The sequence below is a fragment of the Nicotiana tabacum genome, chromosome 22, assembly GCF_000715075.1.
Source record: "Nicotiana tabacum cultivar K326 chromosome 22, ASM71507v2, whole genome shotgun sequence".
Lineage (NCBI taxonomy): Eukaryota > Viridiplantae > Streptophyta > Magnoliopsida > Solanales > Solanaceae > Nicotiana > Nicotiana tabacum.
In genome coordinates this window covers 227,424,314-227,496,402 of record NC_134101.1, presented here as the reverse complement: position 1 = coordinate 227,496,402, position 72,089 = coordinate 227,424,314, and the positions used below count along the sequence as shown (strand labels likewise).

General features: G+C 33.3%; 5 protein-coding genes across 6 annotated transcripts in view; 1 reads left to right on the top strand and 4 right to left on the bottom strand.

Moving 5' to 3' along the window:
* The first annotated feature begins 8,144 nt into the window (after window positions 1-8,144).
* LOC107776927 (putative serine/threonine-protein kinase PBL2) lies at window positions 8,145-11,822 on the top strand. The gene is made up of 6 exons (XM_016596881.2): window positions 8,145-8,316; window positions 9,052-9,359; window positions 9,826-9,961; window positions 10,271-10,407; window positions 10,493-10,616; window positions 11,467-11,822. The coding sequence occupies exons 1-6, from the start codon at window positions 8,256-8,258 to the stop codon at window positions 11,820-11,822; spliced, it is 1,122 nt and encodes a 373-aa protein (XP_016452367.2). The 5' UTR covers window positions 8,145-8,255.
* A 1,088-nt stretch (window positions 11,823-12,910) lies between these two features.
* LOC107776926 (CBL-interacting serine/threonine-protein kinase 3) lies at window positions 12,911-20,771 on the bottom strand. Its single transcript, XM_016596880.2, has 15 exons — window positions 20,593-20,771; window positions 18,982-19,173; window positions 18,435-18,497; window positions 18,082-18,153; window positions 17,787-17,894; window positions 17,275-17,355; window positions 16,076-16,129; window positions 15,518-15,643; window positions 15,339-15,428; window positions 14,898-15,020; window positions 14,676-14,783; window positions 14,445-14,558; window positions 14,282-14,338; window positions 14,122-14,196; window positions 12,911-13,281 (listed from the first exon to the last, which is right to left on the bottom strand). The coding sequence occupies exons 2-15, from the start codon at window positions 19,150-19,152 to the stop codon at window positions 13,207-13,209; spliced, it is 1,317 nt and encodes a 438-aa protein (XP_016452366.1). The 5' UTR covers window positions 19,153-19,173; window positions 20,593-20,771; the 3' UTR covers window positions 12,911-13,206.
* Window positions 20,772-44,105: 23,334 nt separating this feature from the next.
* LOC107767670 (COP9 signalosome complex subunit 2) lies at window positions 44,106-53,874 on the bottom strand. The gene is made up of 12 exons (XM_016586748.2): window positions 53,689-53,874; window positions 53,495-53,587; window positions 52,599-52,677; window positions 51,403-51,643; window positions 51,222-51,296; window positions 51,007-51,141; window positions 46,607-46,794; window positions 45,679-45,747; window positions 45,473-45,563; window positions 45,240-45,374; window positions 44,671-44,783; window positions 44,106-44,576 (listed from the first exon to the last, which is right to left on the bottom strand). Exons 1-12 carry the CDS (start codon window positions 53,696-53,698, stop codon window positions 44,486-44,488), a joined length of 1,320 nt encoding a protein of 439 aa, XP_016442234.1. The 5' UTR covers window positions 53,699-53,874; the 3' UTR covers window positions 44,106-44,485.
* Window positions 53,875-56,690: 2,816 nt separating this feature from the next.
* LOC107767669 (L-ascorbate oxidase-like) lies at window positions 56,691-64,529 on the bottom strand. 2 transcript variants are annotated; one of them, XM_075244555.1, is made up of 7 exons: window positions 64,196-64,529; window positions 63,205-63,297; window positions 62,526-62,738; window positions 60,898-61,092; window positions 59,097-59,175; window positions 58,114-58,402; window positions 56,691-57,346 (listed from the first exon to the last, which is right to left on the bottom strand). In XM_075244555.1, exons 1-7 carry the CDS (start codon window positions 64,445-64,447, stop codon window positions 56,752-56,754), a joined length of 1,716 nt encoding a protein of 571 aa, XP_075100656.1. In that variant the 5' UTR covers window positions 64,448-64,529; the 3' UTR covers window positions 56,691-56,751. The 2 variants fall into 2 exon arrangements, with proteins under 2 accessions (XP_075100656.1, XP_075100657.1); XM_075244556.1 differs by lacking the exon at window positions 62,526-62,738 and having other exon boundaries at window positions 64,196-64,515.
* Window positions 64,530-71,706: 7,177 nt separating this feature from the next.
* LOC107767668 (signal peptide peptidase) overlaps window positions 71,707-72,089 on the bottom strand; it is a 6,986-nt gene continuing 6,603 nt past the window's right edge. Inside the window, exon 12 of the mRNA XM_016586746.2 lies at window positions 71,707-71,939. Within this exon, the coding sequence (XP_016442232.1) occupies window positions 71,865-71,939 (75 nt within the window). The 3' untranslated portion in view covers window positions 71,707-71,864. The remainder of the gene's footprint in view (window positions 71,940-72,089) is intronic.

The window sequence follows — 72,089 nt, the reverse complement described above, 5'->3', positions numbered from 1 at the left end:
TGTAATACGTCGTTTTCGGGCAATTGAGTGAGTACGGGTAGTTCAACTTGCTCGTTTTCACTGCACATTTCAACAAAAATATAAGCTACTAAATTAATAAATGCTTTATATATGGTTGTAGCTGTTCACTTACAAGTTGTAATGTGATGACATTCCATGATGGACGTTTTCAGTTAGGTGATGACTACCGGATGGGCCATTTGTAAAATTCATATCCGGCCGGTACCCCCTATTAAATAAATGAGCGTTAAAATTAATTCAATACGCAAAAATATACATAACTAACACAAATGAAAATTGAAGTTTACCACTCTTCTTGTGAATTATGGAAAGCATGGTATAAATTATTTTCTCGCTGCTCATTCGCCGACGGTGATAAATTTAAATCAAGAAAAATTCTTTCATCTGGAACATGTCCGACAAAAACTGATCCAGAATAACCACCCGATGACTGGGGGTTATCTCTACTACGCACAACCTCATTTTTTGGAACGTCTTCGACCTTCACGTACATCTCCAACATTGTGATTACAAGAAATTCCCGGCATTCGTCCGGAGTCCTCAAGAAATCACTCAAAGTGTCATCATCGTCGATGTTAAACTCTGAGTAAAAAGCAACCCCTTACGGCGTAACGGAATACAGATATCTTCCGGTTACTTTGAGTATCACTGAACATTTTCTCACACTCATTTTTTTGCATAACAACGATATCAATGTTTCGTACTCCATTGAAAGTGGCAATTTAACATTACACTTAGCAGGTAAACTGTAGCCCACAGAGTTATTCTCCATCACAACCTCACCCCCCAATATAATGATACTCTTATTCTACGTTCTTCAGACATAATGAAAACATGCTGGAGAATTTAACAACAATAGAAACCAACAAGAGCTAAAAAAAAATTTGAATGAAGTTGTGGCGATTCTACGATGTTTATATAGAAAATGGCTAGCCGGGTTTTTTTTTTTTTGTATATAGCGCCACAAAAAGTGGCTTTATACGCATTTAAATTATTGAACCCAGAAATTATTGGTGGGGTCAGGTAATAAGGCATATAGCGCCACTATTAATGGCGCTATGTAAGGTTTGTCAGTATAACGCCACTAATAGTGGCGCTATACAGTAACGGTACAGTTAACGTTACTGTATAGCGCCACTATTAGTGGCGTTATATATAGTTTGGTAACTTTTTTTTTACACTTATTTGAGTATTTTGAGTAAAAATAAACCACATTTTGGTTCCGCACTCGAGATGTAAGGTCCCACTTTTTTGTTTAAAAGTAGCTGAGACGAGGATGTTGAGGTGGATGTGTGGGCATACCCGATTGGATAAGATTAGGAATAAAGTTGTTTGCGAAAAGGTGGGAGTGGACCCTTTGGAGCATAAGATGCGGGAGGTGAGGTTGAGATGGTTCGAGCATGTTAAGAGGAGAAGTATAAAAGTCCCAGTTAGAAGGTGCGAGCAACATTGAGCAGCTGGAGTTGACTGAGGACATGGCTCTAGACAGGAGGGTGTGGAGGTCAAAGATTAAGGTAGAAGGTTCATAAGTGGTCGAGTGTTTTTCTTTGTCTTGCTTAGTTCGCTAGCATTAGTGTAAGTATGATATCTTTTATTCATAGATAGCTATTACTACCTAGAGTTTGACTGCATTCTTGGATTCGATCTTATTTCATCTTGTTGTTATTCCTACTTGTTGCAGTTACCTTTTCTTTTTCAGTCGTTCTCTAGCCGAGGGTCTATCGGAAACAGCCTCTCTGCCCTTCCAAGGGTAGGGGTAAGGTCGCATATATCTTACCCTCTTCAAACCCTACTCGTGGGAAACTAATGGGCTTATTGTTGTTGTTATTTTAATGAAGGCGCGATATAATGGAGTTTTTCATGAAATTCAACTAAAGCAATAAAAATTTCAACCATTTTCTAGGAAACATTTTCTGAATTATGAGCCCATTACTTAAATGGTTGCTCAACTATTCGAAATCACCTTGTAAAGTCATCTTTCAGAAAAGTTACTTAACTATGCCTATAACACTCGTTACGTCACTCAAATAGATTTCTCAAACATTTGATTGTCAAATACTTATTTTACCCTCAACTTGTATCTTCTTCTTCTTCTTCTTTTATAATATTATGATTTTTTTCTCTTACTAATCAACATTATGGACTTACCTATAGAACAAACAAATTTTATTTAAAAATAAAAATATATTTTCTAGCATATATAATGTGGGAATAATAATAATAATAATAATAATAATATAATTGAGCATAATTTTCAAGAATATATAATGTATATTATAAAAATATCTTTAAATAATTATTTTCTATAGTACATGCATGGAATATATATTTTAAAACTTTTATTTTTTTATTCTCAATTGTGTAAATAAAATTTTAAGATGTTTTTGTTAATATCAAAATTATTATTACGAATAAATTATTTTAATTAACTTTCTACTATGCTCAGTATTTTATTATTCCAGCATTGTATATACTTAAATATTTTTTTTATTTTTTTAATTTATAAATAATATATATTTATTCGAAAAAAGTCCATAATTTAAATTAAAAAGAGAAAAAAAATTATAATACTAAAAAGCTAGAAAATAAAAGAAGATAAAAATTGATAATTTAGAGGGTAAAATAGGTATTTGGCGATCAAAAATTTGAGAAATCTAGTTGAGTGACCTTCTGAGTACTATGGGCATAGTTAAGTAACTTTGTCATTACAAATGAAAGAAAGATGACTTTAATAGATAATTTCAAATAGTTAAATGATCGTCTGACTAATGAACTCTTACGAAAATTATTATAAACCGACTAACGTTATGTTGTGCATCAATAAAAGAAAGTAAATGGATATCAAATACTTGGATGTTGGATCCCTAATAATTTTCGTCAAACATAATAAAGACAACAACAAACGGGGCAAATAGAGTTGAATATTGAGCCTACTTAATTTGGAATTGAGCCGTAACAAGAGGATTTAAGTTTTGAGCAAAGATCATATTCAGCCACCTGGAAAAAGCGTAAAAATAGCACGGTATAACCAGTTTTCGAACTGATCATTCAAAAATAGCCAGCGTTTACTAAGTCAATGAAAAATAGCCATTATTTTGCTGCAACAAAGACCGGTCCAGCATAATATACTAAAGTTCGGTGCACCTGTGTATTAACTCCAGCATATTATGATGGACCGGTATACTTTACTGACTCCGGTATAATATACTGAAGACTGGAGTACCGGTGCTTCAAACTCCAGTATATTATGCTGGACCGGTATACTTGTTGGAACTCCAGTATATTATGTTGGAGTTCTAGTGTACTTATGCTGGAACTCCATCATATTATACTGGAGTTTCAGCATACTTATCCTGGAACTCCAGTATAATATGCTGGAGTTCAAGTATATTTATGCTCGAACTCCAGCATAATATACTAGCGTATTTTTCGGGTTTAGAATAGTATTTTCGCTCAGATTAATCTTTACATGAAAAGTAGCTAAATTTCGATTACTTAAACTGGGCTATTTTTGAACGACCAGTTGTAAATCTGGCTATTTTTGAATTTCTCCCGGTAAAAGCTAATAAAAATCGATAGCCACAAAATAAATAATACAATTAATAGCCCAAAATCAATTAGGGGGGATTTGCATGTATACTCGCTTTTTTGGTCACGTTTTAACTTATACCCGCTTTGCAAAAAAATCTGCAAGCATACTCTCTTTTCGCGTAAACTTCAGGCATACGGGCCTGAAGTAGCAAAGGCAATCATGCAAACTTCAGCATTCTAGTAGACGAGCCTGAAGTTGTTTGTAATTGTTGAACTTAAGCATTCTACTAGCTGAAGTTTTTTCTTCTCTATTTGCTGAACTTCAGCATGTTTTAGCTGAAGTTTTGTCCTGGATTCAATAGTTTTGTCATAAAACTTTTTCAAAAACTTCAGCAGAAGATGCTGAAGTTATTTAGTTCATTTGTAAAAATTTCAGCACTAAATAAGCTGAAATTTTGTCCTGGATTCATCAGTTTTGTCATAAAGCTTTTTCAAAAATTTCAGCAGAAGATGCTGAAGTTATTTAGTTCATTTATAAAAACTTCAGCACTAAATAAGCTGAAGTTTTTGTCCTACAGTCGTACTAGTTGAAGTTTACTAGCTGGAATTTTGTTCTCTATTTGCTGAACTTCAACATAATAGTTCAACTTTTAAAGCTTAGTATAAGAATTGCATCAATAAAGCTGCAATCAACTTGCTGTTTGATATTCCATTCCTAGATCAATCTGAATTCATTGCAAATATAATAATATAGAAAATGAATTATAAATAGATGAAGAAAAGTTCTAAAATGTTGTTTCAACAAAAATGGCAGTTAATATGAGCAAAGCAGCAGTAAAATATACTACAAATTACAAAAAAAATGAAGAGTAGAAAAAAAAGGAGGAAGAAAGGAGCGCACATGTAGCGGGAAGAAGGAGGCGTCTGAAGTTGTAAAAATTAAGGTATAGTTTAAATAATTTTAAAAATATCGGTATAAGTTAAATGGGGCGACCAAATAGGACACCCCGTGCAATTTTTACAATCAATTATAACGACCAACAATTCAAATAGGGCGCCCTATGCAATTTTTACAATCAATTCAGCAATTGAAACTGCAGGAGACTGCGACTTCTCAACGCAAACTATAACCGCCGCTAGCCCAACCTCTGACAAACGTCTAACCTTCTTTTTCATTTATAATTAGTAGTCAAAAAGTTTTAAACCCAGGGAAATTCCCAAAAATTCATCACCCAACTATTTTTTCCGCAACCACCTAAGCTTCTTCCTATTTCATTACAAATTACAATCCTCTTCTTATCTTTTATAAAGACTGAAATTTTCATTGATCTAACCTAAAAACAAGCATGATACTGCATAAGCAAAAATACTCATGATATAAGAAGAAGAAGGTGATGTATTATACATATTGTATACACATTATACACTAGTATAAAGTGTATATTCACTTTTTATATATTGTAGAACAATATATACACTTTTTATACATCGTAAAACAATATATACATTTTGGATACACAAACATGCTCGGGATACACTAATGATATATTAGAGATACATTGAAAAACGCATGATACATTTTTATATATACTTTTATACACTGTATAATATTGTACATATAATTATTATATATATAGTGTGTATATATATAACTTTTATACATTGTACATTAAAAACGGTGTATAAAGCTCAAGATCATCTTCCACTATAAAAGCAATCAACAAAATCAAGAATTTCACGCGTGATATTTAAGGTTAAAAATAACTTTATGGACAATAACGATTCAATAGGTGGACGGAAGGCATATCCAAATCGATTCTAATACGTTGAGAATGTTTTTGGTCCCTCTTTAAAAAATTAGAGAAATTTTTATAAAGCACTATCTTTTAGTAGTAATTAGCCATCTATAGATACCATTTGCTATATTACATATTATAGATACATTTTCTGTGATTATAAGATGTATTTGATGTATTTAAGCTATTGTATTCATGAATACAGTAACAAAAATAGGCGTGAATCAGGGAAATCCAGTCAATCAGCTGTTGTATTCGAGTGTATTCGACTGTATTCATGGAGTGAAACATGAGATTACAGCTGGACAGATTATTATTATTCGACTGTATTCACTGCGTGAAATAGAGGATTACACTATTTTTAAAACGAAAAGTGAATCAATTAACATAATAGACTCCTAATATAACTCAACAAACTCAATTATAACACATAAATTTTGTATTTTTAGTGGTTTAGGGCTAGGAGGTAACCAAAACTAAATATTTTGCTATAACCTTAAAAAGTATCTATAGAATGTAATTTTTTTAAATGGTATTTATTTAAAATAAATAAGGTGTTAACTTTTGCTATAGGAGGTAAAAATTCCAAAAAAATAATAGGCCAAATTACACTGTTAATTTAAAAATTAGTTCTTTATATTACGAGTGTATACAACTTAAAAATGTAATACACCAATTGACACTCCAACTTATACCAATTTACAAAGTAGACAATACATCAGAACAAGTAAATTCCTGACGGAAACAACAGGGATTGTGGTGGAGTGTTAAGTACTCCTTCATTCTTAACCAGAGGTTTTAGGTTCGAGTCTCTAGGTATTAAGTCGCATTTGTTTGGGAGCGCTTTACCTTCCAATGTGGGACTTCTCGGTGCGAATTTGAAATTAGTCGGGCCCCAATGGGATACCGAACACCGGATGAAAACCAAAAAAGTTAATTCCCGAAGGGATGCTGTGTAACACTAAACAAATCTCATATTTTCAAATCATGAAAGATATTTTGAAATATTATATTAATATTTTATAAAAAGACGAAATAAAAGCTTCTAGAGTAGTCTAAAATGGGAAGTAGATTGCACATGACTAATCTACCAGGAGGATGCCAATTTGTGGAGTCAAGTTGGCTCATAATTTTTTTTATGGGACAAATTACAAAATTCTCTTTTTTTTTTATATTTTGCAATCAAATAAGTCAAAAGATTTATATTTTCAATCAAAAATATATTATTTTGGCGCTTACCAAGAATAAGATGAGTTATTAATTATATCTGCTGTCTACTATTAAGGCAACTAGCAATGGCATTTCTTATTTTTATTAAGACTCTAATTTATTGTTTGTTTTTTCACTAATTTACTGTACAATAATTCTACTCTTAATTTGACTTGTTTAGTTTAATGAAATCTTGATACCCTATCACAAATAACGCACACAAAAGAAGACTTGAGAAAAATAGTAACATGATAGTGTTACAAATGCGACCTTATTAGATTTAGACTTTAACTCTAGAATACGACATATTCCAAGAAAAAGAAATGAAAAATACAAATGTATTCGATATAATGAAAGTCAATTTTCATAAAAGAATACGTGTTGACAAAATATTTTCATTCTTAATTTTTTTTATTTTGAGTATTAAAAAGTGATAATATTTTTAAATATTAATTAGTTGGAGCAATGAAATTAAAAGCTAAGATATATAGCAACAACAAACACAGTATAATCCAACAAGTGGTGTTTTAGGAAGGTAGTATATGTGCAGATCTTACCCCTACCTCGAAAAAGGTAGAGAGACTATTTCCAATAGACTCTTGGCTCAAGAAAAAAAACAGTAGCAACAGGCAGTAATGTCAACAAGATAGTAAGAAAATTGAAGCGAAAGAAACAATAGGTAGTAATAGAAAGCTAAACATAAGAAAGTACTAGACTAACATTAATACTAGTGGTATGGACAAGGAAAATACACGATTACCCACTAACTTTCTACCCTAATGCTCGACCTTCACACCCTCCTATCAAGGTTCATGTCCTTGGTAAGGTGAAGCAGCACCATGTCCTGCCTAATTAATCACCCCTCCCCAATACTTCTTTGGCCTACTTCTACCTCTCCTAAAACCCACCAAGGCCAACCTCCCACATCTCATTACTGGAGCATTAGTGTCTCTCCTCTTCACCTGCCCGAACCATCTAAGCCTCGCTACTCGTATCTTGTCTTCCACGGGAGTCATGCCCGCCTTATATCAAATATCTTCATTCCTAATCTTATTCTATTCTAATATGCCTTTACATTCATCTCAATATCTTCATTTCTGCCACCTTCATCTTCTTGACATGGTGCAGTGCATGGTGGCTTGCAATAGAGTTGTTGGTAGTGATTGATTACAGCGGCTTGTAGTACACGCAGTCCGTGGTGGAGGTGTAGTGGTCGGTGGATGTGCTGGTTGGTGATGCATTGCAATGGATGAGTTGACTTGCCTTCATTCTTAATCAAAAGTCTCGGATTTGACCTTTGAGAATGGAAAAATCTCTTGCATGGAACATTTATTTCTTTTATGAGGTTTACACACTGCGAATGTGGATTAGTCAGATCTGCGAATTCTGGATACGAAATGATTATACCAAAAAAATAAGGCCACCTTAAAATGTCTAGTCAACCTTAAAGATGTTCAAAGTCAACTTTAAATAATGTTTTGAACATCTCAACAATATTCTGGCCGCAGCTGACAATCAAAACTCTTTATGCCATAGCTATATATTTCACTACTAGGGGACTATCAACTCTATAAAGAAGAAAACTAATGATTTCGACCCTACTATTATTCCAAGTTTATACCTTTTTACTATAAATTTCTTGTTTTTTTCCACTTTTCCTAAATATAGGGATAAGTAAAAAGTGACTTCACTTTACTAATGGGGATTTTATTTTGTAAATCAGCAAAGCTTGCTCATGCTTCTTCAAGCCAGTTCTTTGGTAGAATCCACTATCTTTATCTCTGCTTTTTTTGAATAAAATTTAAAATAAAATAAAAAGTTGAACTGCATTGTAATTTCTTAAACACCCTTTTTTGTATATGTATTTAGAGATTCTTGAAATATAATTCTACCTTCTTCTCTATTTATTTATGAATTTTCAGGTTAACCGAAAAGTTCCGAAGTGTTGAAATAAATCTTCCTAAAACTGTTTGATCCGGCGAATAGAAACCTATGAGTCTTTTACTCTTGTCAATGATTTATATGCCACTAGAAAATGTATTATAGTGCGGGAGAAAGCATTTTTCTTTTATTATAGGGAGTTAGACAAGCTTAAATGGTGCGACATGGACAGTGAAGATTGATACAGCCAACCTCCATATGATTGTGTTGTAGCAAATAATAATAAACACAATCATGTATAAGGTTCATAATATGATTAAAGCATGTATGTTATTGTCATGGCTCATTTCTTCCTTCTGTTGAATGCAATATAGTTGTTCAATTCTAATGGGCAGCTTGGTGTACTAAGCTCCCACTATTGTGCGGTGTCCGGAGAAGGGCCAGACCATAAGGGTATATCGTACGGAGCCTTACCCTGCAATTCCACGGCTCGAACCCGTGACCTCCTGAACACATGGCAGCAACTTTACCAGTTACGCCGCCGGCTCTCCCTTATTCTATATGTCAAATTCTATTTCCAAGCTGATTACATCTTTGCAATTCTTATTTTCAGATCCTAAAACTGGCCCTGGCACTGAGAAAAAGGAACCTGTGCATTCTCATAAACAGTCATTCTATGACAGTTCTGGCAAAAGTGAGTCATGTGTTCACAGAAACCTCAAGTCCTTTACCTTCAATGACCTCAAGAATGCCACTAGGAACTTCCGAGCTGATAGTCTTCTTGGTGAGGGAGGTTTTGGATGCGTATTCAAAGGATGGATCGACGAAAATACTTTTGCTCCCTGCAAACCAGGAAATGGAATGATGGTAGCTGTCAAGAAACTTAAGCCTGAAAGCTTCCAAGGGCACAGAGAATGGCTTGTATGTTATCAAGAAACTACAGAATTATAACGGCTCAGATCCAACTGCTAAGGTATTGCCCGCTTTGACCCAAACTTTAGAGCCTCACAATTTTGTTCCCGTGAACCCGCCTTATATGGCCCCTAAAGTTTTCCTCCCATTTCGATCTGGGATTTGTCTAAGGCAAGCTTCACAAAAAACCTCCTTTCAAAATCAACCGCTAGCGGTCCGTGGACAGTTACACTCACCACTTAGGAACTCAGCGTCCTCTCTGAGGTTTGCCAAGATAAGGCGAGTTCAATTGTCCAGGGCTCCAGGCGCCTTATGCATTAAAGCTAAGTGAACAAAATTGAGAGGTCCCGAAGGTTTGGTCATAGTGGACAATACCTTGGCAGTTAGACCTGAGCCGTTACAAAAAAATTTCTATAAAAACTTTTGTATTGTCTATAGTGGTTTAACATTTTGTTTCCATATATCTTACCTGCAGGCAGAAGTTAACTACTTAGGACAGCTTCACCATGAAAATCTAGTGAGGTTAATTGGATATTGTTCAGAGTTTGATAATATGCTTCTTGTTTATGAGGTCATGACAAAAGGAAGTTTGGAAAATCATTTATTTAAAAGTGAGTCAATCTATTTACAGAATTGTTTCCAGAAAATATTTCTCCATATTTCCTATCATTTCACATGAACCATCATTTTTGCATGCTTAGTAATCGACAGAAGCAGAGGCGGATCTATGTGTTATAGTGAGGGGTCACCGGCCCCCATAAGTTTCGGCAGAAATCTTATATACGTATATATATATATATCTCGAAAATGGTTAATTTTAAGCACTTGACACCCTAAATACTAAAAGTCTTTAGGAGGCACTGGTTGAGCAGAATACTATGCCCCCTCTGGATCGTTGATCCTTCAATTGTTTTATGCAGAGGGAGTTCAGCTTATACCTTGGGCGACACGAATGTGTATCGCTGTAGACGTTGCGCGAGGCTTGTCCTTCTTACACGGCCTTGAAGCAAATGTTATTTACCGCGATCTCAAGGCTTCAAACATACTACTAGATTCAGTAAACTCTCCAAATCTGAAACAATGATTAGCAGTTTAGCACTAGAAAACTGTTTCTCCAAAACTTATGGATTGAACTTGTGCAGGATTTCAATGCCAAGTTATCAGATTTTGGATTGGCAAGAGATGGTCCTAGTGGAGACAGAACTCATGTCTCAACCAGGGTTATAGGCACTATGGGTTATGCTGCACCAGAATATGTTGCATCAGGTTTCTTTCAATAAGCTCAACTTATGCTTTCAAATTAAACTAGTCAAGTGTAATTCTCATCTCAATTCTTGTGATTCTTCGGGCAGCCCGGTGCACTAGGCTCCCCCTATGCGCATGCTCCGGGGAAGGGCCGGACCATCCTTATGAATTTCACATATATGCATCGACAATGTAAATTTTTTGTACTATCAGTGTAATTTAACCTGTTGTAGCAAGTTGTTTTTGTTAAGGTAACTACTCCCACTTATCATTGATTTATGTGTTGTAGTTATCTTTTAGGTGACCAGATAGTATAAAGCTTCTTTTATACTATCAGTGTATAGAAGTTAAACTCATCGTTTATTAGAGCAGGACCAAATATAATATCAGAAAAGGATTATAAGAAGAAGCTACAATAAGTCATTCCTCTTTGGCAAAATCCAGAGGCTCATTTATCACATAGTTTTGCATAACCAATTGCATTACTTGCCCTGCCTGTGTACTCAAGTGTCATAGCATGTATTCAAGTAGTTAAAGGGAGTAAAAATTTGAGGATCACAAAGCATAAGTAAATTTGCCAAAAGTTGAAAGATATGGTAGAAAGACAACTTTCTTTTCCCTTTTCTTGTTTGATATTGGATTCAAGTTATATGCACCGACTGTGTAAAGATATTTACATGATCAGTATAGATTTACATGTGATAGCAGGTTAGTTACCATCTTTCACAAGTAATATTACCATAGAAATGTACTAGTATTTACCATATAAGTGATCTAATCGTGTACATAATCGTCGGTGCAAAGAGCTTAAAGTATCTGATATTTTGCAGGCCTTTTCACTAATGTTTCCAACTCAACTTGTTCCAAACAGGTCACTTAACACCAAAGAATGATGTCTACAGTTTTGGGGTTGTTCTATTAGAGTTGCTCTCCGGGAAACGAGCAACGGGTGATGAAAATGCAGGAGGGGTTGATGAAACATTGGTGGAATGGGCAACACCATTCCTAAGTGATAGCAGAAGAGTGCTAAGAATCATGGACACAAGATTAGGAGGACAGTACTCTAAGAAAGGTGCCCAAACTGCTGCTGCCCTTGCCCTGAGGTGCCTCGACGTCGATCCGAAACTTAGGCCAACCATGAATGAAGTTCTAGCAACACTAGAGCTTGTGCAAGCACCAAAAGATGTTACTAATAAGAGTTCAGAACAGATTAGACAATGCAGATGAACCCAGTCACTTTGATCCAGATCATATATTTCCCTTAAGAAATTTATTGAATATGTAAAAATTATTAATTTAGAACCCAGTAACTTAAAGGGACTAGAACCTCGAACCCATAAGCTCTAAATCCTGGCTTCGCCTCTGCTAATAAGAGTTTACAACAGATTAGACAATGCAGATGACAAGATAAGTTCACCCTCAAAGTATTCTCATAGTTACCAATAGCAGTAGAAGTGTCCATCATGTGAATAGTCATTGACAGGGGTGCATGGATGACTAAAATGAAAAAAGGGATTTTTACACAGCATAGCCGCCCCACCCCCCAACATAATAATCGAAAAATACATATTTTTGTATATTAATGTATAATATACATTTCAGTGTATATTTGGTTGACAGCTGTAATTATTTTTGATCGACTAGTCAAATGTGTTAAAAGCCCAAGAAAATAAGCTTCAAAAGGGAGCCCCCCTCCCCCCAACCAACCAGAGACACATATTTTTGATTGGCAGAAAAGAAATGTTCACTGCCCAGAAAATAAAATCTGGGCATATACTATTGAATGGAAGTTACTTTCCAAATAGAAACCACAGAAAAGAAGAGTCTATTGAGAATAATATAAACCTGTGTGTTCAGAAAATCTTGAAATATAAAGGGGGGGGGGGGGCTAAATTGTTTTAGTTTCTCTTTAGAAACTAATCATCATGTCCACACAAAATATATATATATATATATATATATATTACCAAATAACTTTTTTTCTGATCTTTTTTATGTATTATAACAATCTTGCAAAAATGCAAGGTAAAACTATGTAGAATAGACCTATATTGCTTGGACTCTCCAAAAATATTGCGGTACGTATGTAGAATCCTTCAATAATGCACTTCTTTTCAAGGATCAGACACGCACCAGGCAGCATTTTTCAAAAGTCCAAGCAACATAGGAATAAACCTAATGTGATCTAACCCTTCCTCGGATTCCATGCATAATCAAGAGCTAAGTGCACCGAGCTGACTGGCACAGGGTTGGGACCAATATTTTCTAGGTAGAGGATTAATGAAATAAAGATTTTCTACAGAGAAACAAAAGTCTGAAGAATCCAATATACAGTATACAATTGCAATCACATTTGTCAAAAGTGACAGATTATACAAACTTCACCTTAATAGGAACAAACTCTGCTGTCTGTCTAACACCTACAACTAATGAAACAATTTGAGAAACCCTTCTACGGTAATTCTCTTATAAGAGAAAAAAGTCCCAGAAAAGATAGCCTCAAAAGAAAAAGAAAAACAAAGGAAAGGACAAACAATAGTAAAGAAAGAACAACAGTTCTTACAATTGGAAGCAATAGAGCTCTTTAAAAAAATGCAAAGTCTATTGCTCTTCACTTTTTCTTTTCCATGTTCTCTTCAGTTTTCCATACAACTTCATCTAAGGAGGTTGAAAGATTCTTGTAGAACTGCATAAAGAAAAGACCGACAAGAAATTGGTTGAGCAAAAGAAGAAATAAACCAATCTTATAACAGTAGCAATAGCAATGAACTGATCACTAGCGAAAAATGTTCAAGAAGACCGGAGGAGCATGCGAAGAAACTGATTAATAAACCAATCAAAACTACACCTTAATCTTAAATTTGTCGCTACACAAATACCCTGTATGAAGGGGAGCCTTGGAGCAGCGGTAAAAGTTGTCTCCATGTGACCTATAGGTTACTGGTTCGAGCCATGGAATCAGCCATTGATGCTTGCATCAGGATAGACTGCCTACATCGCACCCCCTCTAATCTTTAAACATGCATACAACTCTTAGGGATCGTCTGGTTTGAAGACAAGTCATGTTGGGATTAGTTAAACTGGACTAATTACGCTGGGATTAGTTATCATGGTATTATTTCTTATTGATCATTTGGTATGTTGTATTAATCCTGAAATTGTCAATTTTACTGCTTTCTCCTGGAATTATTATTCTCCCCTCTGGCAGGTATAAGTTATACCAGTACTATTTTTAATCTTGAGATAACTTATTCCCAAGAATAATAACTAAAAGAGGGATAAGGTAGTACTAAATTTTTATCCCATGATTATTTTTGCTAATCCATCATACCAAATGACCCCTTAGTCTTTTAATAGAATGTTCTTTTTACCAATTTAAACCTCAAGTTTGTGTTCCTCTTGGAACAATTAGTTTGCGATTATACGCGTCAAAACACCTACGAATACCTACTGATCGTCGGTACTGCTTCCTGAGTTCAGCATTGTCATTTTAATATTATTTTGGAAGTTTAGCCGAATATTGTACCTTGTGGAATTCCAAAGTGTCACCTTTTGCCTTGCGCACCTCAACCATATGAAGAGATGGAGCAACTTGAAATACCTAATTTGAAGATCAAACAGCGTTCAGAATAAAATAAGAAATATCCACCTTAAAAGAAGGTCAACTCGGATGCACATTTAAATACCTCAGTGGAAACATTAAGGTTCCCTTTTCTTCCGGCTTTCAGATTTTGGAGCCTCATCTGAAACATAAGAACGGTTTAATGCTTCATTTCCATTACAATAACTTTTAAACATATTAGAAGAATCTACATGCGAATTGAATGAATCACTGAATTTCATCACCACCTTGTAGTTCTTTTTGCTAACATCAAAGCCGAGAGGTTTAGCAGCTTCTTCGATCTTACTGATTATCTCGTTGGCCGGGCATTTAGATGTGAACCTCGTTTCTCGCTTGAATCCCTGAGAGCAACGGTATCAACGCATTTGTCAATATAGGAAGAATGGAACAGTACAAACATCATCGATGATGTTTCCTACAAAGTGGAAAAGTATTTAAAACAAAATAATGTTTGTGACCTGTTCGTCGAAGAGATTGCCAAGGTTAAGTCCTTGTGACATAGAAATCAACTCGAATGCATTCATGGAAGTTGGCTTCTCTTCTTTTTTCTCTGTTACATGATATTTCTGTTGTAACGCCAAGGAAGGAGTAACATGTGAGATAAATTTCATACTACAGCCACTTCTTTCCTCTAAATTCAACACAAAATTTATTGCATTCGATATGTTCGGTATGCTTACTTCAGAGTCTTTGAAAACAGCTTCAACATCATCCAGGTTTGCATCTTCTATCTCGTCAAAAACAGGTGGTCTATAATCTTTCTTAAACCACTCATCCTCCAAAATTTCAGGGGCGGTAATACGCTGCATAGAATATATATCTCATGAATAAGAGGAAAAAATGAGGGGGGGGGGGGATTACATTATTGGGAAGCCCTCCAAAACAATAGCCCGCAAGTGCATATGTTTTGTATATTAAGTATAAATATACATCTAATATACAGAACGTATATACACACACATAAATATACATATTATATAACTAATTAGTGTATATGCTTTGTATATTTTGGCTAGCGACTGTAATTAATTACAGTCGATGGGCCAAAAATGAAAAGAAATCCTAATGTAGTCACAAGCTATAAACCAAGAAGGTTCTGTTGAAATGTCCAGTATGTATACCGTCGTAGGATTTGGATCCAAGATGCGAGTAATTAACTTCATGGCAGCAAAAGAGATCCATGGTGGGCAAGTAAATTCAGCAGCAGATATCTGTGCATACCAAAATAGATATAGTGAAACTAGCCAAGAGATGAACAAAAAAGATTGAATGGTATGAAATGGTTAAGTAAAATACTCACTTTGTTATACAGGTTCATGAGATTGGAGTCATCAAAAGGCAAGTAACCTGCAAGCAGTACAAAGAGTATGACTCCGCACGACCAGAGGTCTGCCGTTGCTCCATCATATCCTCGGTCATTGAGTACCTAATAAAGGAGTCCGATTTTTCAGGCTAAGATTTAGTTGATGTTTTCTAAATCTTTCAACCTTACGTAAATTTTCGATGTGGTCGGTGATGTAGGAGGCCACCAAAAATGTGAAATCGCTTTTTGATATGTTGAACTTTCTTTTTCTTTTCCTTTTTTGGGCAAAGTAAAGGAAGTGAGGTAACTCATTCGAATCGAATAGCTAGAACTACTATAACTCCTATTTTAAACAAAGCCTTGTGCCTTGTTTTAAAGCATTAAAGAGAGAGATAGGACATTCTAAAGATAGTTGTTGAGAAAGCATCTGATTTCTAACTACGAGTCCATTTTCAAGCTAAATGAATGCTTTATCTTTTGCTAGTCTGTTACAGCAAAATCAAATAGGTATACATGAATACGAACAGAAAGTTATGCAAACCAGTTTTGTTATACCTCAGGAGCAACATAGTTGGGAGTACCACAGGTGGTATGTAGTAAGCCATCGTCCTGGAAATTACAACAAAAACTAAGAACAGTATCTGACTGAATATGAGTCTCGTGACTCTCGTCAAAATGTGGAGAAAGAAATTTATTCCATTTGAAAGCTAAAATGATCAGCAGACTTGACATAACGAGAGAAATTACTACAATCACTCATGACTTTTTTGTCACAATGTAAGAAATAAAAACAAAAAGAAGTCCATTAACAATGACATTGGAGGCAATTAAGACAAACAAGTAGTCAGCTGTCTATTATTGCTAACGCAACAGCTATTTATTCTTCCAATGAAATTCACCAAAAATGACCTAGAGAACTGTCTCGACAAGTTAGTGACATAGTGATTTCTTCTCTCAACTACAAACCAGATATCACCAAATTCATGGGCGTCGAAGTTGTAGACACAAGATAATTGAAAATTTTTGTTTATACTGGAACACAAACTGATACAGATGATTAATTGATGGTAATTGCGTTCTGAAGGATGACATTTAGAACGCCCTGCGCAACAGTTAGGTACTAGGCTGCAGATTTCATAAGTACTAACGTAGAATGAGCAACATGTTCCCAAAAGATAAGGATATGATTAGATGTACGTTACTTTTTTTTCCAGTATGTGAAGTTCTCTAACTTGTTCTTTTTGGTTGATATGAGGCTTGACAAGGCAACTTATTGTGGGGTGAGCTATGTTGCTTGGACTCTAAGAAAATATTGCCGGGTACGTGCCTGTTTCTCCAAAAGTAGTGTATTTTTGGAGGATCCGATATGGGTGCGGCAGCATTTTGGAGAGTCCACACAACATAGGGGGTGAGTGTCTGACCGAAAAAAACTTATCCGCACCCGGTGTTTACATCAAACCACATTAAGTTACTATGATTAAGTATATTAATTAACCATGGCTAGCGATAAAAGTGCCTATCAAGAACACATGTTTATTGGTTTACTATAAACAGCAGGTGTGGATAAGTTTGTTCCCGTCTGACACCATGATCAGCTTTAGGATCAATGGAGGATTGTAAGTATTTAGGTTAACGAAACAAGCTCAGTAAGGGCTGAAATAACAGTGTTTTCACTGCATTAAAAATTGATAACCACAAAGTAGAGCAGTTAAATACTTCATATCAAAAGTTGAAGAGTTATAGAAAATAGTTACCCTGACTTGCTGGGATAGAGCACTCAATCCAAAATCAGAAACCTTGAGATTACCAGAAGAATCCAACAGTAAATTCTCAGGCTGCATAGCAAAAAATTGAGTTTTAATTCCTGTGCAACTGACAGAGTAAAATTTCAGTTAAAGTGACCTATAACCGAAGCGGAGTCAGAATTTGAAGTTTATGTGTTCCGAACTTGTCACCGCCTATAGCTCGTTTTAGTTACTGGGTTCGCAGTTTAATATTTATACATATTTAGTGAATTTCCCCATACAAATACAGGGTCTAAGCAAAAAACTACTGGGTTTTTCCGAATCTGTATCTACTTCTCTAGCTCCGCCTCTGCAATAACTATCTATAATAACCTTAAATTAGAAAGATTATTTACACTATCAGTGTATATAAGTTAAATCCGCAAGAAAAGGTAGGACCGACGCAAGGGAAACAAAGACAGTAGCTCTGGAGCAAAAAGAGTAGAAAATAACTGAAGTGCTTTAACGGAAACAATACCGACCTTTAGATCTCTGTGATAGACTCCCCTACTATGGCAATAATCAACTGCATTGATAAGCTGCTGAAAATACTTCCTTGCCTCTTCTTCGCGCATCCGTCCATGATTTACCTTTTACATCAATAAATCAGGTGATAAACTTTAATGATCAATTGAAGTCAAAAGTAGCAAAAGACTTTAAGCACCAAAATAGGTTTTAATAGCTGCTCAAAAGCAGATAAAAACCAAATCTGGAATCAGCAAGAAAAAGATTGATACTTTTTTTTTGAGTGACATGAAAAGGAAGAATCGGCCTTACAATTTTGTCAAATAACTCTCCACCCGTAACAAACTCCAAAACGATGAATATCTTTGTCTTGCTTCCCATCACCTGCGAGCAAATGAAATAGGGAAGTTATGTGCACATCTTACATTTTGTGAAGTTATGTTTTTTTTCTTTCAAAGAGTGCTCGGGTCTAGATTACGGCGTTTGAGATAGAAAAAGAGACCAACTTGACACAAAGTATGCACAATCAAATGGCTTGGTTCTTAGTTCAGCAGGACCAGCGCGACAGATATACACGATTCAGATGTGTACATTGCCTTCATAAAGAAGTATAAACTAAGCATACTCACCCAAACAACACATGCGGACGTAGAGATAGGACTAACCTCGTATAACTGTACAACATGGGGATGTCTGATTAACTTCATTATAGCAATTTCCCGTTTTATCTGTCAAATTATACACAAGACGTTGACAATATCTTATCAGAAACTCACACAAGAAACAAAATAAACCATACTCCCTTTGCTCCAGTTTATGTGAACCTTTTCGCTTTTCGAGAGTCAGTTTGACTAATATTTGAAGCTAAATTGGATAAGATTAACTCAATATTAAGTTAAAAATTTATACGAATAGTACTATAAGTTGCAATTGTTCTCCTATCCATATGATGAAAAATGCATTTCAAAATGTTGGTCAATGTTTAAGTAGTTTGAATCTCGAAAATCGAAAAGGATCAGATAAACCGGAGGGGAGAGAGTACAAGAGTGGATGCACAACGGGTCAAAGACCATAAAACATAATGAATAGACATTATTCAAATAGATTTCTGCAATCCAAGTTAGATTGACTTGCATCGATCATAAACGAAAGACAACGGAAAAGACAGTAGTTCAAGAGTGCAAAATGAAAGGAGAACTTGAAAGAGTTTACCTGTTCAGCCATTTTGTGCTTAAGGACCTTATCTTTATCAAGAATCTTGATTGCCACATTTTCCCCCGTCTCTGAATTCCTTGCGAACTTGACTTTAGCGAACGTTCCCTCGCCAATTGTCCTTCCGACTTCATATTTACCAACTCTACGCTTGATTTTTGCCCGATTCATTATCAACACACCAACACGATTCTGTAGAAAGTAGAATGTTGCAGTTACAATTAACCCCTCACATTATTCATACACAACGCTAATAAAATGCTATTATATAAATAAGTTGTTGGGATCGAAATAACAAGGCGTCATGAGAAAGCTAACAAAGTAAACCTTGGCAACAAGCCGACAATAAATCAGACAACAAAGAGAAGTATGCTATTACATACACAAATGACTCTACAACTTACATTTCATTCAATTCATCTGCAGAGTTGTCACACAAACATACAGACAGAAATGAAGATCCTTCCAATATATATTTAGCTACTTCAACATAAAAAGTAGTCCCATTTTTGCAAGTTGAGGACTAATGTAATTTCTAAGAATTTTGGTCTCAAAATAATCCTTCCAAACACATAGAAAAGATCCTTTCAATATATCCAACTCCTTGTTGATTTACTTCCCTAAAATTTAAAAGGAGTAAGGATGATATTAAGATGACAACACCAGTTAACTAAACTAAGTCATATATAAAATACATTTCTTGGAAATTTTAAAAAAAACCAGTGAGACTGAATAAAATAACAAAGAATTATTGGGGCAATCAATGATCAAACAACATGTCTGTGTGTGTGTGTGTGTGAGAGAGAGAGAGAGAGATTGAGAGAGATCCAACCACCTTTAATTTTTTTTACTAAAAATCAGCAACAAATCATAGCATAATCCAGCTAGAACTGAAACTAACTTCACAACAGAATAACCTCAATTTCTTATAGAATCTTCATCCAAAAAGGAAAAAGTGAAAGAAGAAAAAAAAAAACACAGCTTTTCACTAAACAGTGATTAAACAAGCAAAATTCTTAACTTCAAGATTCAAGAACTGATTTCCACATATTCGGATGCATAAAGAAAAGAACTTTCTTAAGTCCCTTCAACAAGAGAAGATATAACAACAACAAATCCAGTGTAATACCAGGGGTCTGAGGAGGGTAGCGAGTACGCAGACCTTACCCTTACCGTGAACATAAAGAGGCTATTTCCAACAGACCCTCGTCAACAAGAGAAGACAATTCAAGAAAATAAAACTTCAAATTCAAGATCAATGAACAAAATCCAAGTTACCCAATTTCAGAATTTGCACTCAAAAGGAACACAAGATACACTAATAGCAAAACCCCACACACAAAAAAAAAAAAGGAACTGTTTCAGAAGTTGAGTACATGAAATGCAGATAAAGAAAAACTTTCTTGAAAACTTCAAAAAAGTAGAAAAAGGATCTCAAACTAACTTAACTGAAATTCTCTAATCACTGTTCCATAGAACACCCAAAAGGCTAAATTGCAAAATTTAGCAAATTCCCACATGGCTACTTCATTAATATGAACAACAAACACATTTTTTTTAATCAATCTAACAAAATTTTATAGGCAAAAGAGTAAGGGAAAAAGCATATACTTTGAGCTGAGCAGAGCAAATTTCACTGTGAAAAACAAGCAATCAAATCTTGAAAATTCAGATTTATGAAATGGTTTCTTCTCCCTCCACTAAATAAACCAAACTGTTTTCAAGAAACTTAAAAAGAGTAGCTTTTTGTATCACAACCACAAGTATAAAAATTTGCCTTTTATTAGCTTATTATCATTATTATATAGTAAACAAATTAATGCTTACGTTGTAGGGTTGTGCATACACGATAAGAAAAGACTCAATTATTATTTTACCAGATATAAATGTGTGGACACTCCATTAACATGATGTCATTACATTCCAATTCCATGTTTTCTCTTGTCTTTTTCAGGTAAGTAAATAAAGTGCTAAAATTAATTACTATTAGTATTATTGATATTTTAGTAAGTTTCTAAACTCAAATATTAGCAAAGGCACATAGTTAAAAAATAATAATAACAATCTTTTATATGCTATGTGAGTTTTTTTTGGTTTCTCAACAGATATCCAGTTTTCGTATTGGAGTCCGACTATATTTGGATTTGTATGACATAAGGGTAAAAATAATACGCGCTAACCAGTTTTCCTATTAGTAATTGAAAAATAGTCAGCCTTTCTCAAGTAATTGAAAAATAGCCACTATTTTGCTGTAATGCGGAAAGTTCTAGCATAATATACTAGAGATTGGTGCACATATGTATCAACTTCCAACATATTATGTTGGAACTCCAGTACACGAAAAGTTCCAGGATAATATACTAAAGATTGGAGCACCTGTGTATGAACTTCCAGCATACTATGCTGGAAATCCAACATAATATACTGGAGATTGGAGCACATGTGTATGAACTTGCAGCATATTATGCTGAAACTCTAGTACACGAAAAGTTTCAGCATAATATACTAGAGATTGGAGCACCTATGTATGAACTTCCAGCATACTATGCTGGAACTCCAACACGTGGAGATTGGACCACTTGTGTTTGAACTTCCAGCATATTATGTTGTAACTCTAGTATATTATGCTAGAACTTCAGTATATTAGGCTGGAACTTCAATATGTTATGTTGGAAGTTCACATTGAAAAAATTCGAACTCCAGTATATTATGCTGGAATATTTTCCGAATTTTGACAGTATTTTCGTTCTAATTTATCTTTACATGAAAAGTGGCTAAATTTCAATCACTTTGAAACTATGGCTATTTTTTAATTACCACTTGTAAATCTGGCTATTTTTCAATTTCACCCGGCATAAGGCCCATTTAAAGGAGAAGAGCTCCTAACAAGATTTTTTCCATACCCAGGGCTCGAATGTGAGACCTCTAGTCATGTACTACAAAAGTTTTTTTTAATTTCTCACCCGATATTTGATACCCGCTATATGAGTTGAAACAAAGATAAAACATAAAACATTAGTGAAATTTGTCGAAATTAATTTATTCGATAAACGAATAATGAAATAATTCAACTGCCAATTTGTTAAAGAATTTAAGTTACATACACGAATAATATAAATATGTTTTTACTATGAGGGAATTTTAACATGTAATAACAGTAACATATTTACTAGTTTACCAATAGAGTAATTGTTATTACAGAGATTTACATGTAAATATATTGTAAGTGATTTAATTGTATAAGGAAAGGTTGTTCTTTATCTATTTCAACAATTGTTTCTACGTATAAGATTTAAATTTGATGAGTTCAATTTTAATGTTCACATTATTTATAAATTTCATAATGTATCGTATTGTTTTGTATTGTACTTGTTTGTTGAATATAATGTTTGGATGGATTGTGTCGTCTTGTCGTCGTTTCATGTTATCATGCACCAGTAATATGATGAATAAGCTTGCAATATTATAAAGAAAAATTATGATACGGTATATAAAAAGGTAGGGTAAATGATAAAATAAAATTATTTAATAATAATAAAGGGTGAAATTGAGAGAAAAGGACAAGGTAACGACGCGACCACACCAAATCGGTCGTTACATAAAGTGACACATTTCATCACTACGTAATGACGGATTTAACAATACGATACAATAAAATTTAAGTAACAATCAAAATAAATATTGTATTTAAAATAACAATACGATACAATAGAATAGGTAACCATCCAAACAAGCTGTAAGGATAAATTATCTAAAATAAGTAAATAAATAAAATAGGAGAATCTAGTCCACGTGCTATTATTGGAGGGTGGGACCAAATGGTCTCGTGATGAAAGGAATTCGGCGGTGCATGCATGTGGTTTGTGTCATTTTGAGGATAATTTTGAACTTGACGCATTGATTTATTTTGTTTCTATCCTATGTTTTGTATTTTTTGTACAGATAAATTTCTTTATAACAGTCTCGTCTGATCCGAATATTTTTTAATATTATAATAAAGTGTTGTTATAGAGGATATATATTATAACATAACATAAAAGTTAATTCCGAAAAAACTTAATATTTATAGTGAAGTATTGTTATATCGAAATGTTATTATAGAGAAGTCTAACTAGAATTAGAAAATATACAGCATTCGTCAAAGTAATATACTATTAATTTCTGGGATGTAATTCTTATGCCACATAATGATTGTAGACCTCCGAGAAAAAGACGTGTATGAAACTAATTAGATTAATTTAGATTTATACATGTAAAAACGACCCATTCGATTTTTCTCTTCTTTCAATTTTACAGTTCGAATTAAAAATATCTTATTAAAGGCTAAAGAATCATATTCATGTCAACACAATTTTTAATGGCTCAAATAATTGATTTGTGATAAAACCACAACACATTTTTTAATAGGGAATCTTACAGAAATATATAAGTTTTAGTTTATCAACCCCTAACCACAAATTATAGACTTATTAAAACTAATCAAGCACATATAAAAATTGAAAACCTAAATAAATAAGATTTTTCTCTCCAAGAATCACGCGCAAAGATTTCTTGCCATATTTTAAAGCATAATTAGCAACATTAGATGCAAAACGGGAAGGAAATTACATGGATGAGGTAGCAAATAAGGTGATGAAATACAAAAAAATATATTTACAAGATTCAAATAACCTTTTTCAATGGGTATGGTTGAAATTCAATGAAAATTTATAGATGAGTCAATATGCAAAATTTGAGAAGATTGGAGGTGATTTAGGCTGATTTGGTATCAAAATTCATAGTTAAAATCGAGTTCAAATAATTCTTCTACGACACATGTATCAATCAGGTGATTTAGGCTGATTTGGTATCAAAATTCATAGTTAAAATCGAGTTCAAATAATTCTTCTACAACACATGTATCAATCAGGTGATTTAGGCTGATTTGGTATCAAAATTCATAGTTAAAATCGAGTTCAAATAATTCTTCTACGACACATGTATCAATCAGGTGATTTAGGCTGATTTGGTATCAAAATTCACACATAGATATACATGTGATACATATTTGATATAAATATGATACATATGTAATATACAAATGATTCACAGTGCATTACACGTCATTTTTTTCACGTGCATCTTTTACTTCTAATTTAATTCAAACCATCTCAAAACTCCATCAAATCATCCCAAAACTGAGATTTAAATTCCTTAAAATGTATTCAATTTATTCTAATAACACTCACTCAAAAAAAAATATTTGACCTTTTTTTGCTACAAATAATTAATTGGCTAATATTACTAGTATTCTAATATTAATAATATTTTATAAATTTATTAATTTTTATAATAAGCTATTTATAGATGGACATATCTGATAGTTTTCCTTTTTTTTTAATATACAAAAAAATCCAAAGTAATATGGTGTGACAGCAACTGCTCTTATCTTTCTTTGTCCTTATTATGTACGTACCGTGTTTCTGTACTTGCGGAAATTTCCTCACGTAAACCTATTTCGGATAGTATTTCATTTATTTAATAAAATCAATATATATTAGTACATTTTTAAAGAACTTTTAACACCTAATCATTGTCAACTAAATACATCTTCCCATTTAATTTATAATTTCTTAACTAACTAATTTAGTTCGGTAAAAATATCGAATATATCTTTTTCAGAAGCGGATTTAAAATTTGAAGTTTGATGGGTTCTACAACAATCACAATTAATATATACTCCCTCCGTTTTATATTAAATGAGGTATTTTCCTTTTTAGTCTGTTCCAAAATAAATGACACATTTCTAAATTTGGAAATAATTCAACTTTAAACTCTTTCATTTTACCCATTTACCCTTAATGAGAAGTTTTTATAGCCACAAAAATGTCATGGGCCCACAAACTTTTTACCCCTTAAACTTTTTAAACCACAATTTTCAAAAGTCTTCTTCTTTTTTCTTAAACTTCGTGCTGAGTCAAACTACCTCATTTAATATGAAATGGAGGGAGTAATAATTAGCGGATCGGTGGATTGGTTTAGAGCTAAATATTCTTTATAAAAGTAGTGAATTTTTTAATACAAATATAAAATCTAAATAAAAATTACTATGTCAGGCGTTGATTGATTGACAAAAAAAGCATTGTATGGAACGGAATCGAACCACAATCGTTTTCTTGAGCTGAATTAAACTTTCATTTAAGTTTTTTGTCAAATTATAAATGAATTTATTAACTTACTAAAAGGATAAATATGAAGTTCCAATCATGATCTTCATATCAAGAGAAAGAGCTGCCCAATATTTGAATCACAACATGCATGTCTATATAATCATGGTATAGACTATTTAATAGATTTATGACTTTTCTTCATTAGTATGATTGTGTTATATAAGGTTCATTACAAAGAGAAGTGCTTTCCAGTATGATTTTTTCATTCGCAAGGCTTAAACCTAAGATATTTGGTTAAGAGTAAAGAGATTTAACGATCCTTTTTTTTGGTAATTAAATTTTTTTTGTATTAATCACCGAGGATCAGACTTTACAATTCCATAGTCAAGCAAAACTAAGCTGACTATCTCAAAGCAATAAACAAAAATGCTAACCTAAGAACATAGAAACTAATCTACTCTTCTAGATAAAATTGTTGTATCTGATTCTTAGCTCGAGGCCCTACTGTAACATTACAAATGTAAGCTATTTCTATTGCTAATACATCAATGTTACGATATCTTTGCTCAAATGTACGTGTGTTCCTTTCAATCCATAGTGCATATGAGGTTTCAGCATAAACCATCCTGAAAATACTGGCTTTGTTTGACTTCCCTTTACCTTTCTTGATGATCCATTGGAGGTGTTGATCCCAGCTGGAAATGGTCATATGATCTTCTTGAATCCATCTCAGAATTTTCCTCCACAGTTCCGTTGCATATGAGCACTGCACAAACAGGTGTTCCCTTGTTTCAACTTGGCCTTGGCACGTAATACACTGATGGGTGACATTTAATCCCTAGTTAGCTAGTCTGTCTTTGGTAGGCAATCTTCCATGTAACAACAACCACATATTGAAAACTGTCTTTGGTCGAGCAGAGTTCTGAAACACTAGACATTTTCAGCTTATTTTTGGCAAGTCTCCCATTAACTGTAAGTATATTTGCCTGATGCTACTAGTATTATGATCATTGGAGTTCTGAGCTTGTAGCAAGATATTTCTTGAGCCAATTATTCTTCTTACCATCCAACTAGCCTGTTGTGGGACTGACATATGTTTCAAAGAGATTTAGAGATAGATCCAGAATATTAAGTTTACGTGTTTTTACTGCGATCGCAAGTTAATATACAATAAATAATTTCCGAGATCAATATTCTTATATATTCAATTAATTTTTTAATATTAGTACATGATCTAGGTAAAAATTATTGGGTTCATGTGAACTCGTAATTATTATATTAGATTCGCCCCTAAAAAGATCTTATCCATTCCACCGCAATCCTTAGCAATACTATTTTTAGATTATGACTGCTCTAAGGAGGTAATGAGAATTATGGAACTAACTACAAAGTGTTTTTGTGTTCCTTAATCTTACCTAAATTTCTTTTATTTATTAATTGAATTATCTGTTTTCATATGTACAACACTTAGTAATTAATTTTTAAATTTTAATGGACTCGTTATTAAGAGCTCTTAATTAATTATTAGTCTATAAATCACTTTTAATTAATAAATTCATGTTTAACCTTTTTATTTTTTCTAACAATTTTGTGTATAAATAAATTAATCACTACTGCACCGAAAATCAGAAAACTTTAGCTAAAAAAATGTTTGGGCTTTTCATAAATTTTGAAGATTATTGAAGTGAAGTTGGGAAAGAATGCACTCCATTTAATTTACATGGCTCTTTTTATTTAGGACGTCTTGATGAATGTTTGACACAATCTTATTCCTACGCAAATTTCAGAATTTTCAAGAATTTAAATTTATTAAACTATTTATGTTTTGACTTTTTGTGATATTTGCTCTGTTTTCAACCATTATTTTAATATTCCTTTCGATTATCACTAACATATTACTCATATAAGTTCAATTAACATCATGAATTATACTAACAAGGGTTGTGGTGGAGCGGTAAGTATTCATTCATCTTTAATCAGAGGTCTCGAGTTCGATCCCCTAGCTATGGAGTCGCTTTTGTTAGGGAGCGTTTTACCCTCAATGTGTTACTTCCTGGCGCGAATCCGGATTAGTCGGCCTCCAATATGGGTACTGAATACCAGGTGAGAAATCAAAAACAAACAAAAAAACATCATGAATTATATGCCCCGAATATTTTCTTCCATTTTCACTAACATATAAATTCAGTTAAATTATACATTATGTGCCCAGTCAAATACCGTTACGTAAAAGGAAATAGTAGTTAAACTTGTGGCTGTGGGTAGTACCAAAATTGTTTTTTTTTCCAAAACATGAAATGCATGCAGTCCATCGTTGTAAAGGAAGCTTCATTTTTATTGAACGTTCTTTTGTTTGATTGTTAGAAAAATAAGAAATTATGAATGAAAGCTTCAACTAAATATTATCGCATTTTTGGGCCGTATTAATTAATTTGCTCACTGCTTCACTTAAAATTAAAGGATAATAAATATGTGCAAGAGAAATATGAAAAGGAAACTTTGAACTTATGTTGTACGCCACAAAAATTATGGAATATACAATCTTATTAGTATCATTTTTCTTTATTGTTCGTTCACAAAAGAAGTAAGTAATTTATAGGATATGTTTGATATAAAGGAAAACACATTCCAAAAAATAAGTCATTTTCTGGCAATTAAATACTAAAAAATATTTTTCTTTAATAGAATAAAAAAGTGCCTTTCTTCACTTATGTTTCTCCTCCGATAAACAAGCTAAGTATTTTTCTCTTAAGAATTATAATCTTCCTAATAGATACTCCCCTCGGTTCACTTTATGTAATTTTTTTGATTTATTTTTGTGGTCCGTAATATTTTATTTTTTAAAATATCAAGAAGGTATTAAATTGATAAAAGTGTACATTAATTTTTTGCTGATAAAGAATTTATTGAGATGGTCCACGTGGTACCAAATTGCTGCCTTGTACGGAACAATAAAGACATTGTCCCATGGAAAGGAAAATTTTGGTACGGAAATACACTCTTAATATTTAGAGCCCGTTTGGACTTAAGAATTTTTAAAAGAAAATTAAAAATATTTTTATTTTTATTTTTAAATTAGTGTTTGACCATAAAATTTTTACTTTTCACTTGAAGGTGATTTTTGAAATTTTTCGAAAATTTAAAAAAACTCAACAAAGTTGTTTTCCAAATTTTCATTCAAATCACTTACAAAACTTTAAAACAGCCCAAAATTATATTCATGTCCAAACACAACTCTAATTTTCAAATATCATTTTTATTTGAAATTTTTTTTTACCTTTTTTTGAAATTTTATAATTCTTATGTCCAAATGCCCACTTAGTTATGTAAGAGAGTGATTTACACTTTCCACACTAAAAGGGTTAAAAGGTATTACATGTTACACTTCACACATAGTCGGGGAAAAATAAAGGGTGCATTTGAAAAAGTCATCCAACGCTGGGTAATTATGTATTATCTATTTAATTTTTTAATTAATAAATTTAATCATCCTTTTTCATATGTAAAACACTTGTAGCTAATTTTTAAATTTTGATGGACTCGTTATTAAGAGCTCTTTCACGGGAAGGGTGTCAAACGGTCCGGTTTTGATTAAAATCGGGCCGGCCCAGACCGATTAAAATCGGAATCGTTCGGACCGGTATAAGAGGGTCGGGTAGGGTTGGGTTATTGGGGTAAGGGAGTTTGGTCCGTTTACGTTGGAGCTACCGGTTAACCGGCCTGGTCAAATCCGGTCAACGATTTTTACTATAGAACTAGTTAACTGGCCCAGACCAGTATAACGGCTACTTAATTTTTTATTATTATTATTTTTTATAGTGGGGTCTTTTTTCTGATCATTGGCAAGGTCTTCTGGCTTTGGAGTCGTTGCCCAACGGCAGATTTGCACAAATAGCCCATTTTTTGGCTTTTTTTATTAAAAATAAATATTTTTTGTAATTACCTAATTAACCCTTTGAAAAACTATAAATACACCCCTCCCCCCATCTTCTTCATTTCTTCACTCCTCTCTCATTTCTCAAACTCATATTCTCAATTATCATTCCCTCATTCTTCACCTAAATTGCAATTAAGTATTATGCAAATATAATTGATGATGATGCTCTTAATGTAGGCAATGTTAATCCCACTATGCAATGTACCACTTCTACTACTGTGGATGAAGATGAAGGCCTTGATAGTTTTAATATTTTTTCTACATTTGCTAACACTCAAACCAGTAGCAGGAACATTGATGAACTTCAATTCTACTTGCAGAAGCAAAAAGTGCCTCGCATAATGGAATTTTTACCGTTGGGATGGTGACATGAGAATGGAAAGCAATTTCCTGTTCTTTCCGCTATGGCTCGGGACGTGCTGAATGTGCCAATTTCAACTGTTGCATCAGAGAGTGCATTTAGCCAAGCAAGACAACAACTTAGAGATACCCGTCACTCATTGGGAAGCAATGCTTTGGAAGTTTTAGTATGTTGAGATTGGATTAGATCGGAACGAAGAAATCAAGGACGTGAAGATGTTGATAGCCCAGAAGACGAGGAACTTGGAGATATATTAACACATGGTAACCCATCTGAATTTAACACTCCAGAATAAGGTCAATCAGTTCATATTGATTATGAAGAACTTACTAAGGCAATGCATACGTTAATTTACTTGCTGTTAAATGTAACCTTTCAATTTGTAAGTTTGAATTTTGAAATAAATGTAGCACTTGCAATTTATAAGTGTAATATTTTCCCATCTTCATTGTATTCTTTATATTTTTACTTTATATTAATATAACTTACAATAGTTATATAAAATACAAAAAAAAAAATTACACTACCCGGCCCGGCCCGACCCCTTTTACCCGTAACCCGTGCGGTTCATATTTTACCTGGATGAATCCGAACCTATTAAACTCGATAAGAACTAACCTGTAATCGGCCCGGTTCCCAACCTGTCCGGTTCCAAAATTTGTCTACCCATCCCGACCCGACCCACCCATTAGACACCCTTAGAGGAAAGGGACTCGATACCTTTTCTTCTTCAAGTCTTCTCCAAATAATACCATTTATTTTAAATTGAATATTTATCTCTTTCAAGACTTCCTTCGAGAGTATAGTATGTTGGAAGTAACAGTTTGGATAGTTGTTATAGCAACGTATCCTGTTGTATTGCATTGTGCTAAATTATTTTAGTTTATATAATATTTAAATAGATTATATTATTTTTCGTCGTTTTATAATATCACACCCAAACAATTTGAAAAATAGGCGTACAATATTACAAAAAAAATAGAGCATGAGGTAGAGTAATTATTAAAAAAGTAGGATGAAGAATAAAATAGAATTATACTAAGGGCAAGATGAGAATAGAATAAGTTAACAACACGATTTACACCAAATCGATTGTTATGTAAAAGAGGACTTTCCATCGTTACGCAATAACGAATTTAACGATACGGTATAATAAAATTAAAATAATAATTAAAATAAATATTGTGCTTACAGTAATAATACGATACGATACATAACAACCATCCAAACAAATATTATAGTTTAAACACTATTTCTTCAATTATAAGCTAATTGTTCAATATGATTAATTAGTGTCCGCTTTCTTTAAAAAATACTACTAACTCATGATGAGGTTCAGCAGATCACGACAATCTCTATCACCCAAATTTAGGCTATAAATCACTTTTAATTAATAAATTCATGTTTAAATTATTTTTTTTCCTAACAATTTTGTTTACGAATAAATAAATTAATCACTACTGCACCGGAAAATCAGAAAACTTAAGCTACAAAAAAGTTTGAGTTTCATAAATTTTGAAAATTATTAAAGTCAAGTTGGGAAAGAATGCACTCCATTTGATTTACATGGCTCTTTTTATTTAGGACGTCTCGAATGTTTGCCACAATCTTATTCCTACGGAACTTTCAGAAGTTTCAAGAATCTAAATTTATTAAACTATCCATGTATTGACTAGGAATGAAGATATTCGACAGAAGGTAGGCGTGACCCCCATAGAGAACAAGATGCGGGAAGCAAGACTCAGATGGTTCGGGCATATTCAGAGGAGGAGCACTGATGCACCGGTGAGGAGGTGTGAGCGACTGGCTGTGGTGGACACGAGGAGAGATAGAGGGCGACCTAAGAAGTATTGGGGAGAGGTGATCAGACAGGACTTGACGCGACTTAGGATTACCGAGGACATGGCCCTTGACAGGGAATTGTAGAGGTCGAGCATTAAGGTTGTAGGTTAGGAGAAAGTTGTAAATATTTATACAGCGCACTAGAGTGAGACTAGCCAATTAGGAGTTAATCTTTGGCTGTTATTTGTCATCTACTGATGCAGGGCTTTATCTGCCGATTATTATTATGTCATCCATCTATTTCGTATTTTTTATATTGTTGTTATTTTATTATGAGTCTATTGATGATACTAATATATCTTCTCTTGTTGCTTTCTTGAGCCGAGGGTCTCCTGGAAACAGTCTCTCTGCCCCTCAGAGTAGGGGTAAGGTCTGCATACATATTACCCTCCCCAGACCCCACTTGTGGGATTATACTGGACCGTTATTGTTGTTGTTATATTCATGTATTGACTTTTTGTGATATTTGCTCTATTGTCAACCATTACTTTAATATTCCTTTCGACTATCACTAACATATTACTCATATAAGTTCAATTAACATCATGAACTATGTGTCCACTGTTGGGTTTTAAGCCTGATAGAGCTTAAAAATAAAATGAATAAGAAATAAAGGGAGAAATGAAAATTTGAATTTTCTTCTTTGACAAAGGGATATTATCTCATATTGGAGGAGGAAAAGAGCTTTGATGGGTATACATACAATTACACTTCTTCTAACTCTTAAAGAGTTGAGAAGAAGGCAAGTCTATATTAACGCAATATTATTTAATCCAAATTAGACAATTTTTGTAATGATAATTTAATTTTTCCATTATAATTTGAATTTGGTGGTTTCCGTAAATGGCCGTTTTATAAAACAACCATTTTCAATTGCAGCCTTACATGAATTGCAACTCTTCGGTATTATAAATGCATGACTCCCTCGGATTTTCCTTACGAAAATTCAAATTTCTCTTTCTTCCTTCTGTACTGTTTTTAACAGAAAGAAAGCAGTAAGTGTGATTTGCTACTGATATTTGAGTTCGTTGGTCACTGGGGTTTGAAGTATCGCTACACCAATAAGGGTAATCCGTTCTATCATGGAAAAAAATAATCCTAAATCTCGGATACTAAGAGGGGATTAAGTCCTTAAGGAAATACTGTGAATTCAGTAAGCTCGGATTAATTATGTTCTTCTACATTTTTGGTTTTAACATTGTTTCTATTTTTAATATATTTCTAATACAGAGTACTAACATCCACAAGTATTCTCTTCCATATACACTAACATATTACTCCATATAAATTAAATTAAATCATATACTATGTGCCCAATCAAATACCATTGCGTAAAACAAAATAGTAGTTAAACTTGTGGGTAGTACCAAAATTGTTGAGGAAGCTTCATTTTTATTGAACGTTCTTTTGTTTGATTGTTAGAAAAAATAAGAAATTATGAATGAAAGCTTCAACTAAGTATTATAGTATTTGTGGGTCATATTGATTAATTTGCTCACTGCTTCACTTAAAATTAAAGGATAATAAATCAGAGACGGATCTAAGATTTTTATAATATGGGTATACCACTAAAAAAAGGAAAAAATAAAAGTTTTAAGTGAGAATTGATCTCAATTTCTCTAAGTAAATAACTTAGCATTCAACCAAGTAGGCCATTTAACTTTTTTGGTGAATGGGTGCCAGCAGGTAATATTTGATCAGTTCTAAAAAATATGTACATACAATACCTAATTTGGTGGAAAGACCAGCAAAAATAGCACGGGCTAGCATGTTTTCGGATTAATCATTGAAAAATAGCCCGCATTTGCAAAGTCATTGAAAAATAGCCACTATTTTGCTGCAATACGGAAAGTTCCAGCATAATATACTGGAAATTGGTCGCCTCTGAAAGAACATCCAGCATATTATGCTTGAACTCCAACACGCGAAAAGTTCCAGCATAATATACTGGAGATTGAAGCACCTGTGTATGAACTTCCAGCATATTATGCTGGAACGGTATATTATACTGGAACTCTAGTATATTATGCTGGAAGTCCAGTAAATTATACTGGAACTCCAGTATATTATGCTGGAAGATTTTCCGAATTTTGAACAGTATTTTCGTTCATATTTATCTTGACATGAAAAGTGGCTAAATTTCGCTTACTTTTGAAATTGTGGCTATTTTTCGATAACCACTTGCAAATCTGGCTATTTTTAAATTTCCGCCGAAAGATCATGGGTTCACGTGCCTCATACACTGGGCTAGAGATCCGCCCCCGTAATAAATATGTGATCAGAGAGAAATATGAAAAGGAAACTTTGAACTTATGTTGTACGCCACAAAAATTATGGAATAAACAATGTTATTAGTATGATTTTTCTTATTGTTCGTTCACAAAAAAGTAAGTAACATATAGGGTATGCTTGATAGCTTGATACGAAGGAAAAAACATTCCAAAAAATAAGTCATTTTTGGGCAATCAAATACAAAAAAATATTTTCCTTTAGAAGGATAAAAAGTGACTTCCTATAATCTATTCGAAATAATTTTAAATTTTAGAGGGTGTGAGACAATAAAGGAATTAATTTACAAGGGGAACACCCTTTTATTTAACTTTTTTTTTAAATCCCTTCTAAGGAGCTCCACAATTGATCAGTGTTGGAGGTGAAAGGTGCTTATTCCTTTTAACTTCACTATTTGAGTAAGGTCTACAAGAAATTGAAAAATAGCCTGATTTATAATTGGTAATTGAAAAATAGCCACAGTTTCAAAAGTAATCGAAAGTTAGCCAATTTCTCATATAAAAATAAAATCTGAACAAAAATCCCGTTGAAAATTTGGGAAAAAATCGAATTTTTTACATACGAGATTCTAGCATAATGTGTCCGGATTTTATAATGTGCTGGAATTTCATAATGTTCTGGAGTTCCAACATAATATGATGGAAGTTTATACGCTGAAGCTCTACAATCCAGCATATTATGCTGGATATTTTTATGTTTCAGCTAAAATAGTGGCTATTTTTCAATATCTTTACAAATGCTGGATATTTCTCGATTACTAGTCAAAAACTGACAAAGGGGAGGGGTGTGTGCATGCTTAGTATGCTAGTACATAAGGAGGAAAAGGGAGTAAAAATAGCACGGTATAGTCAGTTTTCGGACTGGTCAATCAAAAATAGTCAGCGTTACAAAGTCAATGAAAAATAGCCACTATTTTGCTGCAACAGAGACCGGTCCAGTATAATATACTGGAGTTCGGTGCACCTGTGTATGAACTCCAGCATATTATGCTAAACCGGTATACTTTGCTGACTCCAGTATAATATATTGGAGACTGGAGTATCGGTGCTCCAAACTCCAGTATATTATACTGGACAATCATACTTGCTGGAACTCCAGTATATTATGCTGGAGTTCTAGTGTACTTATGCTGGAACTCCATCATATTATGTTGGAGTTCCAACATACTTATCCTGGAACTCCAGTATAATATACTGGCATATTTTTCCTGGTTTTGAACAGTGTTTTCGCTCAGATTTATCTTTACATGAAAAGTGGCTAAATTTTGATTACTTTTAAAATTGGACTATTTTTGAACGACCGGTTGTAAATCTGGCTATTTTTGAATTTCTCCCGAAAAAGGGGAGTCATGAAACTCTTGCACCTTCAAAAAGACCTAAATTTGCTGCCAAATTTCTATTTTTTAGGATCATAAACCTTAAGATTGGAACCCTCTTCTTTTCAGCCCTATGGTAAGTCCACAGTATAACCACTTCTTTCAGATAGGAGAAATCTCAATCAGAGGCGAATCTAGGATTTGAAGGCATCGTGCAACTCTCTTAAAACTTGATAATGATTATGCTAAGTTTCAGTTCTTAGCTTTGAGAGAAGTAAATTTGACACTTTTCTAAAAGTGTGGTTTAATCAAAAGAAATAGGAGATGAGGGGAGAAAACTAAAGAAAGAAGAAGGAAATCTAGTCTAATGACTTTTTGATGGGTTTAATCAAAAGAAAAAAATGTGACTGGGGCAAAAATTATAGAAAGAAAAATTCAAACAAGAGAGAAATCTGAGTTAATAAGCTGTTCAAATAAAAGAGAATTAAATATAAGGGTATTGTTGGAGTTGGGATTCGAACCTTTGTCATCCAACAAAAGAGCAGTGACTGAAAGTACAAGAGGGGAGGGGTGAATTGTAGCCTTTTTAATTTCTAGTCGACTACTGTTTAGACCTAGTCGACTTATACGGGGATAACCTGTACAGAACTGTTAGTTCTTTCGATTTAAACAAGTGTTAATCACAATAAACAGTAAAGGAACATAATATAATACGAGAGCGATAAATTAAATGACACCAGGAATTTTATACTGATTCGGAACCGATGTGATATCCTAATCCAGTCATCTTGGGTAGCAAGAGTGTTGTCTTTTATAGCTCTTTGTAAATTGAATTGAGTACAATCTTTGTGATGTTCATCAATCACCACCAACGCTGACAGGGTTGGTTTTCACTCGCTCATCATCAACGACGATTTTTGATTTTCACTCGCTCACCAAAGAAACGAACAGTGGCAAAACCTCTAGGACACACTGCCTCTCCAATATTTTTCTGTCTCTCTTCTCTCTTTTGTGTACACAGTAAATCTACTAAAGTGAATTACAATGCTTGTTAAAAGTAGAATAAAGAACTTGTAGTTTGATAGATAATTGTATAGACGACTGCGTAAATGTTTCTTTTTCAATTTCTTGAACTTATAGTGTTGGCTTTATATTGACCTTTACATCACATCCTTGAGTCTTGATTTCCTTTCTGTTGCTAAAATCACGGGAATAATTTCCTCTGATATCTCCTGATGGATTATGTTGAATCTTCTTCTATTCAGCAGATGTCGACTTTCCTTTTGAAGCTTAATTGTAGTGCTTGATTTTGTGATTTAGCTACAGGCTTTTTGAATTTCAAACCTTTCTTCAGATATGAAATGTGTGCATATTTCTTAATATATCCCTTCATATTGGTTTAATTGATTCTTCTAATTGTAATACCATCTTTGAAATCTTTCCCAATCCAATCCATTTATCAATCCAATATACTAGGATTCTTTCCATTTATTTTCTTTGAACCAATCTTGTATATAGTTGTGTATTCAATGAATATTGTTTCTTGCTTATATCCTTTCCTTTTGCAGATAACTCTTTCCATAATATAGATTTGTACTATACCCATAATATATTTTCTTTCCATAGAAAATATATTCTTCTCCCATTATATTGAAAATATTCCTTTCTTGATCTTGAAAAATAATATCTTTCCTACTATAGATTGTACTATATCCATAATATATTTTCTTTCCATAGAAAATATATTCTCTCTTGTCCTTGTAATATCTCTTCCATATAGTATCTTCCTTTCACAAAATAATAGATCTTCTCCGTGATTTTAGCAACTTTCCTTTCAAGATGTTGAAAAGCTTTCCATCCATAATTTCCATAAATTCTTCTTCTGATATTATAGTAAGCCATTCAATATTTGAAATTTCACTTTCAAATATTATTCTTTCTAGATTAAATCTCTGAAAATAATCTTCATTGATAAATTCTTCACATGATATTTTTTCCCCATATTTGTTTGGATCTTTACCAGTATTTTCTTTCCTGTACAAAAATAAGATTACCACAAGTAAATGTTCTTTCATTAATAGTTATTTTGGTTTGTTATCATCAAAATTAATACGGAAATCTTGAAGCTAACAGTGACCAGTGTCCCCAGTGCAACATGCAACATTGGATGGGATTTTGGGTGGCTCAGGTGAGTTTTGGACCGCTCAGAGCTAAGTCCAAATATCGGGTGTTGCTGGTTTCCTTCTTCGCGATCGCGAGGGTTGTGTCAAGTTCGCGGAGAAGGAGAATGTGGGGGACTGCGATTGTTCTTTGCGTTCGCGACCCCTTGCTCGTGCTCGTGAAGTTCTGGGACCTGTGGCTTACGCGTTCGCGAGAAAGGGCTCGCGTTCGCATAAGAGAAAGGGCCTCGAGGGGGGGAAGCTGAACTTCATCCTTCTTTGCATTTGCGAGGTGGACCCCGCGTTAGCAAAGATCAGGCGTGTCAAGCCTTCGTGTTCACATGTGGGACCTCGCATTCGTGATGCCCATTTTTCCTAGGTCTGGGCAGCTTACCTTCGCGATCGCGAGGCGTCTTCTCTTGTCGCGAAGAAAATAATACTAGGTAGTGTGTTTTAAAAATCGAGACTTAGGCTCATTTTCTTCATTTCTCTCACTTGTTGGTCGAGTTTAGAGCTCTTTGAGGATGGATTTTCACCTAGCACTTTGAGGTAATTAATTTCTATACAGTATGAGTTTAAATCATGCATTATAAGTAGATTTTAACATAGAAATTGTGAAAAATTAGGAGATTGTTGGAAAACCTAGGTTTTGATAAAAATGGGGCTAGACCACGAAAATGATTATAGAATTGAATATAAATTATATATTTGGGTTTGTAAGGTTATTTATCTTCAAAAAATTTCTGAATCAGGGCACGTGGGCCTGGGTGTAAATTTTAGGAGTCTTCCAATTTGGGTTGGGTAATTACTATAATAGCTAAATTATGAACTTTTGAGTATATATTGATTAATTTATATAATATTTGGCTAGTTTCAGATTGTTCGGCACCGACTTGAGGCTTTAGAGTGATATGAGATACTAAGTATGATTAGGATTGAGATACTCGGTAGTACTATTTAAGATTTACAGTTTAGACTTTTAATTTTTGTTCATTTAGGAATTATGCATTATTAATTATTAATTTATGGATCATATTTTGGCTATATATTACTTCAGATTTGTGCAGAGTTGTTTGTTTGAGAAAAAAAAAGAATGAATATCATATGTTCATTGAATTGTGTGGAATATAATTTGGGACTAAATACTAATAAATTTGCTTTTGAAAAATGTACTAGTTATTTGTGGATTTTCATTAGGAAGTGCCCTGAAGCAGATTAATCTTTTGTTAGAAATTTACCTGCAAATATACAATACATGGGGATTTTGCTAGGAATTCTCCTGTGAAATTATCACATCAAATTCCCACGAAATTCCCTTTTTCTACGAAATTTTTATTGAATATTTTCTGCAAATTTACTTGGAGGTTTTGCTGCGGAATTACATGCGAATATTTGCCATGAAAATCCCTAGGAAAACTCCTTTCTTTCACAATTTTTTACCAAATTTTACTACGATTTTTTGGTATTTCTTGCGGAAAAATCCGCAAGCAACTTACGTAGGGATTTAACATTTCCAGGTAATGCACCTGCGACTAATTTTTCCCCAGGTAATTTACCTGGGGAAATTAAAATTCGCAGGTAATAATTACCCACGACCTTTATTCCTGTGGATTCCCGTTTGCATGAAAATCCCCAGGTAAATATTTTACCTGCGAATTTTACATTATAATCCCTAAAAAAATCCCCATGTAAATGGCACTTTTCTTGTAGTGTATGTGGACCGGAAAGTGAATTTGAGAACGAGGTAAGTTTCTTGCCTAACCTTGTAAAAGGGAATTTACCCAATAAGTGTTTTAAATTAGTATTTGCTACTAATTGTGAATGCTACATATGCACAAAGTGACGAGGGTCCTTGCGTAGCTACAAATCATGCTTACGTCCGAGTAGTTTTAGGACTCCATCATGTAATACTTGTACTAATTGTACTCTACTTGTTAATTTAAGTGCTTAAATTATATTGAAACTTGATAACGGATTCGTAAAGACCGAACTTCATTTACTTTGAGTTTTGGCGGGTTACTTGACATTTAGTAGAAATTGTGTCTCCTTGTATTTTAATCTTGTAGTAGCCGTTAAATCGGATCTCGTAGAGTATTATCTATTATGTGGAGTGGGCCGAACGCCTCGGCGGTATAATCGGCAGTGTACACATTATTCTAGATCGGGTCGTATGACCTCGGCATAAATCGTGCGTGATAATGCTCAGAGTCCGATTACACTTGACATTACTTCATGACTTGAGAAATTATAATTTATTTGATGGCTCGTATTTGTTGAAGTAGTATGTGCTAATTGGAGATCTTAATTGACATCTAGTTAGAGAATCACTTATTCACTGTTCATTATTGCGTTATTATCATTGATGTACTTTATGCCTATTTAGAATTTTTGTACTTTATTTATTGGTCCATAGTGAGTGTCGACGTCGACCCCTCGTCACTACTTCTTTGAGATTAGACCGGATACTTACTGGGTACATGTTATTTATTTACCCATGCTACACTCCTACACTAACCGTGCATGATCTGAGATAGGTGCATCTGGCGGTCATCCAGGCGCGTACCCCCTTACCCCAAAGGCTTAGTGGTGAGCTGCTCTCTATGCCCGTTCTGCAGTGCCCGCAGTCTCTCTTTTGTATTTATTTTCTGTCTATCCTATTCCAGACAATAGTATAGATGGTTTTGTATATTCTACTAGTTGCTCGTACATTTGTGACATCAGGTTTTGGAAATATTTTAGTAGACACTTTATGATTTTGAATATTAAATTCACTGTATTTATTCTTTCGTTAGTTTATATTTTACTTTACTATAATTTCCTACTAATCATTCTCTTAATAAATAAAAATTAACTACTTTGAAATTATTTAAAAGAATAAATATATGACTAGTTCGCTATTGACTTGCCTAGCAGCGATGTAGTCGTCATCAAAATCTATAAGGAGAATTGGATTGTGACAATAACCTGATTACTATTTTATTATCTGCCCGAACACTATTGTTAACAAAAATATATGACTATGGTATATCAAGAATAACGAGGTGTTAGAATAAATTATTATCATTATCTAAAATAAATGAATAAATGAAATAGGAGAATCCAGTCCTATTGTAGGATGGGACCAATGGTCTCGTGATGAAAGGAATTAGGCAGTGCATGCATGTGGAGTGTGTCATTGTAACGATACTTTTGAAGTTTCGAGGAATCTTTTATACTTTCCCACCTAATATCCGTACGGATTCAGAATTTAAATTTTATGGGTTTAAAATTCTAAATCATCTAAGTTTGTTCATATTTAACGAATATCTTAATATAAATATACAACAACAACGGCAACGACCCAGTATAATTCCATAAGTGGGGTCTGGGGAGGGTAATATGTACGCAGACCTTACTCATACCCCGAAAGATAGAGAGACTGTTTCCAGGAGACCCTCGGCTCAAAAAAAAAAATTATTAGGTTTGACCAAATTCGTAGCTTCTACTATCCCTCCACCACTATCGACTTTTACTCTCTCATCCCCTCTACCAACTTCTACTCTCTGTTCGCCCCTGTCGACGTAGAGGCCCCATTAATAAGATTTTGTGTCGCACAATGCTCATCAAAAAGAAATTATTTCTTTTTAAAAATTTTCTATTTTTAACGTTCGATCTCGAAACCTTTAATTAATTAAAAATAAATAATTTTTATTTATCTCACCACAATGGATGGTTCGAGGCACTAATTGTGAAAAAATAGAAAACATCAATACAGAAATCTAACGTATGTGGCGACAGCAACTGTTCTTTATTTTCTTTGTCATTATGTACGTACCGTGTTTCCGTACTTGTGGCTGTTTCCTGATCCATGTAAATATACGTATCTAAATCAATGATTTCAATCAATCAATTATTTCATTACCTAATAATTGTCAACTAAAATACATTTTCCACTTTATTTATAATTTTTAAATTAAATTATTTAATTCGGTATAAATATTGAATATGTCTTTTTCAAAGGTGCATTGAGGATTTAAAGTTTATTGACTTCTATAACAATTTTAAGTTAATATATAGTAATAATCGGACCAACGGACAGGGTTGCTGTATTGGTCAAAATCTGACCGTCACAACCGAGCTGACCAACGTCCCGCCTAAGTGACCGGGCAGTGAAAGATAATATAGCCTGCTCGATATTCCTTTCCCGACATCCGACGAGTCGGACAGAGCGGCGCCTAAAAGCACGACTAAGACACATTGGCGTCAAAAGGACGCCGGGCCAAGCAAAGAGCAAGGGTGTCACGACTATATATAGCAAGGGAAAGCTTTCAAAGAAGGGGGTTGCTCCTCCTATCTCTCTCTAAAGCTAAAAAGCCCTCTTCTAGTATTCTCGATAGAGAAGAATTAATCTCTAGAAAAATATGTAAAGTTGTCTCCACATCGATTGATGGGAGACACAATATTGAATCTCAATAAGATCATTTACATTTCCTTCCTCTTACATACAATCCATACTGCTAGCTCTTTGATCTGGAATTTATTATGTCTGACTAAGATTTACCTCTTCATCTTTGATTAATTTGTTCAAAAAGATTTCAATATCTTCTGAGTCAAACAGTTGCGAGCTAATATTCTTATGTGTTTAGTAATTTCTTAATACAAGTTATTGTGTTCAAGTAAAACTATATCTAATACTATAGATGTGTGTGTGTCCTTGGTTGATAGGACAAAAAAAACACTTCATGAAATGAAATCGAACAAGTTTTTTTCTTGTATGGTGAAAGTTGAAAGTGAAAATCTAAACTCGAAAACATACGTTCGTTTAGAAAAGTGATCTTTGCCAGATTTCTTTTGTTTAACTCACTCATTAACATTTTTGTCATTTTATTGAAGGTCGAGCTACCACATTCTTGAAACCTTTTAAATTCGTTTTTCTTTAATAGAATTTTTTTTCTCCTTTTTCCTATAATATCTATTATCTTGAAATTACATTTCAACCTCAACAACAACAACAACAACAACAACAACAACAACGACCCAGTATAATCCCACAAGTGGGGTCTGGGGAGGGTAATATGTACGCAGACCTTACCCCTACCCCGAAGGATAGAGAGGCTGTTTCCAGGAGACCCTCGACTCAAAAAAGCAACAGGAGCCGATATATTAGTATCATAAAAATGCTCAATTTGATTTTATTATTCATCTTTAATTATCCTTGTTTTCTCGTTTCAAGAGAAAAAGATCCTCTCTTTTTTCTCGCAGAAATTCTATAAGTAACCAAATTGCAACAAAAAATAAAGTCAAAATTCGAGGTTATAAATGGACAAATTGCCAAAAGGACAGAAATAACTCTTTAATTTAATTTTTTAGATCAAATTAGAAATGGATTCATTAATTTATAAAACGATAAATATTAAGTTCTCATCATAATCTTCCTAGCCAGTACCAAAAAAAAAAAGGAAAATAGAAAAAAGACAAAAAGAAGTTTATATCATTGCAAGAAAAAGAGCACCCAATAATTGAGTCACAACATGCATGTCTATATAAATCATAGTTGATAGATCAATGATATTACTATTTATAGATTATGACTGCTGAGAATTCTGGAACTTACTACAAATTATTTTTATGTTCCTTAATCTTACGTACATTTATATTATTTATTTAATTATGTGTTTTCACATGTACATCACTTGTAGCTAATTTTTTTCAATAATCACATAACACTCTTTCCATTTGGGACGTTTCGAAATGTTTGAAACTATTTTATTTCTATATGACTTCCAAAACTTTTAAGAATTTAAATTCATTAAACTATTCATGCTTTGACTTTTTATGATTTTTGCTCTCTTTTAACCTAGTACTTTAATATTCATTTCCATTATAACTAACAACATTACTCCAAATAAAATGAATTAATTGTTAGAATTTTATCCTAAATTTCGAATATATTGAGATTCTCTTTCTTGAAGGAAGGAAAAAAGACTCATAAACAGAATAAATCTACTTCATATGCTCTTTATCCTTTTCTGGTAGGAAAAATCTTAGGATATCTATAAATTAAGAATCGTTATTTCTTACAACAACAATATCCACAGGGTAGTCATTAAGAGAATCACGTTTAGGGGGAGATTTATATTTCAGTATTTATTTTTATATTAGTGTTAGTTTCTAATCTCCTCTCTTTTAATATGTCTAATTTATCGTCATCAAAGTTTTCGTCGTTAGCTTCAACATGTACTATGTTATTTTGTCCCAACATTAATATCATAGATTATGTGCCCAATCAAACATTGTTTACGCGTTACGTATCGATGAGAGAGGTTGTTTGAGTTGTTAAACATGTAGATAGTGCCAAAATTGGTTTTCAAAATCATGAAATGCAGTTAATGATGTTCATTCTTCAAGATATATATCTTGATTAAGATTTAGTGTCACCTCCAAAATTGAACACCTTGCTGCCAAGGAAGCTTCATTTTTATTAAACGTTCTTTTTGTTTGATTATCAGAAAAAATTGTGGTTCATACTGATTATTATTTCAGTATTATAGTCCTTTTTGTGTGGGGTGGGGTGGGGGGGTGGGGGGGTTAATTTGCTCGCTGCTTCACTTAAAAGTTAAAACACATATGCGAAAGAGAAATATGAGAGGGAAACTTTGTATTCAGAAATAAATCATTTTCTAGCAACTAAGCACCAAAAATATTTTCCTTGAAAAATATTATCCGTTAAAAGGAGAAAAACAAACTTTACTCACTTATGTTTCTCCTCCGATAATCCATTTGAAATAATTTCTAAACTTTAGATAGCATAGGAGACTATGAAACAATAAAGACAAAGAAAATAGTAGCTTTTTTACCCTAACAAGATAGGGTAAAATCAGCGTACACACTACCCTCTCCACTACCCTCTCCAGCTTGTGAGATTTTACCGGGGTTTGTTGTTGTTTGTAGTCATTGTACGCAATCAGATTTAACTTCATTATTTGAACAAGGTCTACAAGAAAGTATTCTATTAACTTTTTTACCAGAAATCAGATTGACCGCCCTCAAGCTTTTTCAAGCACATTAATTTTCTTCTTCAAAATAAAAGTCACATAAAAATGACCACCAAATACTATAACTTAATCATGTTCCATATGTACCACTTGAACGACCAGTAATTGAGCAAATAAATTACCCAATGCACTATCCGATCCACAGTTCTATTTACTACCTAATGGAGAATAATTTTTACCTTACTTTAGCCTGCTCATATCAAGCAACTGAAATGTCCTCTGTGAATTGGGGGGGGGGGGGGGTGCCAGTGCACAAGGAGGAAAAGGGGGAATCATATAACTCTTGGAACTTTTTAAAAAAAAAAAAATTGCTGCTAAATTTCTATTTTTGGAATCTTAAACCTTAAGCTTGGAGTCCTCTCTTCTTTTCATTGTATGATAAGTTCACAGTATAATCACTTCTTTTAGATGGGAAATCTCAACATACTCTGTTGCCAACAGTCTGGTATAGAGACCTTAGTTGTGTGTTCCATTTATCTATGGCAGTATACTTCTTCATCCCTTTTGAACTGCGTGCACGAACACGTCATGTAAAACAAGTTAGAAGTGAACTTAGGTCGCAATAAGCAAATTAATAATAGCAAATCAAGATTATTAATTGACCTGTCGCCACGCTCTAGCAGTCGGTTCACTTGATCAATGTGGCCATCAATCCGGTTATCCAAGATTAGTGAGACCAACAAGTCTTCAACATCCTTTTCCGGCACATTCAGCTCCTGCAGGTCAATCAATATGAGAAAACCAACTAGGAAGTGCAGTGCATCCGTTGGGTTAGTAACTGAATAATGCGATAAACTACAGGAGTAGCTCAGTTCATTGTTTCTTTATCACCCTTAAGGAGATCTGTAGCCAGTATGCATGTATCTTCAAAATATGAACATGTTGTAATCAAGTAGCATTTTATGCCATCACTAACACAGGTAGCTGATAAAATTTAATTTAATCCCACATTCTCTCCCCCCCCCCCCCCCCCCCCCCACACACACACACAAAAAAAAAAAAAAAAAAAAAACACCACACCCACCCACAAAAAAATTACTAAAAAATAGAGGCAATGAATAAGACAGAATATGATAGATAAGAGACAAAGGTCACCATGGGCAAGCGAAGAAAGGGAAAATGGAAGAAGCTCTAAGGTGCCCTAGCAAGAAAGACGACTGATAACTTTTCACCTTGGATATGAAGGGAATCCGGATTCTTGTGTAAGGCTTGATGAGCTTCAGTAAAACCTGGGTTCTGACATTCCTCAAAAGATCTTCAATGTAATTCCGAATGAATGGGTCATCCATTATTGTCCGTCTGTTACTCTGTTAAAATGTCGAGAAAAGCACATTCAAAATGATAACAAGAAACCAACTACAGACTGTAGGGCCAACAGGCAATATTGAAATTTAAAGGAAGGTACCTTAAGAATTTTCTCGAACTCCAAGATCTCATTTCGTTGGTATGCTGCGATAAGGTTTGTCATTGCCAATATCTCGGGGTCATTTTTGTAACTGAAAAATACAAACGCAGTCATGTACCGACACAATGCAGCTCTAGTCCAGTCACAAGAATGACAAAATGCTCATGTTGAATCTCGCAAACAAAAACTTCTCTCAGTATACTCACGGTTTAGCTTCTTGGCCATCAAAAGGGTTAACTTCAGATTCCATCAGCATATTTGCCAGAACCAAGTACCTAAGTGAAAGGAACCAAATGTAGTGCAACAATAGGTAAAGCAGAGGTTTGCAATGGTTAAGACATAAATGGAATTCGCATATTGTAATCTTCTGGTGGTAGGTGAATGTTCAAAGCAATCACCTAGTACTGCATTACAGCAATTGACATGTAGAGAGAACCATATCTGAGGCTATATCAAAAAATGAATTCAGAGTGTAAGAGTTAGAAACATCAGAGATAGTCTTAACTGTATTCATTTTTCTTTATATATACAAATATATATATCATGGTAGCTCAAGTCTAATCCAACCACCAAAAAGAGTGCAGAAATCTGCTATTGGTTACAAAAAGCACGCCATCGCATTTATTATTTCACTTACCACGTAACAAATGTGAGAATACTGGGACTGAACATGGAAACGGGAACTCTTGAGGAGCCTTCACAAAATACAAAAAAGCTCCAAAAACAGCATAACCTCAAAGTCTTAACAAGAACCTTTTATAAGATGTAATTGAAAAAACTTCTTCTTTTCTTTTGACAAGTACTTACGGAAAAACTTTCTACTATAGCTTCAATAGAAGTTTGTTAAATTATGAATATTTCAAAACAAACTGCTTTGATCATGCTTTTTAATCACATGATCTCCTATGTTCTTTAATGCAGCGACCACGAGCTACAGCTTGTTGCAATCTGTAATGCAGATGTCCAGGAACTAGCAGACTAAGACTACATTAAAAATTTCAATTTTGTTGCAGTTTTATCTTCTCTTGTGTCCTTAGCAAGACGAAAGTGGAAATGCAAAAGGAAGCAAATAAATGCACATACATGATACAACCTACGCATATGAAGCACACACAGGAAGTACAGCACACATACTTTAGGCACTGGATACGCCTATGATTCCCAGCTTCATCATAGTTCTTGAAAGCTTCAAAGAAGTCTGTAGCTGCCTCTGCCCACTTCCTCTCTGCCATATGCATTTTACCTCCACATTCGCGAATGATTCCCATTATTCTTGGATGAGGGATTGCTGACTTGACTGAAAGTGCTTTGTTGTACAGTGCCTGGGATTAGACTCATATTATTTATGACTTAGGGATTGAAACAGCAGCTTATCAGTTCAATCTATGTTGCTAAGATCCTCCAAAAAAACGACGGGTGCATGTCGGGTCCTCCAAAAGAAAGTTATGCATTTTTGGAGGATCCGACACATGTGAGTTGGTATTTTGGAAGCTCTGAGCAACATAGACTTCAAAGAGAAATAAATTAAGGAACAAATGACATGTCAAGAAAGTTTTAAAGCAAGCAATCTCCTCTATAATGTAATGCGACTGGATAGATGCTTTCAAGATATTAATGCCAGAATAAAAATCAGAAAGTTAGAAGTTCTGGTCATACTACAGATATATACTCTGAATCGATACAAACAAATCAGGGTCTTTTTTGGCCCCACTAAAAATATCAGAAAGTTAAAATATGAGTTCTCTCTTGTAGAGGGGTCCTTTTTGGCCCCATTCCAATAAATAGGGTGGTTATGGCTTTTTCACTACTTTGTCTACAAGTGTTTGACCGCCCCAATTATTGGAGTGACGCCAAAGAAGACCCTTGTACGGGAAAGCATTCTCAAAATATTACGGTTCATTATTTTCAATGTGAAAATATTTACCTCAGACATATTTGATCAAATCTAAGTAGTGAACAACGCCTAAGTAGTGACATTTAGGGTGGTAATAGATTTTATCAAATCCTATTATAGCAACTCTGACCGGACATTCCTACCGAAAGAGCAGAAGTAATTTATGACTACTAGAATTATAGTGGCTCACTGATACCATGTTATGAATCTTTTGGGGGAAGAGATGAAGAGAATCGGTTGTCTTCTCTCTAACTTAAAAATTCCTCCTGTCCTTCTTATTTGCTCTTTTAGCATTTTTATTTGGTCCAAAATAATTATTCCTTTCAAAAACCAAGAAGTTATTAAATTTTTTCTTCCAAAATTACCCTTAATACTAAATGATTTAACCAAATATCTAAAAAGTCTTTACAATTTCCCGTGAGTAAATTCAAAAGAATAAAGGTTAATATAGTCAATAACATTCTTAATGAATGTTCCAAAGAAGTTTTCTTAATATGTGTGTGGAAGGCTAAAAGATCAAATAAAAAGTACCGGAGGGAGCACTAACTTGATTGATAACTTACTCTATGCAAATGAGCTACAAGAGCGACCTATTTCTAGGCGTGAAAATCCAAAAATATGTGCAAACATCATAAAGGATTGAGACATTGTACTTGTTGCACTATTTGACTATATTAATTATGATAGCAGAGCATTTGTTGCACTCCTTAAAAAAAGGGCATCCCAGTGCATTAAGCTCCCGCTATGCGCGAGGTCCGGGGAAAGGCCGGACCACAAGGGTCTATTGTACGCAGCCTTACCCTGCATTTATGCAAGAGGCTATTTCCACGGCTCGAACCCGTGACCTCCTGGTCAATGCAAGAGGCTATTTCCACGGCTCGAACCCGTGACCTCCTGGTCACATGGCAGCAACTTTACCAATTACGCCAAGGCTCTCATTCAATTTGTTGCACTCCTTGATTTTATTTATTATTATGACCGACCTTGATTTAATGTTAAATATATACTCCCTCCTATCCTTTTTATTTGATTTTTTAGCCTTTGCACACCTATTAAGAAAGCTACTTTGGAACATTAATTAAGAATGTTATTGACTAAATTAACATGTATCTCTTCTCAAATCTACTTATAAGAAATTGTAAAAACTTTTTAGAAATTTATTTAGATCGTTCATTAGCAAAGCTAACTTAAAAAAAAAATTAATACCTTCTTGATTTTGGAAAATCAATTACTTTGGACCAAATAAAAGATGCTAAAAATGAAATAAAAAGGATCAAAAAGAGTAAGATAATCCAGTTTGGTGGTGCAATTAATGCATTACAGGAAAAATCAAGGTTGTTAATGTAGTCAACTTATGCAAGAAATGCACAACTATCATGATTAATATGCTCAAACAGCGCAATAAATGAGTCATGCTCATTCTTTTATTGACAATGGTGGGTATAAGGAGAGGTAGAGGTAGCCCAAAGAAGTATTAGGGAGAGGTGATTAGGCAGGACATGACACATATTCAGCTTACCGAGGACATGACCCTTGATACGAGGGTGTGGAGGTCAAGGATTAGGATAGTAGGCAATCAAGTGCCTTTCCTCTCATTTAAGTAGCAGTAGTGTTATCCTCGTATTTCCATATTCCTATATTTCTACTACTACCTGGATGCTTTTGTTCTGTTTTTTCTATTATGTTGTTGGTATTACTGCTTTCTTGACTTTTGAACCACTGCGTTTCTTTCTATATTCTATTGTGATTGGTTATGCATGCTTGCTTTGAGCTAAAGGTCTATCGAAAACAGTATCTATGCCTGTCAAGGTAGGGGTAAGGCTACGTATACACTACCCTTCCAAACCCCACTTGTGGTATTACACTGGGTATGTTGTTGTTATTGTTGCTCATTCTTTTATTGTGTCGACACAATCTCTGTATTTTTATAATATATTAGTAAACAATACCAGTATATAGGTGTTTCTTGTAGCTCTTTGTATCAAGTTAGAATAAAATAAGCTAATTTCGCCTCTTTCTCGACTTTTCCGGTGACTGTTGTAACCTTTTCAAGTCATTATTCTACTCATTGTACAAAGGGCACGTGCCACTATTCATGTCAAGATTCAGTCAGCTAACACATCAATGTCGTCGTCTAGAGACATATTTCTAATCAATGAGTAGCTATCACCAGGCCTCCATTAAGTCACGTGCCACTATCCAAGTATCCCGCTATCATGGCCACATTACTAAACATTAACTTTATCAACATACCAAACTTGATTTTACAGCTTTTGATGTGCAAACTTAAGTAGTTTCTTCACCTCATTGAGTTTGAAGAGTGTGTTTGAAAACAAGATAATGCAGCAGTGCATTTATCATTGCTATGTTTCCAGTCAACGCTTAATTACCGCCAAGTATAGCATAAAACTGTCCAGCCATTGCCATGTTAGTAAATAGTAATCCTTTCAGCACACTCAACTTGATTATCCAATTGATTTGAAAACCAAAGTTGTTTCAGCGCCTTAATTTTGAGGAAACGTGTTAAGAAGAAAGTAACTGATTCAGCTAGGAGGTGCAATAAACTCACCGTTGTCCAAGTCAAGTTTGGCTCCGAAATAATAAATATAGTAAAACTGTGTAATAAATGCATTGCTCTCATAAATATAATCAAGCAGTTCAATAAATAACTCGCACTCAATCCTTCAGTGATTAACGCATATTTCCAAATTTCCTACCCTACATTCACGTCTATAAATAGATACCTCTTGTAAATCAATTGTGTAAAGTAAATTGTCAATCAAGTTAGTAACAAGTTAGAGAAAAGTCAAGTTCTCTCTTTCTTCCCCTCAAGATTTCTCTCACTTATCAAAAGAATCCTTGGGAAACCTACACTTGCCTAGAACTGGATAGAACAACTTCAGCAAATGGAAATGACATGATTTATGGACGATCAGACAACTTTATCGTTCAAGTTAAGGATCTCATCTGAATTGACTGCTCTACCAAACCATTGTTAGAAGCAAAGCAAGCATCTCTGAATGAAAAGAAGATTAAGCTGGGTGCCTAATCCCCTGATAACTCCCTGCCATTCTGCATGTGAAGGTATATGCTTGATTACAGCTGTTTTTCCCTTTTCCTATGAGCAGTTCCTGGCTATTCTACAACCACCATCTTATGGTTACACTATAACTTCATTTATCACCAGGGCACGTGCGCCTTATAAACAAATTGGCAAAGGATCAAGGTAATACAGAGAGAAACCAAAGAGAGGATTTTAAAAGAATGAAGTTCAATTAGGAAGGTGAAGAATTCCATACTGCTAGATTCTTTAAACAATGACAGAAACTTCTACAATTCATTTCCTAATATTTCTTGGAGGAATTTAATAGATTTTTACTAATGTCGGGAAAAGAAAAGAAAAATTAAAGCAAATTATGTGTGTTTACAAAGACAAGCAAAATTCCAAAGAGTCTCACTCATTATTTTCAGAATGTACTTTTTATCAAGGTATTTTTGTTCCCAAATGAGGGAGCTTCTAGAAGTAACATCCTTTAAAAATAAAGGAGACAACAAAAACCAAGACAAATTAGACATAGAGAATTATCCGAAATTGGCATTTGAATTGAAAGAGACTGATTGTAAAAAGGTATTAAAATACCTTCAGTTTTTTGTTATTTTTCATCTCTGTGTACATTTGAATCTCAATTGCATATACCTCCAACAATTGTGTCCCTTTTTTCTGATCATCAGTGCCATCTTCTTTCTTACAGGATTTGTGGAGCTCTTTCAGAATCTAACAAAGTGGTCAAGTTATGTTCATGAACACCATAGCAAAATCATAGCTACAGATACTAATTTGATCAAGCAAGATACCTTGCTCATTCGTCCATATTCCCCAATGTCAAACCAAATCTTGCAAAGCTTTAGATTCGTCTTGAACCATAACCTCTGTGAAAGAAAGAGTGGGTGGTGAGACCTTAACAAAAAGACACAAGAACTTCGGGAGAAACCTGCGAGCTGACTCCTATATGCCAAAAGAGGAATACACTCTGACCTCATTCTTAGCCTCTTCAAGGGCTTTCAGTGTTGTCTGGTAGAACTCCTGCAGAAAGCTGAAGTTCTGACTAGCTGATCCAGAAACAAAATCCATAATACTGTTTATACACTTCTCACTATAGTTCCGTGTCACTGCTGATTTTATGTAGGTCAGCATTTCTCGATAAGCATCCATCATTTCCTTGAACTTCCCTAGCTTATAGTAAAGCTTAACAGTTTGCTTTAAAGCTTTAAATCCCCTGGAAATAATGATAGTTGGTAACAATATAAAAGCAAATTGTAGCTCTGAAATTCTTAAAAGCTTTGGGAAACCCATTAGTTGAAAGCATAAGGCATAAGACCTGGATAAGAGTCTTCCACAACTTGGATGTGTAAACAATAACCAGCCTTTTAGCATTACAAACTTGAGCTATAACTAGAAATTTTGGATAAGGTATATTAAGCGAATTTGTAATTCCAATTCAGAGAAGAGAACATTAAAAACAATCCGCAGTTAAAAAATAAACTAAAAAGACTCCATCTTCGTTAGTGATTTGAAATTTGTTGCCACATATACACACAGAAATGAGAAAAAGAGTCGATAGAAGAAAGACAGGCTTGTGTGATAGGCACATGTCACGAGTTCGAATACTAGTTGGTGAACCAAGCTTCGCATTTAAGTGAAGAAAGGCAGAGGGCAAGCCCATTATCCTACGAGCTTTGAAACTAAAATAGTGCAATTCTCGGTCATTAAAAAAGATGATGAAGAAGAAGAAATAGAGGTCTGCTATTTGAATCTGACCTCTTTTTCTAAAAACTGAGGTAAGTGATTTTGACTTTCAGGTCATATTAATAGTTGCATGCTGAATAATCGATGAGTTTTTATCAATGCACTGTTGCGTTAGATAATTAGGAAAAACTAACTCAAATTTTAGCATCTCCATAATGCACATAATTATATTTGCCAGGTTTGCCTCCACTTTACTTCACCAGTTTGCAGGTTAATAACAGAAAAGACACTTTTATTAGAATGCAGGTTCATGATGCCATTTCCTATATATGTAATGGCACATAGGCATCACCACACACCATAATATAACTGATCTCGCAAATATATGGTACGCTTGTTAATAATTTTATCTAGCCACCACCCAAGACAGCACGCTGAAAAGGTTACCAGCAATAACTGCAAAATTTACACATTCAACTCCTTACCACTCTGCCTTCTCAGGTTCCATACGTACTACTTCAGCAAAACCCTCAAGTGCTCCTTCAGGATCAGTTTCAACCAAACCTATGCATGACATCATTGCAAAATATTACATGGTGCAGTGTTTAATATAGTGAAAGAGAAGTGGATCAATAAAATAGAAAGTATATCTCTAGGCAGCAATACCAAAAATCATAAGAGGATGCATACAGTAATACAAAGAAAACACTTTTACCTGCCATTTAGCATCACAAAAGGTACCTTACAACTGAATAATACTAAAAGGGAGCATATATCAGATTACCATTACATACACTTTGCTTTTTGCAGTTACTCAATCTTTATATTGGCTGACTCATATAAATAAGCAGTGCAATTGTTAGCCAATTGTTGAGAAGCAAACGATACATCCAACATGCACACCATTCACACTAGCAAGGGCCTAGTGCACTAACCTACAGACATGGTTCATCAGGCGAGACGGAAATTTCATATTCTCGCCCAGGAGATTGAGCCCTTTTCAAAGTTTTCTATGCATTCTCCAGTAAGAAGGTTAACACTTTTACTTTAGGTCTTATACTCTCTAGGAGCGGTCTAACCTTTCAAAGATTTATATGATTAGATAATATACAAAACTTATTACTTTCATTTTATTTGTATTTGCATAATTTTGGCATAAAATGGAGTAAACAGGGACAATAAGGATTCATATATTATAGCCGACCCCAACTTGTTTGGAACTGAGTTGTTGTTGTAAACACTAAACACAACCCCGAGCATAACCCAGAACGCGGAATAATACAGCAAAAAGCACCGAGAACAAAAAAGACATGTACTGTACAATGCCAAAAAACCCTAGCTTTAAACTGGACAAAAAATTCTCAAAATTAAAGTTAAAAACCTTTAGAATTGTAGTATTGATTCTCGATATCAACATCTTGCTCTTCCTGCTCCTCGTCCGAGTACTCAAATCCATAATCCTCCATATCCGCATCTGTGACATACATATATATTCACAAAAATCGGATCAAATTTGTATATAATACAGAAAATTAACGGGAAAAAAATTGAATTTGATGTGATTTTGTGTATTACCAGAACCCATGGCTGATTTCAACAAGGGAAAATTGAGAGTTTGAGCTGTGAAGTAAGCGAATTGTGCGTTCTAACGTCGGATTATGAGAATCCCATTACATCAAATTCAAATCAATATATGCGACTTGCACATGTATATATTTACTAATTGATCAATAGTGTAACGATATATATTCATTCTCACTTAACTTTTATCTGCTAGGCGTCTGTATATAAAAATTATAATTTTTGAAGAAAAAAATTAATAATAATATTTAGAATTAATTTGAAAAATGGTATTTGAATTTAAAATTATGTTTCGACATATATTTCACTTGAAAAAATATTGTAATTTTATGAGTGAGTGGAATTTTTTTCTGAAAAAATAGTCAAAATCACTTTTAGGTTTTTGAAAGCCTCATTTTCAAAAAGAAAATCCAAAAAGTTGCACAATATCATGGACAAATACGATTTTTGGCAAAAGAAATTGAAAAAAAAGGAATTTTTTTATGGACAATATAAGAGCCCGTTTGGCCAAGAAAATTTTTTCACTTTTTTTTGAAATAAGCGTTTGACCATAAAATTTTAAATTTCACTCGAAGATGAATTTTGGAATTTTTTGAAAATTTGAAAAACTCAAAAAACTATTTTTCAAAATTTTCACTCAAATCACTCCTACAAATTTAGAAACAACCCAAAATTATATTCATGTCCAAACAAAACTCTAATTTTCAAATATCATTTTCACTTGAAATTTTCTTTCACTTTTTTTCCGGAATTTTATAATTCTTATGTCCAAACACTAAGTATTTACCTTAGCGCGGTGTAGGAGCATATAAAAGATTTATTTACTTACTAAGTAGTAATATGTATTTTTACTTTAAATTGTTATTAATTAAATTAATCAATTTAGCATAAATACTAATTACGAGTAAGTACTTTTCAACATTTCATAGTGATATTATTTGTTTTTCAAAGTGAATAATAGCATTGGAAGCACAAAAGTGAAATTATCACTGTAACAAATGGACAAACTCCTTACTATATTAATATAAACTAGAACTCAAATAGGATAACAATTCAACACTGAAATTACTGAAATTACAATGAGATATACTGAAACGTAAAAGTAGCTAAAGATAGAGATAAGAAGGAGAGATGAGAAGCTTAGACCCAGAGCAAGGATATGAGAGGAATAGAACATCGCCATAATCCCTTCTTAACTTATAGTCCTTTTTTAACCAATTGCTAATTGGGCTTGGATTTTATTAAGCCCGATAATCCCTAACTCAGTCTCATTCAGTACTTGGGGCATTTGCATCTATACCCGTTTTTGTGTCACGTTTTAACTTGTGCCCACTTTGCAAAAAAAATTGCAAGCGTACCCGCTTTTTCGCATAACTTCAGCATACGGGGCTGAAGTAGCAAAGGCAATCACGCAAAACTTCAGCATTTTAGTAGCGGGGCCTTAAGTTCAGCTCTAGAGCTGAAGTTTTTATTTTGTAACTGAAGTTTTTATTTTATAACTGGCGAACTTCAGCTCTAGAGCTGAAGTTTTTGTCTTTGTAACCGGAAGTTTTTGTCATTGTAATTGGGAAATTTCAGCTATAGAGTGTTCAATATAGCAACATGCATAGCATTTTGTCCATTGTTGTTAAGCATTTCTGAGCAATCTGGGCAGTGCTTTAATAGCTCATTTACCATGATTTCATCGCCCTCATTGGTTGCAGTGTGAACTGCTGTCGTCCAGTCATATTCACTACCTGCTGGAAGGTAAGCTAAGGATTTCTTCAACTACGACATATCAGAAACTACTTCTTTCAATCCTATATTGAACTATTGCACCTTTTAGCAAAAAAAAAAAAAAAAAACATATTGCACCAGCATATCATCTTTTTCTAGGGTATTAGATTAGTAGACTAGATAGAAAATAGCAGCAGAAGAAAGAGGAGAAGGAGGAGGAGAAAGTGAGCTGAAGTTATTTAAAAAGTGGGTACAAGTTAAAAGTTTTAAAATAAATGGGTATAGGTTAAATGGGGGCGACCAAATAGGACGCCCCGTGTAATTTCTTCTCAGTACTTCTAGCCCATAGGCCCTTATGAAGTTAGCTTGGCTCATAACAATTTCACATTATAAAATCGAATATCAATCTTTCTAATTATTTCAAAAATGTTCAGAGGTAATAGATTTCCCACAAAATTTGAATGTGTAACTAAATATTCGATTATATTCAAGGGAAATTTTTTATCCCATGAAAAATCACAATTGTTTCCTCAATGGTGGATTCTTGACTTGAACTATTCAGCATGTTCTATCTACTGTAAACTTTCCATCTCCGTATCCTAAACCTCAAAAGTTATATCAAAGATTTAAGTTACATTTGCTCAAAGATGGGAAGAAGGGTTGTTCTGATGGTAAGCAACCTCCACTTCCAATCAAGAGGTTGTGAGTTCGAGTCTATCCAAGAGCAAGGTGGGAAGTTCTTGGAGGTAAGGATGTCGAGGATCTATTTGGAAACAGCCTCTCTACCCCAGGGTAGGGGTAAGGTCTGCGTATACACTACTCTCCCCAGACCCCACTAGTGAGATTATACTGGGTGGTTGTTATTGTATATAAGGAAACAACAATAAATACTTGAGTTTCTTTGATGAAAATTGCATACAACAACAACAACAACAACCCAGTATAATCCCACTTAGTGGGGTCTGGAGAGGGTAGTGTGTACGCAGATCTTACCCCTACCCTAGGGTAGAGAGACTGTTTCCAAATAGACCCCGGCATCCTTCCCTCCAAGAACTTCCCACCTTGCTCTTGGGGAGACCTGAACTCACAACCTCTCGGTTGGAAGTGGGGGTTGCTTACCATCAGACTCGAAAATTACAGGTACTATAAACTTTAATTGATGTGATGGAAAAAAAAAATGTAACTAAGAAATTAAAATAAATTGTTGCAGATTTATAATTATCATCTATTCTTCTATTCCGGGACAATGTTTAAATAAAAAAAGAAAAGAAAAAACCACCTTTAGAAAGATAGCTCTTCTTATTATATCATTTGAAAAAACAACATTTAAATTAACTACAACTATTTATGCTTGTTTTCAGCAAACATTTTGCCTGTCAAACCACAAGTGAGAGCTTCATTAGGTATATTCTTGACAAGATGAACACCTTCAGCAAAGACAACTCCCATGCCCATATGCAAATGAGGTTCAATATGACAATGAAAAGCCCAAACCCCAGGATTATCCGCGGAAAATCTTAGTGCAGTCCATCCATAGGGAAAAACCACAACTGTATTCCTCAACGGGGGATTATTCAAATTGAGCGTCGTCTCAGCATCTTCTGTTGTAAAATTTCCGTCTCCATACCCTAAAACCCAAAAACTATGTCCATGGAAATGCCAAGGGTGAATTTCACTGACGTTTTCAGCTAAGATATTGGCATTTTGAAGGATTATGTCAATGGTGGTATTGAATTTCAACATGTAAACACCATTTCCATAAGTAGAATTAGGGTTTGGTGGTGGTTTCATGATATCATAGTCTTTGGAAAAGGTATTTGGTGGAGATTTTGTGTCAAATGCATTGTTTATGCCATATTTGATTGATCCCAAATATGGTGTAGTGGGAAAAACTAAGGAAATGTTGTTGATAGCCCATCTGGTGTATCCTTCAATCCTGTTGTTACAAACATAAATAATTAATTTGAAGCAAAAAAAAAAAGTTATAACTAAATCTCACCTGCTAATAAATTATACTTTTAATCGGATGATCGTAATCACATAATTTTACATTGTCACATAGCAAAAAGGTCCCAAAAATCAAAATCCATCTCTCATTTTATATATATATATATATATATATATATATATATATCACTTATCGATAAGAATATTTTCATGTGTTTTGCCTAAGAAATAAATCACCTCCAAGTGAAAGGGCATATTACAAATATAGTTTAAGTTTTATCCATTAATAGTACATATATATAGACTTTTACATCATCAAGTAAAATTGATCTACGATTAGTAAATATTTTAACAAGCATGTATGGTAATTTGAAGATAGAGTAATAATCTACTAGTATAATCTGTTAAATTAAACTAATATTATAAAAATTATGATATATTTAAGTTACATCACTGACAATATAACGAACTTATTACACTATCAATGTAATTACCATGTTATAGCAGGTAAGTTTCCATTTTTTTAGTTTACTAAACAAATACAAATTATAAAATATCGTTAGTGCATAAAACATAAACTTAATAATAATATTTTTCTCTCTGTAATAATTTAAGCTAATAGGCCCCACTCGATAGTAAAGATATTTTTTTCATGCCTATATATATGCAATCTATAATTTACGCGTCAAAAATGCTATATTATATTCTTTTTTAAATTCTCAAATATCGTCAAAAAAATTGAGATAGATGAAGTACCTGTTCTGCGTGTTGAGGAGAAAAAGACGACGATCGTGTCGAGTTGGCGGCTTGGGAGACCCCATCAAGCCAAAGATTTTCTTAGAGAAGGATTTGCTGTAGTTATAATCATTCCAAAGAGGTGGCAATGGTGGTGGAAAATTTGGAATTTTTGAAGCAAAATTTGGAATGTAGTTCAATATAGTGAGGCCTTGAGGTGTTTTAGGTTCTCTTCCTCTTACACTTATTGAAATCCAGTAGTTGTTTGAAGGATCTTGATCAGTTGTGAAGAGAATTGAATAGCTTTCACCTGAATAAATGTCCATATTTTCCATAAGAAATGGTTATGTACTACAACATAAAAGAATTCTTACACTATCGATCAGTAGATTTAACATGTTATAGTTGTATAACTTACTATTTTTAAGTTTGGTAAATAGTATTAATCATAAAAATGACATGCAACTAGCTTTACGTGACGTAGTCAGTGACCCCAGAGACGGATCCAGGATTTAAAGTATATGTGTTCTTGTCGTAATCTCAAATTAATATACAATAATAATTGGGTTCATATTTAAATATTTATTAATATTTAGTGGATTTTTTAATAGAAGTACAGGGTCTGCACAAAAGTTACTGGGTTCCCATGAACCCAATAACTGCACTCTAGATCCGCCACTGTCAATGGCGGATGTAGTCTACTAGTTATCGGTTCAATTAAACCCATAACTTTTGACGCAGAGTAAAAATTTATGTATAAAAATTAGAAAAATAGTATATATGAACCCATAACTTTAAAAATAGAACGGGTTCAATTCTAAAAACCTTATAACTTAAACTCATAAAGTTTAAATCATGAATCCGCCTCTGAACGTAGTTATATAATTATATATTTTTTATTCCGTCACTACATATAACTTAAACTCAATAATAATAATTTACTGAAATCCAGTAGTTGTTTGAAAGATTTTGATCAGTGTTGAAGAGAATTGAGTAGCTTTCACCTGAATAAATGTCCATATTTTCTACAGAAAATGGTTGAATGTAGTTTCCATCTGCTTCAACCACCACCATTTTGTGACCCTATAGATGTAAAACCAACACAAAGTATCAGAATTATTTCTTAAGAGCTTTTGTAAAAGGAAGTCAACTTCATTTTTTTTTTGTCGAATTCAGAATTTAAATTTTATATATTTGAGTTCAGGTTCTATCTCAACTCATTTGATTTACTAGTTTTAAAATTATTTATTTATACTTATTAATTTAGTGAAACTATATTGTCTGAGCCGGAGTTATTGGTTTTGGATGATCCTATAACTTACATTTTACATCCGTCCTTAGATACAGATAGGTTTTCGTGGCAAAATAAACAAACTACCAATGTGCTCATATTTATTATTTACGTTGAATCAATAAATAAATTATATATATTTGCACATATACATTTATTATTTAACTATAATTAATTAATATACATTCTCACTTTATTTTTATCATCTACCTACTGTAAGTTAATATGATTTGTTGTAAATCGCAAGTGCAGATAAATATATAGATATATAAAGAGATGATAAATCATAATTTTATAGTTTAAATACTATTTAAACGTTAAAGAATCATAATAAAAAAAAATATTGACTCCTTAAATAGAGTAATAGAATAATTTCAGTTTTAGCCACTTTATGAATTAGTTTCTCCAACTTTATTTGGTGGGCACAAAGGTCCTTAGAACCAATTATGCGCATTATCAAATTTTCTTTTGTAATTGATGTCCCTTATCTTTAAAAAATAATTGAGACGATATAAAGAAGATTAGTACAGTTCTTGCGTAAGCACCAAATCAAGAAGTGGTCCAAATTATTTTAACTTTTTAAAAAGGTATAAAGTCATTTCTCTTTTTAAAAAAAATTAAATTTAACATTGAATTGTAATTTATCAACTGTAACCAATAAAAATGAGTTAAAGAAAATATAGCCTCAATTTTCAAAACTCTCTCTCCTACGGTCTTACGCTATTTATTCTCAACTTCAAAAGTTCCCTAATGGAAAAAGAAAAAACATATTGAATTGTACACATACTGACCCGCACATCATGATCATCGTAAACTTATTTCAATTTTTGAATTGAATTTTTAAATCCTACTATAGTCTTAATTTTTAACAACTCTATCGCTGGCGCTATCTAATTTTATTTAAAAATCCTTAAATAAAAAAGATTAAAATACACACAAACTGATTCAGATAATAATAATAATAATAATAAAAAATAAAAAAAAAGAATATGAGGGTTGTAGTTTAGGGGATAGTAGAACATTTTTTTCCTCGTTGTTCTGGCTAGTCTGATAGTGTTTTATATAGGACTACTAGCGAATTTTGTTCCATCACACTTTTTTGTTTTATTTTTAATTTTAATCTTAATCTTAATTCTTATTATTACCATAATTATTGTCCTCCACTTATTTGTTATCCCCTACCGTGTTGATATTATTTGTCTGATTTCTGTCCTTGTTACATATCTTTTGTCTTTGAGCCGAGGGTCTCTCAGAAACAGCCTCTCTACCCTTCGGGGTAGGGGTAAGGTCTGCGTACACTCTATCATCTCGAGACCCCACTAGTGGGACTATTACTGGGTTGTTATTGTTTGTTTTTTTTATTTATTATTATTATTATTAGAAAAAGAAAGTCAAGAATCGATTCATGAAACTACTTTAGAGCAAGTAAAAGAATAATAACTTTGTAAAAAGTTGGAGAGAATAATTATTTTTTGAAGTGACAAAAAGATAAATAAGGCTATTTTGTGCCTTACCCCAACGGCTAAGTGGAGTGAAGACAAAGCAGTGCTGCTAGCCACTCTAAGCCTGTAAGTCTTGTTTGGATGCACGTGAAAAATGTGGGGTGCGTACTGCTCATCTCCTCTTAACTTGCACTGAGGAATGGGTGATTTGCTAAATTGCGCCGCTAGAGAACAATTAAATTGACCTCTTCCATTCATCAATAAACTCTGGTTTCACAACAAAAGGAAATTAAGACTCCATTTAAAAAAATATTTTTTTAATTCGAAAAGTGGTCAATAATTATTTAACAATGCAGAATTTTTAAATATTTAATTTTGATAAGCATGTATTCTTTTACCGAACAAGTGCTCCTTTTGACGTATTTATTTAGAAGGTTAAAAAAAGGAAAAACGATATGGTTAAAAAATGTTATAGAAAAAACTATTTATATATTATTATATCAATCTAGAAATGAATATGATTGTTTGATATAATGGTAATTGATTTTTTAAGTAATTGAAAGCTTGGTAGGGTAAGGCTGCTTACACCATATCCTCCTTAGACTCCACTTATAGAAATACACCAGATATACTATTGTTTGGTTTAATTGGAAACTTGGATCAACTGCAGTGCAAAAAATAAAAAAATCGGCTATAAATAATGCTTTATCCTGCTCCATATGTATAATTTATTTATTTTTGAAAAAATGTTGAATTTTCATGTATAAAAATTACATAAAAAGTTCTATAATTCACCCATATATATAAATAAGAAAATAATTTGTTTACTATTTCAAATATTTATATTCTTTTGAGGAAATTAATGAGGAAGAATATTTTTTAAAATCTCAATTGAGACAAAAAACACTAGGTGATTTCATTCAATTAGTTGGTACTCCCTCCGGTTCAAAATAAGTGATTTTTTGGCCTTTTTATTGTGGTCCAAAATACGTGATTTTTTCAGATTTCAAGAATGAATTAATTATTTTTTCCCTACATTATCCTTGGAGTAAATAGTGTTGGAATATGTGTTAGGAGTGTTTATGTGAGATAGTAAAGGTTAATATGGTCAATTTCATTGCTAATTAATGCTAAAAGGCGAATTTCTTAATCTGTGTGAAAACATCCAAAAAAATCACTTATTTTGGACCGGAGGGAGTAAATAGAGTTATTCGATAATTATGATGATAACAAGTACCAGTCTTGCAAGAAAATAGGATTTCATATTGAGCTCCAAATATACGCTATTGGGATGGGATGACTCCTACTAGCTCTCCCCCCCCCCCTAAGAACCGCACGTGCGAGTTTCCCCGCATATGGCTCAAGTGGCGAAGGCCCTTTCCTTCGCGCTTGGTAAGCGCTTCGTTGTAGCCAAGCTTACTGCTAGCCTATCGGCTAGAACCAAGCTTCGACCGCGACTGTTCGTCGCTTCTGATCGCCTTATTCCGTCACCCGAGATCCAAGTCAGCACCGGCAAAGATCTCTTGATTCCTCGCGGTCGGGCCGGCTTGGAAGCAAGCTACCTCTTGCCTATCTCACCTCCTTCCTTCAGCTGGGGTGAGCCTTCGCTTTTTGGATCGTCGTCATAAAATTATTTGAGGTGTACGCAAAACGATACAGATACCACGATTATTACAAAAAATAAGGAAGTAAAATGTTACCTGTGGTTCACCAATCCAACGAAAAGGCTTAGAAGAGATGTCAATTTGTTGATCTTGGGAACTTTTGTGCCACCAATCACTAAGTAATAAATTAAATTCTCCATCATAATGAAAGGGTTCTTTCTCATTTTTTGCTAATTCCACTATAAGTGAACCATATAATCCTGCTGATCTTTGCATCCCATAATGTCCATGGTAGAAATATGTCCCCGCCTGTTATTTAATTTAGCACAATAATAACGTCTCAATTTCAAACAAGTCGAGGTCAACTATATTAATCTTTACTTCTTCATAAGTTTATCTCATAGTATTATTATACCTCCACTTCCAACCAAGAGATTGTGAGTTCGAGTCTCCCCAAGAGCAAGGTGGGAAGTTCTCGGAGGGAAGGATGATGAGGGTCTATTTGGAAACAGCCTCTCTACCCCAGGGTAGGGGTAAGGTCTGCGTACACACTACCCTCCCCAGACCCCACTAAGTGGGATTATACTGGGTTGTTGTTGTTGTATTATTATACCAAATAAAATACAATAGTTTCGACGAACACTTTTATAATTAAGATTATTAAATATTTAAATATTTTTTAAGGAGCGTGCAAAAAACATAAAAACTAACCTTTAGATGGTATATAGTACATCCTTTTTTTTATTTTTTTTATCTTGTGTTTGAGAGAGATTACCTTATCAACTATAAACCTGTAAACAAATGTCTCTCCAGGGTTAATGGGACATTGGGAGATTGATGCAGTTCCATCCGCCCATGGTGTTCCACGCTGTAGTAAGAAATTTAAGAAAACCAAAAATGTAAATTAAAAAAAAAAAAGGTAAGAAAATAATAAATATTAAATTTTTTACGCAAATTTTATTTTAAAAGGACCACTTACATGTTAAAAAAGGTCATTGTAAATTGTAATTTTGATCAAGCATATATAGAAGTAAAAACAAAAATTTGTTTTAAGCTCTCTATATTTTCTATTTGCATGCATATAAATCTCTAATAAAACTCAAAAACTCCTAAAAGAACACCTAACTAATATATATCACCTAAACATTAATGTGGCAGAGGCAGAAGCCGAGCTATGGGTTCGATAAGCTGAACCTAGTAGTCTTTACTCAAACAATGTATTTTGTATTAAAACATTATTAAGAAAAGTATAACTTGTGTTAAGAAATTTATTGAACATGTATAAAAATTAAATTTAGAACTCAATTATTAGCATTTGATCGAAGTCTTCATTCTAAAATTCAAAATCAACATCAAATTAAAATTCTAGCTCTGTCTCTACTTGGCTTGCATGAGGATATCTGTATATAACTATATATACTAGCATTAGAAAAGCTCTAATATATATATACATACATATATATATATATATATATATATATATATATATATATATATATATATATATATATATATATATATATATATATATATATATATATGGGACACTATGGTTAAGGTGGTACATGTTGTAAAGCCCTTCGTCGGAAAATTACACTGCGTATATAAGTAAAATATTACATTTTAGAGGTATATAATATATATTGAACACTCTTTCTCGGAGATTTTTTTCACTTCTTTCAAGTTTAAACACCCTTGAGTAAATTTCTGGCTTCGCCACTGTATATATATATATATATATATATATATGTTTTTTGGATCCTAACCTGTGAAATTCCATGCCAGTGAATGACAAGTCCTTCAGTAAGAAGATTGTTAGTAAGCTCAACAGAAATAGTATCACCAGTTCTTGCCCTAATAGTTGGACCAGGAAACTTTCCATTAATAGCCATTACCACACCCTCTACACCATCTGGAGACCAATGCATGTACTCCACTCTCCATTCAAATTGCCTTGTTTTGGCCATGGCTGAAATTGTTAACAACAACAACAAGAAGATGATGGCTAATGGAGACATCCTCTTTAATTCTTGATATATATGTGAAAATATGGTGGTAAAATAAATAGAGAGAAAGTTTTTATGGAACTTTCATAATGCTGGATTATGTGTGTGTATATATATATATATATATATGTTGGCATAGATAAAAAAATTACGTTTGGGTTGGGGGGAGGGGGGGGGGGGGGATTATCTATGTAAAATATTTCAATAATATATATTAAGCTAGCGTTTGGATATAGATTTGACTGAAACTTGAAAAAGGAATTTTTGAAAATTAAAGTTATGTATGGATATACATTTTATTTAAAGAAACATTGAAGTTTTGACTTGAAAATTCTTGATTTATTTTTCCCAAAACATGATCATATTTCATAAAAAAAATATTTACAAAAAAAAATTAAAAAAATGAAGCCAAAATCTATGGTCAAACGGGAGCTAATTGTACAATTTTTGATAATTGAATTCTTTTCAAATTAAATATCTTATGTTTTACAGAAAAAAGTTGTGATTTTACTTTTCTTCTAGATCTACTCTTACTGCTTTAATTAGTGGAGTGTTAATTAAGAACATTTAGACAAGTAATATCATGATTAATGTTGTTATAAAATATTTTTATTAAGGAGTGTGCTAAACTCTTGGTATATACTAATATTTATATATGGACCATAAGGAGTAAGAATTTTCATGTTATTTTTTTATATATCAAGAAAAAAAGTTAATCTCCTTACATAGGAAAATGATATGTCGCTCGTAATCAAAATTCACAAATTAAAGAATTCTTTTTTTTTTCTTTTTGGTTACAAATAATTTTCATTAATTAGTACGTCCATTACTCTTGGATTTAAAACTATCATTTTTATTTTAAATTTTCTATGCCATTTCTTCTTCTGTTATTTATTTTCTTTTCTTTTTTGGTTTTGTGTGTGGACTAGTTTTTGTGATAATTTTGGAATGAGGTTCTATTATTATTTCATCTGTAGATGTAACAACAGGGGCATATATTCCTATATTTTATTCATTCGTGCTGTGTCTGAGGATAGCTCTTCAGTCAAAACAAGAAGAATAAATACGTTAAAGAAAAGTTATAAATAGAATTTATGCTAATTCTTTGGTATAAAGAACCAAGAATTCAGAACTTTAATTTCTGTCTTCAAGAGAAACAATCACGCAATTAATTGGAACAATGAATTAATGTTAACCCTGCCTCACCTCTGAGAACAATTCAAAGCTACCTTGGATCTTATTGTAAAAATATTATTTACCAGTTACCACTATAAGGATTTGAGTAGCTTAATTCAAAATTCTAGAATATTTTTATTGGTAAAAAATAGTATTACGGCCCGTTTCTCATTATAGGCCGTGATGACACCAAATGTTGCTGTTAGACAAGGCAACTATTTAATTAACACACCAACAGCTTGTCCAAAACGTATTTCGAATCAATAATGAAATAAAACGCCGAAATCGTTCATTTTCATAGAAAAATATTGATATTATTATTTTAAACGTTCAAACGAGATCGAATCATAACAGAAGACCACTAAGAACAAAAATCTAAATCTCCAAAATGTGGTGTCATAAGTGTTTGAGCATCTACTAGAATATACAATACTACTACAACGACTGTCTAGAATATAAATTAGACAGAATGCAGTAATGGATAGGAAGGAGACTCTGTGTGCTGCGGATCTTAACATGGCATGCAGCTCACCACAAAGTCTCCTCAGCAGTTGTGCATGCGCGCCTGTGTGACCACCAAACGTACTTGTCTCACTACCTGCCTAATTAGTGCAGAAGTATAGTATGAGTACGTAAATCAACGCGTACCCAATAAGTATCTAGCATAACCTCGAAGAAATAATGACCAGGGTCGACATCAATACTTACTAATGGTCCAATAATCGAAGTACCATAAAAGTAGACAGGTATAAAATATAGCAGGTAGAAGCAACGAAAAGAGATATATGTGCATAACACGATCCTTAATAGAAGAGTAGATAAGAAATCCTCACATGCTGAATATTGCCTCAAATGATACATGTATATGCTCAATAATAAATAAAGTACTAAATCTCAAGCCGGGAAGACTCATAGGTACGCTGACTTTCTATCGAATATTGCGCACGATTCTGACAAGGTCGTACAACCCGATCCATAAAATAGTGTATATTATCAAGCTCGTACTGCCCGATCTGTGGATGCATCTCATAATGCTGCCGAGATCGTACGACCTGATCCGTAATAGTACCGTTGAGGCGTTCAGCCCGATCCATAAGAATGATGAAACTTTTGGGGGGTCATCGGCCCAACACGCGAATATATGTGCAAGTTATGAACTCAAGAAACTTTTTGGTAAAGTATATGCAACGCAGAAGAAATCCGTAAGAAAAAGTATAATTCCCCCAACTATCAAGTAGCGTGTCAAATGTCTAGAATAGTAAAGTTTGATACTCTATGCATGTCTAGTCTCACGCAAGAACATGAATTAAAGCATTTAAGCAAGCAATGATAACTCGAGCAGTATAATTAAAATATGATGTGAGTATACGTCTACCCGAACATAATCAAGAATCTAGCATACGCACGGACAGTCGTTATCCCATACGTGCGTAGCTCATAAGACATAGTACGTAACACATATAGCACTTACGGGTAAATTTTCTCTTACAAGGTTAGACAAAAGACTTACTTCACTTCAAAATTCGATAACCGACTCCAAAGTCTTTCTAGCGCCTCAAATCAATGCCAAACGATCCGATCTAATCAAAGAACGTGCAAATCAATCAAAATATACTCAAAGACTCGTAATTCAACAATTAGAAGCAATCTGCAACTCCACACGACAGTCAACAAAGTCAACCCCCAGGTCCACGTGTCTGGATTCTGAAAATTTATTTACTGATATGAAATATTTGTGTATTTTAACTCAAAAGTCCTAAAATATAGTCAAATTTCTACTAAAAACTCAAGAACTTGAAATAAAAAGGAGATATATTGAATTCTTAATGTCATCATACATAAATAATTAAGCATTTTTATTAGTAAAGGTCAAATAATGAGTATAAGGACAATATTTAAGTGTTTAAATATTAATTGAAACTTGTTGACACATATTATATTTTTCTATTGGTTAAAAAGGCATCTGCCGTAGAGCTCAAATTAGTAAATATAAACATTAAAATAAAAACTTGAAAATTTAGAAGAAAAATATAGTTAATGCATGCCTATGTCATATGAAGTTTTATATTAGTTAAAAAGGCTTGAAAATGTTATTTACAACTTTCCTAACTTGATTATAATAGGGTAATTTTCGTTCCTATATCATATAGGAAACTATATTATCAAATATGTTCATAATTTGCATATTACCCTTCATGCTAATAGTATTTTTATAAAATATAGACCATGCATTAAATAAGGAATTATTGTAGCTGTAGGCTTCCTTATTTAGGCGCGCTAAAATTGGGGGATTAAATATTCTTCCAGATCTTCCAAACGCAAATCACGCACATTAATCTTCTTCGTCAGTTTCGTTTCAAATTTAGCGTCTCTACATCAAACGCAATTACTCTTCTACAATTCAAAAACGAATTGATTATTCTTCTACAATTCACAAATCAAAAACGACTAAATCTTCTACAATTCTTCTGCATCAAACGCAATTATGTCCAAATTTTAGTAATACAAAGCAAAGGAAAAGAGAGCAGCAATTCCACCATTGACAACCATTAAAAAGCTTTGAAGCTTTGAATTCAAATTTGGATTTTCAAAAATCATTATTTGTTTGAATTGGGTGTTGTTGCAAATAATTGGGAATATAGTTTGGAGTTTATATCTCAATTTTGAGGAGTTTTGGTGAAGATTAGACTTGGTTTTGGCTGAATTTCGGATTGAAACTCGAAGAAGAATAAGAAGAAGACATGACATACATTATATTGCAGAAATTGTAGTTAAATTGTAGAAAAATTATATTCTGTTGTTTATTTATTTTTCTTTTATTCATTTAACTATTGTATGAAAGTTGAACAACATTGTATAAAAATTATATTTAAGTGGTATTATATTGTAGTTGTATATAACTTAGTAGAAATAATGTACGAAAAAGTGTAGATAATTTGTAGATAAGTTGTATAATATATAATTAGTTGTATGAAGATTGTTTTTAGTATGTATAAATCAGCTACAAAATATACAAAAGACATATTGTATAAATTTTGTATGTAAGTTTTATGTTATTGTAGTTGTATTTTACTGGGTGAAAATAATGTGTGAAAGTTGTAGAAAGTTATAGATAAGTTGTATTCCTTTATAACGGGAGATGTTGGCATATCAAGTAACTTTAGTGTTCCAGACGAACATGCATGAAAATAAAGATAAATTTTGTTATGAACAGTTTGTGGATATTGTGTAGATAATTTGTAGAAACATTGAAATTCTGTATTTTCATATTAATTTTTCAAATGATATGTAGTTTTGTTGTAGACTAAATATAGAAAACAAGCCATTGTGAGTCTTATTTGACTCATTTCTCACATTCAACATATTCTACAAATTCACGCCTCTTTAAATACAATACAACCATACTTTCTTGAATTTAAAGGTATAGCAATATATATAACTTAAAAAACATCTTCTCCTTTGCACAAGTTAGCTCCAAAACAGACGAAGTGGAATAACAAGCTCCCATCAAAATTTTTAACAAAGCTCAAAAATAAATAAACAACAGTCTACAATTTTTCTACAATTGCTGCAATATAATGTATGTCATGTCTCTCCTTCTTCTTCTTCTTCTTCTTCTTCTTCTTCTTCTTCTTCTTCTTCGAGTTTCAATCTGAAATTCAGCCAAAACCAAGTCTAATCTTCACCAAAACCCCTCAAAATTGAGATATAAACTCCAACTATATTCCCAATTATTTACAATAACACCCAATCCAAATAAATAATGATTTTTGAAAACCCAAATTTGCATTCAAAGCTTCAAAGCTTTTTAATGGCTGTCAATGATGGAATTGCTGCTCTCTTTTCCTTCCCTCTTATATTACTGAAGGAACCCGAAATCATAACCATCAAAAGTTATTGTTGTGTATGAACTTTGAAGATTTGACTTCAATTTTGACTAGTTGTAGAAGAAAAAACCTTGATTTTGGACGTTAATGGTAGAGGGTTTCAATTGTTTTTCTGGTTTTAATAGAGAAAATAATGGTTTGAAACGTGGGTGTGGTGATACGTGGGTGAGGGTGTGGGGTTGGGAGAGAGAAACATGAGGGGTGGGGATTTGGAGGAATATACGGTACCATAAATTTAGGAGTAATATAAGGTACAATTAATGTACAGTTAAAATACCTTATGGTATAGAATTAATAATTATGTATACTAAATGTAATTATATCAAACCTTAAACATTGAAGGTAATATAGTTTCCTATATGGCATAGGAATGTAAAAATTCCATTATAATATTGGATGATGTTTTTATTAATCAGTAAGTTATTCGTTTCCTAATGTGTAAAAACTTGAGAGAAAAAAAACTTGGAGACTTGGAAATGATATTTACTGCATTATACAAGAAAACAATAAACTTTTTATAATTAGAAAGGTCAAATAATAAGCACAAGGAAATAATTTAGTTTTAAAAATCAACTATAACCTTTTAAGGACGGCACTAACTTTCTTGTGGTATAAAAAAGGATATTATCATTTTTAGCTCCCACCAGAAACTATTTACAAAGTGTATAAAATTTATATAATTTTGGCCTATAACATACAGAATATATACACACACAAAAAAAAATACAAATTTTATATTTTTTTGGTTATTATTTTTACAACAACTATACAACGTCATTTTTCTAGAAAAGGTCCTTATTGAGTTATTGGAGAAGTACAAACTAATTGCACCTTGAGAAATTGAAGTAAAACGTTAAAAGGACATTTACTGTATTTTTATCGTCGTACAAGAAATTAATATTTGAGTAATAAATAAATAATAAATACAGTAAATAATTATATTTTTAGTGATTAATTGTAATTACAGTTTTTTATAGCATGGAATGTAGTTTTGAGGGGTAAATATTTCGTATCGAATTTTTATTCGCTAGCTTTTGAGATTCTAAGTATACAAAATGACACCTCAACTTGCGTCACTTGTTCAAATATAGCCCCCTAACTTAAGACTTGTCCAAGTTTAGCACCTCTACTTGTTAAAACATCGCATAATAAACTTTTCATATGAAAGTTTTATTCGGAGTTTATTCTCTAACTTTTTGAGATTCTAAGTACACAAAATAGCACCTCAACTTGCGTCACTTTTTCAAATATGGCCCCCTAACTTAAGACTTGTCCAAGTTTAGCACCTCTACTTGTTAAAACATTTTCGTATGAAAGTTTTATTCGGAGTTTATTCTCTAACTTTTTGAGATTCTAAGTACACAAAATAGCACCTCAACTTGCGTCACTTTTTCAAAGATGGCCCCCTAACTTAAGATTTGTCCAAGTCTAGCACCTCTACTTGTTAAAACATCACATAATAAACTTTTCGTATCGAAGTTTTATTCGGAGTTTATTCTCTAGCTTTTTGAGATTCTAAGTACACAAAATGATACCTCATCTTGCGTCGCTTTTCAAAAATGGCCCCCTAACTTAGACTTGTCCAAGTTTAGCACCTCTACTAGTTAAAACATCACATAATAAACACCTCTATCCAAGTTTAGACCACTGCTAATATCTTCAAGATAAAGCACCATATCTAAAGACAATATCTTCAAATTCAAAGACAATATCTTCAAGATAGCTAAAAATACCAAAGTCCATTATTTTCTAAAATTATTCATTCAAAGATTATACATCGATCTATTTTTATCTATCATTAATATTCCCAGAATTAATACACAACTCTTTCTTGAATCAACAAACAAATTGATTGATAAATACATTTCCAATAATGAAATAAATCAAGAAAAAATTAATAATCAAAAAAAATTCACTTTATTTCGACTATAAAAAAGTCACTTTATAATATTAGTAAGAAAAATTCACATATTTTTTTGATTTATCCTACTTATCACAAGCATATGTATTTTACAAATTATCACAACCCCAAGTTATTAATTTGTCTAAATTAAGATCTGTTCTTCAATATAACAGAACGTCTTTTTTCCTTAAGACTAAAATAAAGGACTATTTTCGAACACTAGGAATATTTCATATGAATTCCATTTGTTTAAATCTCATGGAATTTTTTTTTTTGGGGGGGGGGGGGGGGGGAGGGAGGGGGAATGCTATAATTGACAATTGAAATGTTAATTTAGGGTAATAACATATGAAGCCAGTCTAATCAATTGTCACTAACAAGAATCTAGTACAACAAAAAGTTTTTCCTTAACCAACAATCTCTGCAGCTGGAAGGTCATATCCTACTGTCTGTCTTTTTAGACTCATTCTACTTTCTTGCTCTCTTCAGCGGCGACTTCTTCAGTGCTTTGTGTTTTTGACTCGTCGAACTCCAACAACTGCTCAACCGAAAATCAAGAATACAAATTCAGCCTTGAATAAGATATATAATGCTTAGAGAATTATAATATTGGACTAAGACAAGTTTAGTCGAAGAGACATAACCAGTAAGGATTCATACGGCCAACCTCAACTTGCATGAGATTGAG

What these genes read in the sequence shown, in the direction of transcription:
- LOC107776927 (XM_016596881.2), top strand. Translation starts at nt 8,256, where the DNA reads ATGGGGATTTTATTTTGTAAATCAGCAAAGCTTGCTCATGCTTCTTCA. An exon ending in TTCTTCAAGCCAGTTCTTTG is followed by an intron (nt 8,317 to 9,051) that starts GTAGAATCCACT and finishes TCTTATTTTCAG; the next exon opens with ATCCTAAAACTGGCCCTGGC. An exon ending in CAAACATACTACTAGATTCA is followed by an intron (nt 10,408 to 10,492) that starts GTAAACTCTCCA and finishes GAACTTGTGCAG; the next exon opens with GATTTCAATGCCAAGTTATC.
- LOC107776926 (XM_016596880.2), bottom strand. Translation starts at nt 19,152, where the DNA reads ATGAATCGGGCAAAAATCAAGCGTAGAGTTGGTAAATATGAAGTCGGA. An exon ending in TCATGAACCTGTATAACAAA is followed by an intron (nt 15,429 to 15,517) that starts GTGAGTATTTTA and finishes TGGTATGCACAG; the next exon opens with ATATCTGCTGCTGAATTTAC. An exon ending in CTGTTTTCAAAGACTCTGAA is followed by an intron (nt 14,784 to 14,897) that starts GTAAGCATACCG and finishes GCGTTACAACAG; the next exon opens with AAATATCATGTAACAGAGAA.
- LOC107767670 (XM_016586748.2), bottom strand. An exon ending in AGTTCGAGAAAATTCTTAAG is followed by an intron (nt 45,375 to 45,472) that starts GTACCTTCCTTT and finishes ACATTTTAACAG; the next exon opens with AGTAACAGACGGACAATAAT. An exon ending in GGATTCCCTTCATATCCAAG is followed by an intron (nt 44,784 to 45,239) that starts GTGAAAAGTTAT and finishes ATTGACCTGCAG; the next exon opens with GAGCTGAATGTGCCGGAAAA.
- LOC107767669 (XM_075244555.1), bottom strand. Translation starts at nt 64,447, where the DNA reads ATGTCTCCATTAGCCATCATCTTCTTGTTGTTGTTGTTAACAATTTCA. An exon ending in ACAGGTTTATAGTTGATAAG is followed by an intron (nt 62,739 to 63,204) that starts GTAATCTCTCTC and finishes ATTAAATAACAG; the next exon opens with GCGGGGACATATTTCTACCA. An exon ending in CTCCTCAACACGCAGAACAG is followed by an intron (nt 57,347 to 58,113) that starts GTACTTCATCTA and finishes TTGTAACAACAG; the next exon opens with GATTGAAGGATACACCAGAT.